Source organism: Ursus maritimus, unplaced genomic scaffold (assembly GCF_017311325.1).
Source record: "Ursus maritimus isolate PB19 unplaced genomic scaffold, ASM1731132v1 scaffold_27, whole genome shotgun sequence".
Lineage (NCBI taxonomy): Eukaryota > Metazoa > Chordata > Mammalia > Carnivora > Ursidae > Ursus > Ursus maritimus.
This window is the reverse complement of record NW_024425230.1, coordinates 39,536,272-39,608,360: the sequence shown is the minus strand read 5'-3', so window position 1 is coordinate 39,608,360 and position 72,089 is coordinate 39,536,272. Positions and strand designations below refer to the sequence as shown.

General features: G+C 42.8%; 1 long non-coding RNA gene across 5 annotated transcripts; it reads right to left on the bottom strand.

Moving 5' to 3' along the window:
- Positions 1-31,089: 31,089 nt before the first annotated feature.
- LOC103679109 lies at positions 31,090-56,485 on the bottom strand. 5 transcript variants are annotated; one of them, XR_005838167.1, is made up of 8 exons: positions 56,347-56,459; positions 53,164-53,389; positions 50,388-51,009; positions 44,361-44,483; positions 42,741-42,820; positions 40,686-40,795; positions 32,775-32,829; positions 31,090-31,740 (listed from the first exon to the last, which is right to left on the bottom strand). It is a non-coding gene; the product is annotated as an uncharacterized LOC103679109 (long non-coding RNA). The 5 variants fall into 5 exon arrangements; XR_005838168.1 differs by lacking the exon at positions 50,388-51,009 and having other exon boundaries at positions 56,347-56,456; XR_005838166.1 differs by lacking the exons at positions 50,388-51,009; positions 53,164-53,389 and having other exon boundaries at positions 56,347-56,485.
- Positions 56,486-72,089: the final 15,604 nt, after the last annotated feature.

Genomic DNA, 72,089 nt, shown 5'->3' with positions numbered 1-72,089 from the left:
ACTGGCCGGATTAGCAGACCAGCCAAGTGACTCGATGTGATGCAAACCTCAGACAACATCCCTCCCTGAACACCAACGCTCTGAGCCCAAGCTTCCAACCTTCACTCACTGGGCACTGAGCACCATGTCAGCATGAACACTGCTCTTTCCATTCACTGGCTCCTCCCAGTCCTTCTGATCAGAAACCCAGCTCCGTACACCTATTTTCCCTTCAGAGAGAGAAGTCAACTGATGGAATAAAACACTCTTGTGCACAGCACACTCTATCCACATCGCTTTTCCTTGGTCTTTCTATTCGGGCAGCCCTACAAGACCCACACCTACAGAGACACCACAAGTTCAATCATCACATATATATTTGACTCTTGTGGGGCCCTGGGTGGTGCAGTCTGCTGCCTGCCTTTGGCTCAGGTGTGATCCCAGCATTCTGGGTTCGAGCCCGCATCAGGCTCCGGGTGATAGCCTGCTTTCTCCCCTCTCCCACTCCCCGTGCTTGTGTTCTTCTCTCTCGCTGGCTTGCTGTCTCTCTGTCAAATAAATCTTTAAAAAAATATTTGACCCTGTGTCTTCCTTTTGATAATTTTATCTCAAAGTCAATATCTCTCTTGCTTTGTTAAAATAATAATAAATGATAATGATGATAATGATAATGATGATGATGACATGGTCACCTAAGGGTCTGGATGTCCATAGTCAGACAACATGGCTCTGGTCCAGATAAGGATGAAGACACAACCTCAGCCCATGAAGCAAACCCCCCACCCTCAGGGATCCCGACACACCTCAGGGATGAAGAGTTCCTTTGCTACAACGGAGCTGTCTGAGTCCAAAGGATACAGGCAACCTCCAGCATTCATTCTGTTTTCTTCATCAATTCCCAGCTCAAGTCGCAAGTGACTCACCAGGTCAAGCTTCCAGAGCCCAGGATGGGCCTCCAGGTAAGCACCCCCACCCCAGAGGAAAAGAAAATGAACACCCAACAAAGTATTTTTTTAATTTTTCACAAGACTGTTTTCCCCATTGTTTAATTAAACTGGGAAATAAAAACGCACAGATAGCCCCTCTACTAGCAGGTGGTCCAATTCACTGATCGAAAGTAGAGCAGGAAATAAAAGAGTAACAGATGTTCTGAGGACCCATCATGTCCATCACCTCAGGTTTGAAACTTCTCACGCATGCAAGGAAAGAAGCACCACCAAACATCTCGGCCTGGCAACTCTGACAGTCTGAATTGGAGTGACAGGGACAGACGACGAGGCTGTGTGTGTTGGCTGAGGCTGGTGGCCCTGAAGAAGGGGCTCGGCCAGCTCTCCACCTGTGCCTCACCTGTCCTCAGCCAGGAACCTGCTCGCAGTCCCTCGCCTGACACAATGGTCACACGGGAGACCCACAGCCACCCCTGAGCTCGCCCTGCCCACACCCTGCTGCAGAATGCACTCAGCCTCTCCTCCGGGACCCCCTGTCACCTCTACCCAGACCTGAACTCCCCTGTCTGCTGCAAAGCTCCAGGATTCCTCCTCTTCTTCCAAAATGACACTGGCCCGGCTTTCTTGAGAAAGGAGAAGGCTACCTAATGAATGGTTCACACCTTCTTTCCCTTTCTTTCATATTTCTCTCCACTTACCTTCCTACCTGTGAAACTGTTAAGTGACGATCCATGGAACATGAACGTGCTCTGAGATCTCAATCTTCATTGCAGCCTTCTCAGGCCTCCTTGTGCAATAACATACTGTAATCCCTAGGACAGGGAGTTTTAAAATTATTATTTACAGAATAATACAGCCCAAATCTCCTCGTTTTTAGTTGCTCTTCACTAGGCAGAAGAGTTTCTTCGTTAAAAGACTTTCCACAGATATGACCTTCCATCAATTTTTCTTTTTTTAAATTTTTTATTATGTTATGTTAGTCACCATCCTTACTTTTTGATGGAGTGTTCCATGATTCATTGTTTGCGGCTAACACCCAAGGCTCCAGTCAATACATGCCTTCCTTTAATACCCATCACCGGCCTGTCCCAATCTCCCACCCTCCCCTCTGACGCCCTGAGTGTGTTTCCCAGAGTCCAGTCTTCGTGGTTCATTCCCCTGTTTACCCCACCCTTCATCCTTCCCTTCCTTCTGCTACTGATTGCCCTGCTATTTCTTATGTTCCAAAAATGAGTGAATCCGTATGATAACCGTCTTTCTCTGCTTGAATTATTTCACCTTCCAGCAATCTATACAAGGAGGAAACAGAAGCTCTGTGGGATAACCTGACTCACCCAGCATCAGGCAAGCAGTTCCAGAACTCAGCCCAGGGCCTTTGACGCCAAGCCCCTGAAGCCACCAGCATGCCTCTATCCAGAGTACCCCAAAGACTCTCCTTCTGACTCCACCACCAAAGAAACAACAGAGAGCATATGGCACCTCAAAATACCGAGATGATACATCCAGTAAAGCTAGATAGTCAAGCTCAACTTTTAAACAGGAAAAGGCTGCTTTGAATAATTTTGAATTTTCCTCGACCCCATTGTAACTCTTTGATGAAAAGATCAATCAGTGATGAAACATCACCTTTGATAAAATGACAAGACATCATCCATATCTATATTCGACAAAAAGCCATCTAATCCTAAATGGTGGCCACTCACCCATATCTTAGGCCCAAATGAATAAACACTGTTAGATGTATATCTTAAAAATACACAAAAGTAAATCTCACCTTCCCTTTCTAATGAAAGAGTGTTTCTAGGAAACAGCTGTTCAAAATACATTCATAAGAGGAGGACTTAAGAAGGCGAAGTGGGAGTAGGGGCCTTTTCCAGATGGTCCCTTGAGTCGAGCTGGATAGGTACCAGACCAGCCTGAACATCCACGGAATCAGCCTGAGACGCAGGAAGATACATCTGATCTCTACAAATGAACATCTCCAGCGCTGAATATTGAGGTACGAAGCGGGAGCCGTGAAACCGCACACACAGATATCGGAAGATAAATGGAAAGGGGAGGGAGCCACCGCATTCGGGCGCTCGGAAGCGGTAGCCACCTGCGCAGGGGAGGTGCGGGCGGACTCGCAGGCAGCACCGCGAGAGAGCAGACTGAGACTGTGAGCCGGGAACATGCGTGACCAGTTTGAAAACCAGAGCTGCCCAGAGTAGGCACGAACCACACTGAAATGGAGCTCTGGAGCGCGCGGGGTGGCTGGCGGCTGGCGGTGTTAGAAGCGACAAAGGACAGAGACGCGCCGGCCCTGAAGTGAGGGCTGGGACGCTGGTGTGGAGCACATCCCAGGACGCTGCAGGGTTTAGCAGCACCAACAGAAACAGAGTTAAAGTGGCCAAAAGAGCTCAGTGGAGAGCGGACTGCGATCTCTTGTTCTGAGACAGAGGCTGATATTCGGCCGCTGCTGCTCTGACTCTCAGAAGAGGCACAGCAAACCACCAGGGAAAGCCTCCAGAGAACAAAAGCCTGGAAATACTCGCTCAGAGTGTGCCCATCCTCTTATCCCCTGTCCTTGGGGACGCGGAGACTCTACCCAAACAGGGTTGCCTGAGTATTGGCTGCGGCAGTCCCCTCCCCCAGAAGGCAGGCTGAAAATCAAGAAGCCCACATCCCTAAGGTCCCTATAAAACAAGAGGACACTGCATGGGACCTGGTCAATAATTTGGGCTCTGGACAACCCCACAACCTCTCCTCATCAGAATGACGAAGGAGAAGTCCCCCAGCAAAGAAAAGACAATGAGTCTGTCGGCCTCTGCCACAGAAGTAATGGATATGGATATAACACAAATTATCAGAAATGGAGTTCAGAGTAACAATGGTCAAGATGATGTGTAGACTTGGAAATATTAACAAAAATATTAACGAATATACAATCTCAAAGGGTGGAAATGAGAGCGAATCTGGCAGAAATTAAAAATGCTATGAATCAAAAAGCAGTCAAAACTAGATGTTCTGACGACCAGGTAAATGAGGCAGAAGAACGAATCAGCGAATTGGAGGATGGGTTGGTAGAAGAGATGGTTAAAACAGAAACTTTCGCCTCAAAAATCCAATCTCAAGAATGTAGGTTACGGGACATTAGTGACTCCAATGAAACGTTCCAATGTCAGAATCATCGGCATCCCTGAGGGGGTGGAGAGAAACAGAAGTCTAGAAGAGATATTTGAACAAATTGTAGCTGAAAACTTCCCTAATCTAGCAAGGATACAAACATTCGTGTCCAAGAGGCAGAGAGGACCCTCCCAAGCTCAACCACGACAAACCTACGCCACATCACATCATAGTGCAATTCGCAAATATTAGATCCAAGGATACAGTATTGAAAGCGGCCAGGGCAAAGAAATTTCTCAACGTACCAAGGCAAAAAGGTATCAGAATTACATCAGACCGTCTACACAGACCTGAAATGAGAGAGGGGGCATTTTTAAAGCCTTTCAGAGAAAAACATGCAGCCAAGGATCCTTTATCCAGCAAGGCTGTCATTCAGAATTGATGGAGAGTTAAGGACTTCCCAGAATTGCCATCACTGACCAATTTCATAACCACGAAACCAGCCCTACAGGAGATATTAAGGGGGTTCTATAAAAGTAAAAAGGCCCCAAGAGTGATACAGAACAGAAAGTCAAACACCGATAGAAACAAAGACTTTACTGGCAACATGGCATCATTAAAATCATATCTCTCAATAATCACTCTCAATGTGAATGGCTTAAATGCTTCCCATAAATGCCATTAGGTTGCAGATTGGATAAAAAGACATGACCCATCCATCTGCTGTCTACAAGAGACTCGTTTGAGCCTAAAGATGCATCTAGACTGAGAGTAAGGGGTGATGGAACACCATCTTTCACACCAATAGACCTCAAAAGAAAGCTTGGGGTAGCAATTCTCATATCAGACATATTGGATTTTAAACTAAAGACTATAGTTGAGATAAGAAGGACACTATTATTTCTTAAAGGATGTATCCAACAAATGATATGACAATTTAAATATATGTGCCCCCAACGAGCAGCAAGATACACAAGCCAACTCTAACACAATAAAGAGACATATAGATAAAAAATACGCTAATAGTAGGGGACCTCAACACTCCTTATCAGAAATAGAGCACCCAAGCAGAAAAATCAACAAGAAACAGGGCTTTGAATTCCATAATTTCAAGTTGGACCTCATAGATATATATAGAACACTACACCCCAGAACAAAAATACTCATTCTATTCTAATGCCCATGGAACATTCTCCAGAATAGACCATGTTCTGGGTCACAAAACAGGTCTCAACCGATACCAAAAGACTGAAATTATTCCCTGCATATTCTCAGACAACAATGCTTTGAAATTGGAACTCAATCACAAGGAAAAATTTGGAAGACACTCAAACACCTGGAAACTAAGAACCATCCTGCTCAAGAATGATTCAATAAACCAGGAAATCAAAAATCAATTTAAACAATTCATGGAGACCAATGAGAATGAAAACACAACGGCCCAAAACCTATGGGACACTGCAAACGCAGTCCTAAGGGGGAAATACATAGCCATCCAAGCCTCACTCAAAAGAATAGAAAAATCTAAAATGCAGTTTTTATATTCTCACCTCAAGAAGCTAGAACAGCAACAGAAGAACAGGCCTAATCCATGCACGAGGAAGCAGTTGATCAAGATTGAGCAGAGATCAATGAATTAGAAACCAGGAGCACAGTAGAGCAGATCAACAGAACTAGAAGCTGGCTCTTTGAAAGAATAAATAAAATAGATAAGCCACTGGCAAGACTTATCCAAAAGAATAGAGAAAGGACCAAATTAATAAAATTATGAATGAAAAAGGAGAGGTCACAACCAACACCAATGAAATAGGAAGGATTATTAGAAACTTTTATCAACAGCTATATGCCAATAAATTAAGCAACCTGGGAGAGATGGAGGCCTTCCTGGAAACCTATAAACTACCAAGACTGAAACAGGAAGAAACTGATTTTTTAAACAGACCAATTAATTATGAAGAGATTGAAGCAGTGATTAAAACCTTCCAAAAAACAAAACTGCATTGAAGAAGACACAAAAAGATGGAAAAACTGCAGGGCCTGATGAATTCCCCAGGGAATTCTACCAAACATCCAAAGAAGAAATAATACCTATTCCCTGAAGGTGTTTCAAAAAACAGAAACAGAAGGAGAACTACCAAACTCATTCTATGAGGCCAATTTTACCTTGATCCCCAAACCAGGCAAAGACCCCATCAAAAAGGAGAATTAAAGACCGATATCCTTGATGAATATGGACGCAAAAATTCTCAACAAAATCATAGCTAATAGGATCCAACGGTACATTAAAAGGATTATCCATCATGACCAAGTGGGATTCATCCCTGGGATGCAAGGGTGGTTCAACATTGGCAAATCTATCAGTGTGATAGATTTTATCAGCAAGTGGGGCGCCTGGGTGCCTGTCATTAAGCGTCTGCCTTCGGCTCAGGGAGTGATCCCAGGGGTCCTGGGATCGAGCTCCACATCGGGCTCCTCCACTGGGAGCCTGCTTCTTCCCACTCCCCCTGCCTGTGTTCCCTCTCTCGCTGGCTGTCTGTGTCAAATAAATAAATAAATAAAATCTTAAAAAAAAAAAAGAAAGATTTTATCAGCAAGAAAAAAGCCAAAAATCATATGATCCTCTCAATAGATGCAGAAAAAGCATTTGATAAAATACAGCATCCTTTCCTGATTAAAACCCTTCAGAGTGTAGGGTTAGAGGGTACATTCCTCAATCTCATAAAAACCATCTATGAAAAGCCTACAGCAAATATCATTCTCAATGGGGAAAAGCTGGAAGCCTTTCCCTTAAGATCAGGAACACGACAAGGATGCCCACTCTCGCCACTATTATTCAACATAGTGCTAAAAGTCCTTGCAACAGCAATCAGACAACAAAAAGGGACAAAAGGTATCAAATAGGCAAAGAAGAAGTCAAACTGTCTTTCTTCACAGATGACATGATACTTTATATGGAAAACCCAAAAAAAATCCACCCCCAAACTACTAGAAGTTATAGAGCAATCCAGTAATGTGGCGGGATACAAAATCAATGCTCAGAAATCAGTTGCGTTTCTATACACGAACAATGAGACTGAAGAAAGAGAAATTAAGGAATCCATCCCATTTACAATAGCACCAAAAACCATACATTACCTTGGAATTAACTTAACCAGAGACATAAAGGATCTATATTCTAGAAACTACAAATCACTCTTGAAAGACATTGAAGAAGACACAAAAAGATGGAAAAATATTCCATGCTCATGGACCGGAAGAATTTAACATAGTTAAAATGTCCATGCTACCAGAGCAATCTACACTTTCAGTGTATCCCGATCAATACCGATGACATTTTTCAAAGAACTGAACAAACAGCCCTTAAATTTGTGTGGAACCAGAAAAGGCCCGATCTCCAAGGAACTGTTGAAAAGGAAAAAACAAAGATGGGGCATCACATGCCGGATTTCGAGCTGTACTACAAAGCTGTGATCACAAAGACAGCATGGTACTGGCACAAAAACAGACACATAGACCAATGGAACAGAATAGAGAGCCCAGAAATGGACCCTCAGCTCTATGGGCAACTAATCTTTGATAAAGAGGAAAAACATCTGGTGAATAAAGACAGTTCTTCAATAAATGGTGCTGGGAAAATTGGACAGCTACATCAAAAGAATGAAACTTGACCACCTCTCACACCATACACAACGATAAACTCCAAATGGATGAAAGACCTGATGATGAGACAGGAAACATCAAAATCCTAGAGGAGAACATAGGCAGCAACCTCACGACATCGGCCAAAGCACCTTTTCACAGACACATCTCCAAAGGCAAGAGAAACAAAAGATAAAATGAACTTGTTGGGACTTCATCAGGATAAAAACCTTCTGCACAGCCAGGAAACAGTCAGAAAACTAAGAGGCAGCCTATGAATGGGAGAATATATTTGCAAATGATGCTACAGATAAAAGACTGGTATCCAAGATCTACAAAGAACTTCTCAAACACAATACACGAGAAACAAATAAACAAATCAAAAAATGGGCAGAAGATATGAACAGACACTTTTCCAATGAAGATATACAAATGGCTAACAGACACATAAAAAAATGTTCAAAATCATTAGCCATCAGGGAAATTCAAATCAAAACCACACTGAGATACCACCTTACGCCAGTTAGAATGGCAAAAACTGACAAGGCAAGAAACAACAATTGCTGGAAAGGATGTGGAGAAAGGGGATCCCTCCTACATTGTTGGTGGGAATGCAAGTTGGTACAGCCACTCTGAAAAACAGTGTGGAGGTCCCTTAAAGAGTTAAAAATTGAGCTACACTATGATCCAACCATTGCACTACTGGGTATTTACCCCAAAGATACGTAGTGAAGACGTAGTGAAGAGAAGGGCCATATGTACCCCCATGTTCATAGCAGCATTGTCCACAATAGCCAAAGCGTGGAAGGAGACGAGATGCCCTTCAACAGATGACTGGATTAAGAAGTTGTGGTCCATATATACAATGGAATATTACTCAGCTATCAGAAAGAATGAGTTCTCAACATTTGCTGCAACACGGACGGCATTGGAGGAGATAACGCTAAGTGAAATAAGTCAAGCAGAGAAAGACAACTATCATATGATTTCTCTCATCTATGGAACGTAAGAACTAGGAAGATCGGTAGGGGAAGAACGGGATAAAGAAAGGGGGGGTAATCAGAAGGGGGAATGAAACATGAGAGACTATGGACTCTGAGAAACAAACTGAGGGCCTCAGAGGGGAGGGGGGTGGGGGAATGGGATAGACTGGTGATGGGTAGTAAGGAGGGCACGTATTGCATGGTGCACTGGGTGTTATACGCAACTAATGAATCATCGAACTTTACATCGGAAACCGGGGATGTACTGTATGGTGACTAACATAATAAAAAAAAAACATTAAAAAATAATAAAGGCATCTCCTGAATAAATGAGTTTGAACATGGAGTTCTGATTCAATTGTTATCATGGACCTTGCTCCATTTAGCACTTTGGTCTAGAAAACACATTCTAAAAATATAAAAAAAGTCTGAATTCTACAGAAGAGGAATATTTTCTTTTAAAATGGTGGGAAACGATTTTCTGCTAAATACTTTTAAATGTATGTATGACGTGAAACATCTTCTAGGGTTAGCTATTTGAGTCATTTTGGCCTCCTGCAAATAACTGCATGGAATAGGATGGCACTTTCAACTTAGTAATTCTGTCTGTGAGTAGCCTCAAAGAGTAAGAGACAGGAGTTGATTCAAAATGTTGACCACGAAAGCAGGGAACAATCAGAGCATTTCTCTTCCCGCTTTCTAATGAAGTAGAATAAAGCATTGATTACATGAACTTAGGAGTTTATTCTAATAAACAATTAAATGTTTTAATTTTATAGATATGTTTTTTACTGAAGAATACTTCAGTAGTCTAAAATTCTGAAGGCGACATCAGAAGAAACTTCGGGAATAACACAGATTTTTAAAAAGGAATCTGGATATTAACATCAGGAAAAAGATGTAAATTAATGTAGACCTACCACAATCGTTCCCGTAAGTTACTTGGACTCCAAATAGTTTTTCTAGACTCAGAAAAAAAGCGTTACATGCATTAAAAAGTTCCTTAATTTCTACTGTTACTCTGTTTGTGGAATGGAATTTTTCTACACAAATCAGTGTGGGCTGTGCTACAGGAATTGAACAAAAGAGCTCATTTTTCCAAAGAACTACTTACTTATGAAGTCTTTTGATAACTCAGGCATCTGGACAGCTGTGTTTCATCTCTCCTTAGTTTAACTACTTGCCTTTAAAGTTGCTATAAAAATTCAAAATGTAAACTATGGATACACAATTTCATCTTTAAACAACTTAATATTTTAATGCGTCAGCTAACTTAGACGCAAGAATGAGACCTAGGCTCAATTTCCAGGATTGCTGCAGGCACTGCCCTAGTTCCCGGGGGATAAAAAGCATTAAGAGGGCGCCCACAATTTTCACCAGGCTACTGAAACCTACTGTTGAAGCTACAGCTTCAACGGAGAATAGAAGTATTAAACCAGAAAATCTCCAGAAGCTTGATAGAAAAATCCTTTAGTACTAACATTTCCACATAACGTAATTTTTAAAGAACAGCAAAGCACGGGCCCCAATACATCTTTGCTTAAAAGCAAAGGAGAGAATCTGTCCTGATGGTTGCTTCTCCTCTCTGCTCCCTGCCACGGGATGGAAAGAGAAGTTGGCAGTATGTAACCCAGAACAGGGTACTCACCAGAACAGGCCTGGGCTGGCACAGCTGATACGAGACTTCCAGGCTCCAGCACTGCGAAAAATGAACGCATCTTGTTTATAAGCCATTCGCTGTACCGTCGTCTGTGAGAGCAGTCGGAATGGAGTAAGACAATGCCCAACCGCGTTTACTAAAACCCAAAACGAACAAAAAACCCCACACTCCAATTACAGCAAATATTGTCAGCACTCTAAATGAATTCAGAGTACGCTGTTGTGGGAATTAAAAACCAAGATAGACTCTTAGCGTTTCCCCTAAACTTAGCGTGCTTTCTCTCACCTCCAGAGCTGCCTGGAGATCTTTCCTTGGGAACACCTCCCAAAGCCGCTCATTTCCTTCACCTGGTCGGTTCTCCATTGTTTGAGACATTGGCCTCAACAACACTTAACTCCAAATGACTTCTCTGACCCACCCCAAATCAAAAGAAAAAAAAAAAGAAAAGAAAAGAAAAGGTTTTGGCATTCTTCTTAGGTAGAGCCTTCCGGATATAGATACAAATGTTTCTCCTTACAAAAGGCAAGGGCTCTGTCTTTTTTCATCTTTAATACCAGCACCTATCACAGTATTGTGTGAATAAATCCTAAAGTAGCCAGCCTGACCTAATCTAAGGCCCCATCTGAAAGATGCCAAAAGTAGAAACAGGTTGAAGCTGTTTCATCCCTAATGAAAAGCTAAAAACTTGTCTGCGCAATGATTGGTTCTCTTGTCCATCAACTCAATTCAGCTGTTCTGTGGGGCCAAGGTGGATGGAACTGGAAGGTTCAGCATTAGTATACTTTCATTCGTTCATTTATTCTTACCTTCACAGATATTTACCGAGTTCCTATATGCCAGACAGTGGCTAATTGCAGGATATACTATATTGAACCCAAAAGACGTAGTTCCTGTTCTTAGAATCAGTGTGTGCGCCAGTTTGCTATTATGTATTCACTGCAGCTGAGTGCAACAAAATCCAGGTAAGTGCAGGGAAGCGGAACGGAACGAGGGAAGTCCAGAAGGCGAGCTGTCATATTTTGAACGCCATGTGCGTGCTTGACGGGAGGGAGTGCTATAGTGTCAGAAAGGCTTTCCTGAACCAAACCTCCTTCTCAAAGTTTAGAAAAACTAAGAATAAAAGTATGAATATCTAACCCTATATACATAATTACAACAAGAAAAACAAAATGAAAAACACATTTCTACAAATAAAAGAACACCAGAAGACACACTCATGAATAGAACAAAATGAGCAAAAAGATACTAGGAAAAGGATGACAAACATAAGAAAAAGTATTAATAAGAATTAAAAGGAAAAAAAAAAACTCAGAAAGGAGTGGCTAAAACTCAGGAAAGACTGAGAAATTAAAAATTCAAATATTTAGGGGCACCTGGCTGGCTTGGTCAGTGGAGCACGCGCTTCTTGATCTCGGGGTTGTGAGTTCCAGCCCCGCATTGGGTGTAGAGATTGCTTGGAAATAAAATCTTTAAAAATAATAATAAAATAAAATAATTAAAACTAAAAATATAAGAAAAATAATTGAACAAATATAACCAATAGCCGTCAAAGAAATATAAAGATGGAAAAATCTTTAAATTAAAAAAGAATGAAAAACAGATTAAAAGGAACAAAAATAAAGTGATATATATGTGTGTGTTTTTATGCAGGTGTGTATATATGTGTGCATATGATGAGGGAACAGAAGGCAAGCTGAGGACAAAGCAGAAACTGACGCCCTGCAACCCCCCCCCCCATGGGACGTACGTGACATTCCTCAGGCACCCCTGGCTGCCCAAAAGCTAAGGAAAAGAAAAACAAATGGTTAACTAACAGAGGTCACAGTCCTGGAAGACCTGAGTCTCCCTCAGTTTACACATGTCCTAGTGATTTACAAGGAAGAAGCTTTCTTATCAAAGGCCTACCTTCCGGAGACCCATAATTCAGTTTCCTGAAGCCCTAACATTACCATCCCCTCCATAAAATTGAGGGAGGCGGAGGCAGAAGGAAATGTAAATAAAATGAAATTTCTTTTAAACCTGAAGCCCACTGACAAGGACTTGTGATTATTCCTCTGGGAGACTCCCAACTGTCTTCACGTTAGTGCCTAATTAGAGGGAGGGACAGCCTTGGCTTGACAATACAAGGCCTCCAATATCCTGAAAGTCTTTAACATATGAAAATACTTTCTCAACCTCCCTTTTTTTCCTTACCTTCCGCCAACCCCAAGGTATATAGTCAGCCACCTCTCACAACCCAGGGAAGCAGCTCTTTCTGCCCCTGGGTCCCGTCCCCGTGCTTTAATAAACCACCAATTTTGCACCAAAGATGCCTCAAGAATTCTTTCTTGGTCATCGGCTCCGGACTCCACCCCACTGAACCTCACCTATATTCTACGACCTCATCATATATATGCATGTATATGTATATATGTTTAAGTGTATATATATGTATAAAATGGAGACAGATCATTCCATTTAGGAATAACAAACATTTTCTAAATTTAAAACATTCTTTGAAACTACTTAATGAAAGACTACATTTCATACTTGAAACTATTGATTTAAAGTGGACAACACCAAGATATAGTCTATTAAAATTATTGGACATAGTCTATACAATCCTACATTCTACAGAATTATAAAATTCTTTTAGGTATCAGAAGAGTTCTTTTTTTTTTAAGATTTTATTTATTTATTTGTCAAAGAGAGAGAGAGTGCACAAGCAGGGGGAGCAGCAGGCAGAGGGAGAAGCAGATTCCCGCTGAGCAGGGAGCCTGATGTGGGACTCGATCCCACGACCCTGGGATCACGACCTGAGCCCAAGGCAGACACTTAACCAACTGAGCCACCCAGGTGCCCCAGAGCTCTTTTATTTTTTTTAAGATTTATTTATTTATTTATTTATTTGAGAGAGAGTGGGAGTGGGGGAAAAGGCAGAGGGAGTGAACCTTCAAGCACACTCCCTGCTGAGAGCAAAGTCCCACATGGGGCTGCATCTCACAGCCCTGAGATGATGACCTCAGCTGAAACCACAACTCAGACGCTTAACGGAGCCACCCAGCTGCACCAGCGGCAAAGGAGCTCTTAAACAGGTTACTTGTAAAACTAAAACAAAATAAGCGTTAAAAGAGGAGTACAGTAAGAGCTATATGATTTGAAAATATAGACAACACAACTATTGTTAATGGTCAGAAAATATGCAAGATGTATTATTAAGTTTTAAAAGTTTACATTTTTTTTCAGTTAGCAAGCTTATCAGTGGTTTTACTATCAGCACTGCCATTCTGAAATATTTGTGTGTGTAATATGTTATAAAGCGATAAGTAATTATAAGAAACTCTAATTCCTTTCATCACATATGTTTTTGAAAACCAGAATTCCTGGTTGGAAGAATGGAAATACACATGTAATATGCAAATTAAGTAAAGATCGTATAGTCCTGAATTTGAATTAGAAATACTATTACAAACTTATGAGGTTACATGTAATATTATGTATTACATGCATGTGTATGTATATCCCCAGATTCCTGCTGCCTCTTTAACCAAACGGATCTAGATACTGCTATGAGGGAATATGCAGATGAAACTAAAATCCCAAAGATAGGGAGACTTTTCTGGTTAGTTGCCCTAATCAAAAAGCACAGAGCTTTCTCCTGCAGGTTGTAAAATAATCAGAAATTGACAGCACAATGGAGACATGTATCAAATCATCACATTTTCCACTTTAAATATCTTACCATTTTAATTTGTCAATTATACTTCAATAAAGCTGGGGGGAAAAGCAAGCGAACAAATAAAACCCTCACAAAGAATGAGGGAGATTTTGACTCCTGGCTTGAAGACAGAGCAGGGATGATGTGGAAAGAACCTGCATAAGGACCCTAAAACCTGAGAGGGACCACCAGTCAAGAGCCAGGAAGACAATGGGCACCTCAGTTCTATCGCATGGAGGAACTGGATCTGCCAACGACCTGAATAAATGTGAAAGCAATTTTTTTTTAAAAAGATTTTATTTGAGAGAAAAAGAGAGAGAAAGTAAGGGGAGAGGGGCAGATGGAGAGGGAGAAGCACGCTCCCCGCAGAGCTGGGAGCCCCACTCAGGACTCGATCCCAGGACCCTGGGATCATGACCTGAGCCCAAAGCAGACGCTTGACTGACTGAGCCACCCACGCGGCCCAAAGCAATTCTTCTTTTGAGTCTCCAGATAAGAACGTAGTTCATTCAACATTTGATTTCAGCCTCCTAAGGCTCTAAGCAGAGAATCCAGCCATGTAACGCTAGACTTCTGAACCACAGAACTGTGAGATACAAACACGTGTATTGTTTTAAGACTTCAAATTTGTGGGAATTTGCCACTCAGTAATAGAAAATGAATACAAGCTTGGGACGTTTTGTTATACTAGATAGCAAGGAAGCCATCAGACTACCAAGGTCACGTCCAAAAGACTCAAGAGCCAATTTCAAGAAACCTGACTGGTCAGAGATGGGACAACTTGAGTTTTTATAAAAATAGTAATTGAATTGGATAAATCTAACAAATACGGTCATAATGTAAAGTAACTGGTCACATATGGAGAAAGATAGGGAAAAATTTTATCTTGAACACTGAGAAAAGAGAACACCTGGCAATTGGCTCTGCATTTGAACTCTAAGTAAATGATAGATGAGCGAAGGAGTCCCTTCACAGAGGTTTCCCAGCCAATAAGTTACAAAGAAATAATAGGACTCAAATATCACCACTTTCCTACCCCTTAATGGACCTATGCAGTAAGCGTCAACATCTACTCCCATGAAAGACAGACAGCCAGTGTTCCTGCAGAAAGAATATAACAACGCCTGCAGTCCCGTCCAAAGGGTAGGATCTGAGTCTAATCCAGTCCTCGGACCCAGCTGCCGCTTCTCGAGAAATACAAAGGGCTCATCAACTGCTGAATTGTACGATGAGTCTCCAATCTGAAAATCCAGTCTGTGGGAAATTCTAAGATCGATTGCCCCAGTTTTTTCAGTAAATACAGTGTAAGGAAATGAAAGGGATGAAGAGAGAAATTAAGATGAAATGAGAAGAGAACATATCAAACTTTCAACATGGACGGCCCTAAACTGTCATGTTTGGGTGGTCCGTAAAGTGACAAAATACAAAAGAAGACAAGGAAGTGATTACCATAAAAAAGCTAGTTGTTTTTTCTGGGAGACAAAGTACTTCTGATTGTTTCGGGCCAAAAGGGCAGATTTACTGACAAAATTTAATTTCTTGACCTGGTTGATAATTACAAGGATGTGTGCTTTATAATAATTCACTAACTTGCTACATTTACTTACATACTTGAAGGAAGACATTTTTAGTCTGTTGTGTAGATGTTAAGATGAAAGGGGAGAATGAGAAACTGAGAGCAGAATTAATTGTATTGTGTTAGGATTACGTTTGAATTATTGCCTGGTCAGAAAAGCCTTGGAAATATTTATATTTTTTATTTTTAAAAAATTTATTAATAATTAATTATTTGTGAAAGAGACACGGAGAGAGAGCACTAGACTGAGAGTGGAGGTAGGGGCAGAGGGAGAGAGAGAGGGAGAGTCATAAGCAAGCTCAGCACTAAGCTTGGGTGGGGGATGGGACCCTATCTCAGGATCCTGAGATCATAACCTGAGCCAAAACCAAGAGTTAGATACTCAATGTACTGAGCCACCCAGGTGACTCTACTTATATGTTTTAGGTCAGCATAGTTTAATGTATACATTCTCTACTACTGGGAAGGTTTTTAAAAAGATTCTACTTTAAGAAGATTCTACTATATTCTACTTTATATATTCTGTTGGTATCTAGGGTTATGGTAACTGATTTGTACTGTAAAATCAGAGTAATACGTTAAGGTTACCCAGTTTTTGTTCTGTGTCTTGTTTGCTATGTGAAGCAGTGTCCACAGAGAAGAGAAAAATTTAATTCAGACTACTGACCAGGCAATTTACATCTTTCCATGGTAATCTGAGATACATAAATTGAATACAGTTTGGATTGGGGTTCTTTCTTTGCAAATGCCGTATTTCTAATTAAAGGTTGCTCAAACAGTGAAAGCTTAATGTATAACATAACAAGAAATCCAGAATAGTTGGTTCTAGACCTAATTCAGTCATGTAAGCCCCTTGCCCTGGCTTTTTATTTTTTTTAAGATTTTTTATTTATTTATTCAACAGAGATAGAGACAGCCAGCGAGAGAGGGAACACAAGCAGGGGGAGTGGGAGAGGAAGAAGCAGGCTCCTAGCGGAGGAGCCTCATGTGGGGCTCGATCCCACAACGCCGGGATCATGCCCTGAGCCAAAGGCAGACGCTTAACCGCTGTGCCACGCTGGCTTTTCCTAACATTCATTTGATGTCCGTAGATGAATACTAAAGCACCGCAATTTACACTAACCATTCAAAGGAGAAAGGAAGGGATTCTCCTTATGTATGTCTTTGTATCACAGAAGCTCTCCAGTGGAATTCTCAATTTTTCCTCATCCAAACTGGGCTGAAAGTAGAGAAAATGAATCTCTGGCATTAAAATGATTGGAAAGAATGTTTGATAGGCGACTACGGAAACTTCTGGTGTACTAGTTCTTTGTCCAAAATACAGACCTTTAGTAATTAGACTTATGAATTGATTACACAACTTCTTGATGATATAAAACTAAAAGAAACAAAATTTAAACTAATGGAAACATGCAGTGTGATGAGCCCATTTGTCCATATACACCAGTAATTTCTCAAACTTCACGCACGTGAAAGTACACAGGCACTTGTTAAATGTCCCACTCTGCAAGATACAAGGGTAGAACTCAGTATCGAATTGAGCTCTGTCAGAGACGAGAACAAGATGGTCGTTTGTCCTGAACCCGTACTCCGAAAAACATTCTCCATTACCGAGTGTTAATCATTTCAAAATAATTAATTGTAATGTTTTTATCAGTGTCTCAAGTTGCTGAAAACCTCCAGCACCATGCTTCTTGCAACCCTGTAGCACCATCAGACAGTCTCGAAATTTGTTTTCACTTGCTGGTAGACCTTGCCAGAATGAGTTAACCTGGCTCGTCACAGACACTCCATCATCATTATTCAGCTCAATCTCTGAAGTTGGACACAGGCCCCGGAATGCTTCTGGCCCTAATGCTCTCCTGCTGGAAACCAAAATTGTCCACTGCCTCACTCTCTCACTAGTTTTAATGAATTAAAAACTCCCAAGTCATCAGGAAGTCATATGCTCAGCACGCGCCCCTGACAGCACAACTTCTCAAATTGCCCTCTTCCTTAGGAAAGGTAATGCCCCGTATTGCTAAATTAGTTCCTGTCTTTGTTTCAAATGCCAAGGTTTTATTTGTTTTCCTTGCTCTGCCTGATTTAGGATGCTTTGAAGTTCTAAGATCTTTTTATTTCATAGGATAATCCATGAAATGTGGACAGTGACTTTTGATATGAAAAGAAGTAAGATTTTCTCAGAATGACCAAATGAAATGACATCACTGATTTAACAAGGGTTTGGAAAGGATGACATAAGAAATTCCATCAATTCCTAGTAACACTCTGGTCTTGCCACTGCGGCCTAGAGCCCCAGCTCCCTTATTTCTATTTTAACGTCAGCTATTGTCCCCCTTTATGCCTGTCACCCCACAATCTGAGCATATACAAGTTTCCATTATTCAACCAGTTATAAATGTAAATCAAAATAAAAATCAGTACTTTAATGCCACACTCCCAGCAAAAAGACAAATGCTCACAAAGAAAATTTACTTATGCAAATCCATGAAGAAGAATTTTGTTTTTCTGAAGATTTTAAGTATTCTGTACACCCAACAGGGGGCTCAGACTCACAACCCCGAGATCAGGACTCTCACGCTCTACCGACTGAGCCAGTCAGGTGTCCCCAAAATGGACATTTCCTGCATTCTAAGGACCTGTGATTCTACAACGCCCCATGCTGATAGGTACGGTTGTCCTCACAGCACTATACTCTTTTTGGTTTTTTGTCTTATGATTGGTGCTACTTAAAGTGAGAGCAGCAACTGCCATCTTTCACCTCTGTCCTCAGCCCTTCAATGGACAGCGCATTGCCTGCCCCCGAAATATGCACTCAGCAAGTCATTCCCTTTCCTTCTACCTTTTCTTCCACAATGCAAAAAAATTATATGTATCATAGAATATATCATAAATATTATTGACTCACCTCTTTCTAGCTCTGCTCTGACTCATCCAAAGAGGAAGATCTCATTTTACAGAAATAATCTAATAGTAAGAAGACAAAAAGCTCAATTTTTGTCTGATTGATTTATTTGTTGCTGAGTTGTGCAATCTGACCTACTGCCCACAAACCAGTCCCCTTGGGCTAACTCAGTAATGACTTCCGAAACACCAAAGTCAGGTGAGCTTGTTGTTTTAAAGAGTCTTGCATTTATCATCACGGGATGTTCTAAATATCATATTTCTAATTAAATTTGATATTTTCATTTGGCCCATGACCAAGAAACGGCAGTATTGCTCAGCTATGAGAATAGTATTCTCTGTCAGGTTTTCAAATTCTCTGTCAGTGTTTCATAGACCACTCTCGGAATGTTCGACAGTGAAAAGAAAGGTTAAATTGTCAAATGTGTGAAATAAATTTTGGCTGTGCAGAAACTCACCACAAAAATACTGCAGGACATCATAGCTTAAAACACGTGAATGTGCATTTTCAAGTTCTAATGGGGGTGGAGTGTGTGGGTGTGTAGGGACCATATTCTCACATGTATCTTAATATATCATTTGACCAGGAACTGCATTTTGTAATATTTTATTTCAAAAAAATTTATTTTCAGCTGTGCTGTTAAAAAAAAATTGGAAAATGTTCTTTGCCACTGAAACATGGTCTGAGAAGATACACCGGCCCCAAGGCCGGGGTGCGAGCAGCTGCTTCTCTGCGGCGAGAGTGCACACACCGCACTGACCGTTGGAAACTTGCTGTTCATAATCCCGGGGCATCAGGATTCTGAGCAATTGGGAGCTGCTCACACCAGGGAAGATGGGATCTTCTGATGTAGCAACTACAGGGAAGCTAGAGGACAGAGACATGTGGAGAGCTCAGATGCCTGCAGAATTTTCCAGAGTGGGGGTGCTAAGAAAGGAATGGTCTGTGCACTGAATATAGGGAATTCTGTGGGTTTGAGGAATGACATGGGGTCCTGTGACTTTGAGGAAAACAGTTTCAACCTGAGGCCATGCAGCATATATGCAACTAGAATACTATTTTTCCCAAGTAAGGGTCTAAAAGAAATGACTCTTGGTCATTGTAGATAACTACTGAGGGCGAAAGGCAAAGGAGAGCTGTTGTCAACTGAAATACTAGAAACTACGGATCTTGAACTTACCTCTTCTGTGTGCAGTAACTGGTCATTGAGATTCATGTATCAAAGTTCCTCAAAGGACAATTCTGAAACCACCTACCACAAAATCACTTTTTAGGAGGACTTTTAAAAAATGCCAATTCCTGGCTTTGTTCTGGTCCAAGATGGCGATGTTGGAAGACCCGAAACTCACCTCCTCCGCGGACACACCAAACCTACACCTATTCTATAGAGCAGTTTCTCCTGAGGAAGAACTGAGGGCTGACCGTCCTGCTTCCATACAACAAGAAACAGACCATGCAGAAAAGAGCGAGACAGAAAAACAGTAAAGAAGGGAACCCCCCCCCCCTCCAGATGCTGCCAACTGCAGCAGGGAGGGATAGTACTGAGGGACGGTGAGTGGATTCTTCTATCCTGGGGCACAGGAAAACAGCTGCCATTTTAAAGGGCAATTCAAATATAAAGGATCTAACCCAAGAACTCCACCAAACTGTGGGGGGACTGCTGGAACACTCTAGTTCAGAGGGGCTGTTGAGCACCATGGTTTACGTTCCCCCTCTACCTTGACAGAGCAGAGGGCTGGCCTACCACCTCAGAGAGCCCCAGACCCCTAGCCCACACCAGCCCTGGACACCCTGGGGCACAGGAAAAAAAGCCATGGTTTAAAAGCGCAACTAGAATAGAAAGGAACCAGTCCTAGAACCCTACCAAATGGCAGGGGGTCTGCTGGGACGCGACTCTCTCCAGATTGGAGGCGCTGATCAGTGCTGGGGATGACATTTCCCCTCCACCTTGAGAGTGCAGGTGGGATCAGGGCTCCGTCTGCCATAGCTGGCCTGCTGCCTCAGAGACCTGGGCCCCTAGCCCACACCAGCCCCAGATGCCCCAGGGCACAGAAAAACTGCCAAGGTTGACAAGACTAAGTAGAATATAATATAAACCATTCAGCCCTAGAACTCTGCCAAACTGGGGGAGAACCGCTGCAACTTGTCTCTCTCCAGATCAGAGAGGCTGCGAGCACCACGGTTGCCATTCCCTCTCCACCCTAGTGGTGCGGACAGGAGCTGAGTCTCAGCGCCCTACCTGCCCCTGGCAGCCCGAGCCAGACCCGCCCACCCACCAGGGCAGCCCCAGTGCCACACACACCCCCTCAGTGCTCACTGTAGCTCCGGCTGGTGCGGAGCACCCTCGAACCCTCCAGGCCTGCATCATTTTGGCTCCAGACAACTTGTCAGGGCAACTGGGGAGCAGGGCTCTGGCGCACGCCCACCTAAGCTCCAGCTGCCCTGACAGCCACCCCTGCACACAGCACCCCAGACTCTCCAGCTTGCACCAGCCTCAGCTCCAGCTGCCCTGACACTGTGTTCCCTGCACAGAGAGCCCGGGGACCACCCTGGCCCACAACCACTTCAGCCCCGGCCATCCCACCAGAGCGGCCCCAGCGCAGTTTGCCACAGGACCCCCAGCCACTTGAAATTTAGAATGACAGAAATTGGGGCGCCTGGCTGGCTCAGTCGGAAGAGCATGCGACTCTTGATCTTAGGGTTGTGAGTTTGAGCTCCATGCTGGGTGGAGCGTTCACTTAAATAAATAAAACTTTAAAAAATTGAAAAAGATAGAATGACACATCTTAAATTCCTTAAGGTTTCTCAAGGCATGTACCGATTTATAATGAAGTGTGAATGTGTGCACGTGTGTTTATGGTGGGGGTGAGAAGCTGTGGATGGGGGAGGGAGAGTGTTGAGGTGTTGGTTTTTTTTAATTTATTTATTTTAGAGAGAGAGAGTGGTGGGGTTGGGGGAAGAGGAATCTCAAGCAGTCTCCCCACTGAGTGTGGAACCTGACCCAGGGCTCGACCCCACGACCCTGAGATCATGACCTGAACCAAATTCAAGAGTTGGACACTCAACCAACGTAGCCACCCAGGTGCCCACTGAAGTTTGACAGACCTGATAGTCTGGGAATTGGTTATGAAAATGATACTTTTCTTGAGGTGGGGGAGTGTGGTGATCAGATGTGGGGCAGAGAGAAGGTAGAGAAACAAGCATTGGTGACCGAGATGACTTATGTTTCCAGGCTCTTGACACCGTGGTTCATGACAAAAGCCCGTCTGGGAGATAAACCCTTTATGGTGATAGATTCTCACTATTGTGACAAGTAAAGTAGATGGACTGAAACATAACGTAAAATGTGTATTTAAATTTGACCTCTTCCTAAAAGGCAAACATCGGTATTTTTAGGTGCGTGGTATCGTTTTAGAGCCCAGATATCCTGTAGCTCTGTTATTTTGGATAATTTTTTATCACCACCATTCACTCTCAAACTGATATATAACTTTAACGGAATAAGTTGTAACCACCAGGTTAAGCAATTTGAATAAACTAGCAGTTAACCTAATTTCTTAAATTTCTTATCTTCCGTGCACATTAGTCTTGGAACTTCTTCTTTCTTTGGAAAGATAAATAAACTTTAAATGTAGACAGTATATAGTGAAGGCTTTCCACTCTATTAAAATTTGCAACCAATGTTAAGCTTATCTATTACAGAGGATGTCGGGAGGAGGTATGATTTTTGACACTTTCCTGATTTCACAGAACACAGTAATATCTTTCTATTCTAAAGTTAAAAATTTAATTAAGAGATAACCAGGCATTAAAATAAAGGGTTTTAACTGTCTAGTTATATTGTTCATTATATTTACTCTTCAGAAGATTTCTAAAATGGAGGGGAGGGGGGCAGAATATAGACTTAAAGCATAGTTACATAAACAGCAGGTACTAATTTACCAATATGTGTTATTTCTATTTCTTTTTCTTTTTTCTTCTTTTTTTCTTTTTTTTCTTCTTTCTTTCTTTCCTTTCTTTTTTCCTTCCTTCCTTCCTCTTTCTTTTTCTTTCCTTTCTTTCTTTCTTTTTTTCACAAAATTTTATACTCAAGTAACACTTCCAAATGGATCAATAATGAGGAATAAAATGGAAGATTGAAAACATTCCTCTCATTCCCTGTTACTCAGTTACCCTTCCTGGAGGAAATAATACATATATAATAATCTTTCTGGAGGCACTTTTCTATGTTCTTATTACTTTATTATTTTCTAAGAAGTATGTAAACAAATACAAAATACATATTATATATATACTTCTTCCTCTTTATTACAGAAACGGTTATATATACTGTTCTAAATCTTAGGTGTCATCGTAAAATCAACTAATCCTTCTACCAACTGTCAGCAAAGTTTAATTCTAGAACGAGCATACATTATAAGGTTTATAAGTAAAAGAAACATGTAGAGAAGTCCATAAAACCAATTTCATGGACTTTCCCATGTTTCTTAGATGGTGATAATCATCTTCCTCCTAACTTCCTCTGATTCACTGACGATTTTTAATAGGAGTGCTCAGATTTATGAAAACGCCTTCTTTATGTGAGTTTAAAAATGAAATTCTGAATAATATTCTATTTCCATATCAAATTTACCTTTTCTCTGCCTCCTATTGATCAGCCTTCTCTCGGAGCTAATATTTTAGGAATGTTAGCTGACCGGAGGCACTTTATAGTTGAAAGACAAACCATTTGTGTCAGCAGAACAGGCCCAAGATAGTCTCACGTATCATACCAGGAATTTAAGATTTCTACCAGACTGAAAAACTGACCTTCTTCTCTTTCTCTGTAACACACGGTAAATGATCCAGCAAATCCAGGTGAAAAGTAAATTCACAGCTTTTTTTTTTTTTTTTAAAGAATCGGTTGATGTTTCAAATTGTGACAGGGAATACTGATCTAAAAAAGGACATGAGACTTTATTAAAGAAAAAACAAACCTGGCTCCTACTCAGGGATCACTGTAACTCATCACATCTGCTTGTATCTTCATATAACGAAGGGCATTTGGCTAGCTCAGCAGAATCCCGCCACTTCCCTTCACCAAGCCTAACCTACTGAGTCTGTATTTATCTTCTGTTATGAGGAAAGCGCTCTGACTCCTGTCCAATGTGAATCTCTCCAGATGCCTCTGCCTCCCTTTCCACTCTTCCCCACTTCCTCTGCTCTTGGCTCTGTCATAAATCAGCAGACTCTTCCTTTCTACTGGATTAGCCAATCATCATACTTCCACTTTAAAAGTGTGCACAAGCCCCCCACCCCCAAAATAGCACATCCCAATCCAGCAATTACTCAATTTCTCTTCTCCTTACAGGAAAACATGGTACTTGACCTTCTTCTCTGAATTTGATTTCACTTCCTTTTCAGGAAAGCCTCCCCCAGCACACCTGTTTTCTTTCTGTTCTTGAGTTCACCCATACTTCATCTCTATAGCACCTTGCCCTCTCCCTAGAATGTTCTTTCTTCAGTTGTTTCCAGGCTCATTTTTCGAATCTTTCCTCAGGGATCACCTTTCCTTAGCTACTTTATTCACGTCCTCCTCCAGCTCTCTTTTGATGAATATTTTTACCCTGACATCTGCATAGCCTCCAAGTCTTAAATGCATGCATTTCCTTCCTTGTTTATGCGGTCTTTCTTTCTAGAATGTAAACTCCATGGAAGTAAGTTCCATCACCTACCTAGCATCTAGGACATAGGAGTCCCCGCAATAAATAACTCATAAATGAATAGGTTGCTGATCAAGGTCCCAGATGCTGTGAGTGTAGATAGAACGATAGTCTTCCATCCGTCTATAGAAACTAGCATGTATGCCAAGTGCACGTGGTTCCAGGGGCAACTTAAAGGAGGTTCGCTTACAACCCAATGGAGAAACTGATATAGCTATGGTCTCTATCCTGTCTGGTCTCATGAATTGAACTTGAGCTTCTGCGGCTAAAGGAGAGAAGTCCAGATATTTATGAGGCTCTCGGGAAGCATACAGGTAAGATATGGTTAGAAGCTAGCACAAAAAAATATGTAAGATCCTAGAACTAAAACAAACAAAACAAAGTAAAACAAATACTTCTTTAGGGTTCAGGACACAGAAGTGTAGTTATGCCCGGGGAAGAAAAACCTTGGCACTTGAGGTCTAGAGAGCATCTGAAATGAGTCACAGACAGGCAGTGGTTACTGGGCATTTCCTAGTGGCTTTACAGCCAGAGAAGTAGACAAGTCAGAAAGAAAAAATTGGGGTGGATATTGCAATGATCGGAGCTGACAGACTGGTTCTGAGCACACATGAAAAACCCCTTAAATAACTCTGAGAAACAGTGGGCTGACATTTTGAGTGGAACTAATTTCTAGCAGTCAGACTAGTAAGGGTTAAAGTTGCCCTAACTGATTCATTAAAAATAAATATGAATGCATATATCTGTATGTGTGTGTGTGTCTATAATGTGACCTAAAACTAAAAGTCTAGGACATCTGGGGTCCACTGGTTAGGATCCTAAGTGAGGATCAATTTTCATCTCGGAGCATTTTTTAGTGTATTTTGTGCTATCAGTTTCCTTGATCAATAGGTCACTGTTTTTGTATTACTTTTCTAGGAAGGGCTGTAATGGAAGGTTATCACCAGGCCAAGAACCAGTTGAAAGCAGAATTGGCTTGAACTGCAGAATTTGTGACATAGTCCGATGCCTCCCTGAAAACTCTGTGAGGAAGTTTGCCCTTCTACCCATAGATGGCTTCCTTTCTACTACCCAGATCTCCATAGAAGTGTGTTCTCATGCTAAATTTTCAGAATACCCAGCAGATAATAACACAGAGAAAATCAATGGCATCTATACATAGCTTCCCAAATCTAATTTTGTAATATTTCCAATTATGTCAAGAGTGATTTGAATCTAGTTAGAATTTGAATAGGCTGTAAATAAATACCGTAACAATGGCAGTTTTCCTGGGAATAAGGAAGAGCCTGACAGTGATAACGAAGTTAGAAGACAGATAACGTATAAATCTAATTTTCATTTGTTCTTGAAGTTGGAATAATTATAGTTTGAAGTATATAACTTCTATGATATTTATTAGAGTTGGAGTCCAGGGAACAAAGCAAACATCATGTACTCACAATGCATAACTACGACTAAAAAAATTCTTTCTTATGCAGTGCATAGAATGTAATTATTTTTTAAAGATTTTATTTATTCGAGAGGGAGAGAGCGCGTGCACGAGTTGGGGTGAGGGGCAGAGGGAGAGGGAGAAGCAGGCTCCCCACTGAGCAGGGAGCCGGATGCTGGGCTTGATCCCATCCCAGGATCCAGAGATCATGACCTGAGCTGAAGGAAGATGCTTAACTGACTGAGCCACCCAGGCGCCCCTGAAATTAATTTGTACCCAGAAAAAAAATCTGTATTAACAATTCAAGACCAGTTCATCCATCTCAATATGATGTAGAAAAAAGACTGACCACCTGCTTCAACTACAAAACAAACAGAGGTAGCATGAGGGAGAGCTTTGGTGTAAGAGAACAGTCCTCTGGCTCAGTTGTGCTGTCAGTCCCGTGAATCTACACACGCATTAACATGATAGAGAACTATTCCCACATAGCGCACCAGCATGTTTCCTCAGCTGGATGCTATCCTATGGTAACAGAAAATGTAAAAACTGGGGAAAACGGGTGGAAGGGTACATGAGATCTCTTTGTACCATCTATGCAATTTCCTGTGAATCTATAATTACTTCAAAACAAAAAGCTCAAAAACATTTTTTCTGTAGTTTCAAATTTTCTAAAGTGATTATTCCATGATAGGGAATAAAATGTTTTTATTTTGTTATTAAAAAGAGGAAGCAGGGACGCCTGGGTGGCTCAGTCGGTTAAGGTTTGCCTTCGGCTCAGGTCATGATCCCAGGGTCCCCGGATCAAGTCCCACATCGGGCTCCTTGCTCAGCAGGGAGCCTGCTCCTCTCTGTGCCTGATGCTCCCCTGCTTATGCTCCATCTCTCTGACAAATGGATAGATAAAATATTTAAATACATACATACATACATAAAAAGGGAAAGCATGTAGACACATTTTACCGACATTACCTTGCTTCCTTACTTCCTACTCTGGTTGGGATTCAATACAAGTAAAGTAAACGTTAACTTAGAAACCATCATGGTATTATCAAATTGAAAATATAATACCATGCTCAAGACTAAGATTGTGTTGAGACTCTAGGTCAAAGCAAAATAAACTTATTTGGGGGCTGACAGAGAGCTAAATATAAGTTACACTGGTAAACGACACAGATTGGGCCCCCAGTCTTGGGAAACTTACAGTACGGTGAGTAGACAGAACATGAAAGGCAAAATTGAAATTCAATACATACTTGAGAATGTTGATACCATCCATGAAGGCAACGGAGAACTGACATAATAAACGAGAGCGGAGTCCTAGTTTATGACGCTTGGTCAGACAGGGAAGGGCTCTCTGGGGAGAGACTCACGCTGAGACTTGAAGTAGGTGGCCACACTTGAATTAAGAAGCTCTCCAGGGAGGGAGACAAGCCATGCGAGACTCTTGACTCCGGCAAACAAACTGAGGGCTGTGGAAAGGGAGGGGCTGGGGGGAGGGGGTAAGCAGGTGACGGGTATTAAGGAGGGCACGTGATGTGATGAGCACTGGTGTTACACCAACCAAGGAATCACTGAACACTACATCAAAAACTAATGATGTCCTCTACGTTGGCTAACTGAATTTAAATTAAAAAAAAACAAAACCATAAAGCTCTCTAGGACATTACAAAGAATTCTGACTGTGTAGGATGTGGCTTTGCCGCACGCACGAGCACCTGTGTATTCGACACGTGCTTCTACAGGCGAGAGCTCGATATCCCTCAGCTGGGACGCTTCCCGGCCCCCAGAAGGCACCTGCTGTGTGTTCCATCAATTCCTGAGTATCAGTTCCATTTGTAGCACATCCTAGCCGAGTCCTTTGTGGACGGAAAAGGTCACGAATAACAACGACAACAAAGAATTTAAAAGAGGACCCGTATTTCACCTCAAAATTTTAAAATCCAAAATTTAAAAGCATTGGAAACGATGTTCTCACAGAATTGCTTTATGATTTTATTTAAATTCTTCGCCCCGTCTCCGCTTTCTTCTTCTTCAAACAGAATTCCATCCCTTTGTCTTTTGGTCTTGCACTTCAAATATTCCTTTGTAAAGAAAAACGTAAAACTTACTAATGATGTGCCACTTTTAATAACGGATTTCGGTCTGCCTGATTCAAAAAAAGATTTTAATGCTTCCAAAGAACGTTATTTGAAACTGAGAACATAGTCCGATAATGTTAGCAAAATTACTTGTGTGCTGTGTGCGCTGTGAGAAAGTCTCATGCTAGGCGGGCTGGGTGCCTCTGGAAGTCCCCAGTCACTCTTTGCGGCCACTTCGGAGTTATCTGGTCCTAGTTCTAGACTCTAGAGTGGTGATAAATCACTGGGATTCAAAGATGCTGACTCAGCTTCTGGCTTAACTTAAAGTGAGGAGTATCTTCCAGGCTCAGCTTTAATGCCAACATTTAAAAATAATAGGTCCTTGTCCTTCCCGTTGCGAGTGGCTATTTTTCTCAGTTTTACAGCAGCTCTCAGTGAATGCAGACCTATTCTGTAACTCTAACAGCTGGGAGTGCATAAGCAGATTAAAATTCAATAAACCTCGAGTGAGTGTGTATCTACCTAGAGTAATAACCTGACCGGTATTCATAACAGAATTACAAGCCTTGTTACCTCTGAGGGCTTATCTAATGAAGGTAGTAGCCGGCCTGAGCTTCATTTGTGATGTACTGACATGCAAATGCCACCATTCCTTCTATCTCCCCCATTATCAGACACAGCATGAAATGCTAATGCAGATGTCAGACGGGGGAAATTAATAGTGCTTAGAAAAAAGCCGTGGGCTAGGGGGATTTGTCTCCGTTTTGAAGTCTTCGATCTGTTGTGGCCAAAATTATTTCTTTCTTCTTGAATGTTTACAGATCAATGTGATTTTCATTAGGTAATAAAGATATGGAAGAACGATCCTTCCGGATCACTCTGAAAGGATAAGCACATTGGGGAAATTTCTAATAAAACATAAAAGCAAAAACAAACTAGAAACTCAGGGAAAAAATAGAAAAAAAGATAAAGAACCATTAGATGGTACTCGTCCTCAGATACACTATTGAAGCCGTACCGCAATGACTGTTTTTATACATTTTTTTAGTGTACATACTAGAGTGTTTGCCAATGGTACATCGTTTGGGTCAAGCAGACACACGAGGAGAGGAGGGGATGAATACTGGCCACATCCCCCCTAGTGTGACAGATTATAAATTCTAAAATTAACTAACATTATAAACTATGAATCTATGCATTTCTAAATAATATCACACATTCCCATCATCTGCTTTACAAGTAATTGAGTACGTAGTGATTTTACAATTTTGGTTTGATATGACCATTTTTCGATGGGTTGCTGTGTTAGCAGTCATTTTTAAAACAAAAATAAATCTAAAAAAAGGGGGGAATTATTTTTTATTTCAGTAAATGACTTCACAGGACTGAGCAGATCAACCAGAGAGAAATATCCATCCAACTTTCTAAAGCATTTGAAAGAGTACACTTTAGAAAAAAAATTTTTTTTGAAGATTTTATTTATTTATGTGACAGAGACAGCCAGCAAGAGAGGGAACGCAAGCAGGGGGAGTGGGAGAGGAAGAAGCAGGCTCATAGCGGAGGAGCCTGATGTGGGGCTCGATCCCAGGACTCCGGGATCACGCCCTGAGCCGAAGACAGATGCTTAAGGACTGAGCCACCCAGGCGCCCCCTAGAAAAATGTTTTTAATTGTGGAACACACAATGGTACATTAGTTTCGGGCGTACAACACAGTGGTTGGACCAGTCTGTATGTCACGCTGCGCTCGTCACAAGTGTAGCCACCTTCTGTCACCACACAAGGCTATTAGAGCACCATTGGCTATATTCCCTATGCTGCGCCTTTCATCCTCATAATTTATACATTCCATAACTGGACGCCTGTATTCCCCACTCCCTTTTACCCATTTTGCCCATCCACTCACCCTCCTTCCCTCTGGCAACCATCAGTGTGTTCTCTGTATTTATGGGTCGAACAGGGCACACTTTTAAAGACAAACCACTGATCTAATAAAGTCATATTAATACAGATACAATATGGTCTTGCCTAACTTTCCTGTTTTATAGCCAATTAATAAGTGGTTATGGTCAATTACAGTAAACAGTATAGAAGCACAAATACACTGAGAGATGAAAAGTGAGTGTGTGTGTGTGTGTGTGTGTAGTGTGCAATTCTCTTTTATAGCTTTTTCTATTCTTTGCGATAAAGGAAATCTAAAGATCACAGGAAACACATCTGCTTAAAGATTTGTTGACTTACTGCCAGCATGAGGTAACAAATCCCATAGGAATTGGATGCTACAGTGTCTTTTCTAGGGTTTGGACCCGAGTTAGATTCTTCTAAGGAGGGATAAGGACTAATTTTGGATTGGATGCCATCCTTAACTGGGGGGCAATTCAGCAATTCAGTATTTTATGTATGTTTATAAGGTGGAAGAATAAAGAGGGACTGGGGATATATCTTTGGTAAAAAAGACAGTAATTACTCAGAAAAAAGGCGGTTAGTCATATTATACCTGGGATGTAGCCTTGGGTATATTCTTTTAAAAACACTATGTTCTCTTGTCCTTGCCCCTGTCCTTTCAGAATCACTGTTGATATTCTCGTAGGAATATTATCATCTCAACAACGACAATGTTACAAAACGACTCGTTTGTATCACAGCCCTTGTGACTCATGGAGGATGTGGACAAGACTGTAACAAGAAAAATACTAACAGTTGTAGGTTATATAAATGGCTTTGGAAAAGAGGAGGCAAGTAAAATGTTTCTTCATGTTAAAGTAAGCCCTCTACGTGCATTGGTTGCACCAAACTATGCAAAAAAGTTAAAATATGTTTTCTAATTCCATTTTGCTGATCTGAAGAAAAACCACTTACTTTTCTAAGATTCGGTGTTCCATTTTAGAAAATTAGGATGATTAATCCACTTGGTCATGTACCACAGGGTTAAAGTTAGTGAATCAAAGACAAAGAATTAATGATACATTACTTAGTGAAATAATTAACAATAAACATATATATGTTGTTCTATGTATTTCACATATATGAATCCACTTAATACATATATAATTTATATTATATATAATTTATATTCTATATATAATATATATGTACAATTTTTCCCCAGTGAAAGGTTAAGTAACTTGCAAGATCGCACATCTTAGTGACAGACAGGCTGTTCAGACCCAGATTGTCTTCAGACTCTGCTTGGAGAGGTTCCAGGTAAATGAGGTTCACCTTTAAAAAAAGTCTTAAAATCACTTGTGCCTAGTGTCTGGGGCTTCTGTCTTGGTGATTCATTTCTATGGATGGATACGGCGCTGAGGTCATAAAGTCTGCCTTAGTTTCTAGAGTACAGAAAAACCTCCAACTATTTGCTCAGACTCAGCCACAACAAAGCTTACTGAAGTCTAGGAATCAAACAACAGTTTATTGTGTGTATTAATCGTCTTAGGTTGGGAATTTGTTGTAGCCTTTTAAGAACTTGGACATGAAGCATATGAGTGAAACCGTGGACTCGTTTATTTTTTCCTGACACTTTCTGCCCATAATTTTCTTTTACTCAGTCAATTCTATTTCATTCTTCAGGTAAAATTTCATAGATTTTTCTTGTAATTACTCTTCCTTAAAAAATTCAAATTCCAAATCATATTACCATGCATAATAAGCAGAACAGGCATTTAATCGTTCTTTTATCATCACAAAAGAACCCGATATGTTGTCTAAAAAATAAAGAAGATCAGGATAAAATGGCACTATTCCACACTGAACGCTTGCTGAGCACCTGATGGGTGTGGCAGGATTGGTTCCAGATCCAGGAGGGTTAGCAAAGGACACACAAATCTTACCTTACCACACGCAGGGTTTGCAGAAAGGAGGAAAAGTATACAAATATAAAATAAAATGTGGCATAAATATAAAATAAAAAATATAAACTGAATATATTTCTACTGAAATTATAAAAACCTGATCACTTATGATACAATATAGATATTTTTGAATATGTCTCCATCAGTGGGGCTGTCCCTCTGCCAGCTGTGAAGTGAGGATCCATGGGTCTCTAAAGGAACAGATGGAGAACAGAATGCTATTCCTGCTGTATTTGACACTGAGGGCGAGAGGATCATTTTTAAACACCCCCCTCTATGACAACATTACTTTCAGCAACAATCATAAGAAATTAATACTGGCTAGAAAAAAAGATAGGCAGTAAAGCTTTTCTTTTATGTATATGTGTATATAAAAGCATACCACTGTAAGATAAAGAAACAAACAAACTATATCAGTATGACACGGGAAAATAAAGTACTGCGTTAATACTTCTTAATTACATGAATGTATTTCTTATAAGATGGGGAAGACTTATACCTATTAGTCTGTTGTCATTACCGATAATAACAGTATGGTTTAATAATGAATAGGAATAATAGTTTTTGAAAACTTAGATTTTCATTTCAAAGATACTACTCAAATTCAATAAAATATTTTATTACTGAACTAAAATTTGCATTTGCCCAATAGAAATATTACACCTTGCATTTTGGGTTCTGTTTCACTGTTTTAATGACATAAAAAATATATCTCCACGTGGTCACACAGAATGACAAAATTGAAGTGACTCAAGTTCATTTCTTCATCTTTACGGGAGCTCCGCTGTCACTCTTTGTTTTGAATCTATGTAAAAGTAGAACTATATAATGTCAGCTGAGGGGAGGGGAACAGAAATCACAACCAAAGTTAACTTGAATAATCCTAAACTGTTACAAGCTTCCTCTCCAAACAAACAGATGGAGGTGAGTCCACATCGATCTAACTGGGAGTTCTCCAAATGACCTGCCCTATAAACATAGTGTTTTTAAAAGATGGGTAATAAAATTGTGCTAATTTAGAGTTTATATTTATGTCATTAAAACTGAATAGCAACCACCACCATTATTGAGAACACAGGCCAATAAAAAGCTTTTTATGAGAGAGGAAGGCTTTATCATTCTTTTAGAATTTATCAGTTTTTTAGAATTGCTGGTGCATTGTGATGATGAAAGTCAGACTGACGTTTAGTTGGTTTTCTTATCGATTTTATGTGACAGTACATACCCTTCTAGCCTGTGCATTGGCAGACTACTCTCTTCTTTTACCCTTTGGTAAGCCCCTGGAGGAAAGTAAGGAAAGAAAGAAGATAAAATAAAAGGAAACAATTTTGATTAGTCTACTCTGATGGACCAAAATCACAGCACAAAATGAATGCTGTGTATTCTAATCGAATCTGGAAAAAAATCTGAATTTTAAAATTAATTCAAATTAGTTTATATTTGAGATAAATTAAAATTCTAAATTGAAATTGGAAAGCATCTAAATCAAGAATTTAAATTAAATTTAAAATCTAACAGTCAATTTGATTTAAATTATTTTAATTTCAATTAAATTAAAATTCAGAAGCATCTGAAATGAAACAGAATTAGCCATAACATTCACCCCATATATGAAATGCTGAAGTTTTGATTTCTAACAAGTTTTAATCAGGCTCTACTGACTTGGTAGCATTTTTTCGGAATGGTTTGACACAATAAAACAGACCGAAACAGGGTAACAAAAGTAAAGATGGTGGGCAAGAATTATTATAATATGCCATATGATGAACGTCTCAAGTCAGATTTACACTATCTCCAAATATGAAATCGTGGATTGTAGATGAGGATCATAAAATAAACTGAATATATTTTTTGAAATGATAACAGTCTGATCACTTATGAGAAAATATGTTTTTGGGAATATGTCTCCGTCAGTGTGGCTGTCCCTCTGCTAGCTGTAATGTGAGGATCCATGGGTCTCTCTCCACATGCTCCTGGTACTGTTCCCCAGGCCCATAGTATCTGCCCCACCACTAAGAGTTTCTTGAGAAAAGAGCTTGACAAGGAAGTTGCAATTAGAAGCCACTATTCATGCCTTTATAAGAAATAATCCAGAAAATCCCGTCGAGCCCCATATCCCTGGTTGTATCAGTCACTATCCAAAAGCCAGGCCTCCCATCCCCCAGCCGCTCAGCTCTGGTCCCTTAGGGCTCTCTGTGTATAACCTGTAATCTGACTCAAGCCCCACACAGCTCCGATTTCTCAAATGTGCTGCTATTCTCTCTAAATTGATGATCTCTCAGAAACAAAATTCCCAAGCGATCAAACTCTTCCCTGATCCACAGTAGTACCTTCTTGCTCCAAAAGACTCCCAGCCCATGGGAATGTTTGGAGGATTGTCTGCTCCAATGACTAGAGGCCTTCCCCGGCATATAGTGGACAGGGGTCAGGGATGTTAAATGACCACATTACTTCAAGTCCTGCAGAAGAAGGTGTGTCCTACCCGATGTGCCTAAGGTCCCTAATGAGAAACACTGTGGGACTTAGTCGTCAGTACAGACCCTGCCTCCCAGCATCCCTTTCATCTGGTGCTGTCTTATTTATTACTGTTTTGTTTGGTTCATATCCAGGACGACTGCGGGATTTTCTTTCATTTTGTTCTTCATTGCCACTCCCTGGTAATTATTTCCCACTCCTTCCTTTAAAAAATATTAAAGTGTACACACACACACACACACACACACATACACGTATATGAAAAGAGAGATACTACCTATTCTGTTCCGTTAATCTCTAAGTATTTCTATATTCCAATATATTTTTATTATAACATTAGCAAGATTCACTCACCTTTGCTTCATACTTCCTTTTCTAGATGAATTTCAAAATAAAATATTTTATGGATTATGTAGTTTAAGTCATTTTTCATAGGACACAACTAGTGCTAGATTCAAATAATGACAAACTTTTCTTTTCAAAACTATAGCTTATTTCTCCTTTTTGGCTGATGGAATTGACTTAATCTTTATAATATTGTTAAATTATAGCCAATATAGTAAGTTCCTTGTCTTGCTCTTGACTTTAAAAGGAATTATTCTAATTGGGGTTACTTTGATGGTGCTTTTTGTAGATTTTATTCTTTCTTGATCATTTTTCGGACATTATCTCTTATCTTTAACTTGTTGAAAGGCTTGTAGAAGGAATGAATGCTCTATTTAACCAATTCAAATTGGTCACTCCTGAACCCACTCCTGAACACCCAACCCTTAGATCTAAGACATTGAAAATAAATTCTCATGGGGCGCCTGGGTGGCTCAGTCATTAAGTGTTTGCCTTCATCTCAGGTCATGATCCCAGGGTCCTGGGATGGAGCCCTGCATCGGGCTCCCTGCTTCGTGGGGAATCTGCTTCTCCTTCTCCCTCTGCTACTCCCCTTGCTTGTGCTCTCTGCCTCGCTCTCTTTGTTAAATACATATATAAAATCTTTAAAAAAATAAAAAATAAATAAATTTTCACAATTTACTCTTTCTCTAGCCATCCTCTTGCCTTTCTTAGAGGCAATTATCCTAAATTCTGTCTTTATCATTTTCTTGCCTAAACACAAACACACACACATGCTTGAACAATAACTTTTTATAATAAAATTCTATTAAGTATTATAAAAAGTCGTGAGGGAGAGTTTAATCTCCTGTGGCCCACTTCTTGTGCTTACGTACAATCTAGTCATGCTGTTACAGGTTATCCGTGGTTATTTATTCCCTACACTGTGTATTATTTCAGAGTGTAAATATACCGTTTTCCCCACTTTTCCTGCCTATGGTGGGTTCCAGTTGTCTGCTGCTATTAACAGTACCATCGTGCAGATTTCTGAATATATCTCCTGACGCAAATTGCAAGGGTTTCTCCTGAGTATGTACCCAGAGTGGAATTACTACATCGTAGGTTCAACGGTGCAAGGCAAAAACAACTGTCACCCAGTTTACACTTCTACCAGCCATATTTAAAATATTCTTTCAATCCACATAATCTCTAAGAGTATCATAAGACTTCTTCATATTTCCCAAACAAATGAGTATAAAATGGTATTTAATTTGGTGACTTTTATTATTATTTGATAATTTATTATGTTTCTTCCACTAATATAATTTTCATAAAGCCTGGTATTCTGGCTTTCTCATTGTTCTATCCTCAGAACCTATGACAGTGTCCAGTGCATACACACGCTCAAAAGAATAACTGTCAAATGAATTCCTATGAAATCATGCATAACTGATTGTAAAACTGATTTTTGGCATCAACTTGGTATTGATATATAAAAAATATACATATAATTAGGGCATATGGTAAATTCCTAAAAATAAGTGTTTATGAGGAAAGTAATCACAGTCCACTTTTTCAACTTAATATTGACATGTATATTTATATATCTTTATCAGGACTCTTGCAAAATAATTTTTTAGTTCCTGATCTGTAAGGTTTTTTTTTTTTTAAAGATTTTATTTATTTATTCGACAGAGAGAGACAGCCAGCCAGCGAGAGAGGGAACACAAGCAGGGGGAGTGGGACAGGAAGAAGCAGGCTCCCAGCGGAGGAGCCTGATGCAGGGCTTGATCCCAGATCGCCGGGATCACACCCTGAGCCAAAGGCAGATGCTCAACGACTGCGCCACCCAGGCGCCCCTGATCTGTAAGTTTTGGTTCAGTTAATACAGAACGAAATATAGCTAAATCAATTTTAGTGAGATTTGAATCCAGATTCTCTAAAGCAGTGATTCTCCAAGCGTGGTTGGAAGAACTGTGAGGGGCTCTCAGGCACTTCAAAAGGCTCGAAGTTCTTCTCTTTTCCAACTACACATCTATGTGAGAACAGATTGTTTTCAGATACTTTAAAGTAACACATTGCAACAGACTGAATGCCAAAGCAGACACAAGAATTTGTCTTCTATTGGGGCGCCTGGGTGGCACAGCAGTTAAGCGTCTGCCTTCGGCTCAGGGCGTGATCCCGGAGTCCTGGGATCGAGCCCCACATCAGGCTCCTCCGCTATGAGCCTGCTTCTTCCTCTCCCACTCCCCCTGCTTGTGTTCCCTCTCTCGCTGGCTGTCTCTATCTCTGTCAAATAAATAAATAAAATCTTTAAAAAAAAAAAGAATTTGTCTTCTATAAGCCACATATTAAAAAGATTTGTAAAATATATAAAGGGATGCCACTCTTCTCACTAATACTTGTTCTGGAAAATATATTTCTACAAAAACATATCTTGTTAAACTTTAATGAGTTTATTATTTTAAAATAAATGGTTTTTTATACATGCAAAAGAATGAAACTTGACCGCTATCTCACACCATACACAAAAATAAAATCCAAATGGATGAAAGACCTTGATGTGAGACAGGAATCCATCAAAATTCTAGAGGAGAACATAGGCAGCAACCTCTACGACATCGGCCAAAGCAACCTTTTTCATGACACATCCCCAAAGGCAAGAGAAACAAAAGATAAAATGAATTTATGGGACTTCATCAAGATTAAAAATTTCTGCACAGCCAAGGAAACAGTCAGAAAAACTAAGAGGCAGCCCACGGAATGGGAGAAGATATTTGCAAATGACACTACAGATAAAGGACTGGTATCCAAGATCTACAGAAGCTTCTCAAACTCAATACACGAGAAAGAAATAAACAAATCAAAAATGAGCAGAAGATATGAACAGACACTTTTCCAATGAAGGCATACAATGGCTAACAGACACTGAAAAAAATGTTCAAAATCTAGCCATCAAGGAAATTCAAATCAAAACCACACTGAGATACACCTTACGCCAGTTAGAATGGCAAAAATAGACAAGGCAAGAACAACAATTGTTGGAGAGGATGTGGAGAAAGGGGATCCCTCCTACATTGTTGGTGGGAATTCAAGTTGGTACAGCCACTCTGGAAAACAGTGTGGAGGTCCCTTAAAAGTTAAAGGTGAGTTACCCTATTCGTCCAGCCATTGCACTACTGGGTGTTTACCCCAAAGATACAGCGTAGTGAAGAAGGGACCATATGCACCCCAATGTTCATAGCAGCCATGTCCACACATAGCTAAATCGTGGAAGGAGCCGAGTGCCCTTCAACAGATGACTGAATTAAGATTGTGGTCATGATACAATGGAATATTACTCAGCTATCAGAAAGAACGAGTTCTCAACATTTGCTACAACATGGACGGCACTGGAGGAGATAATGCTAAGTGAAATAAGTCAAGCAGAGAAAGACAACTATCATATGATTTCTCTCATCTATGGAACATAAGAACTAGGATGATCAGTAGGGGAAGAAAGGGATAAAGAAAGGGGGGGTAATCAGAAGGGGGAATGAAACATGAGAGACTATGGACTCTGAGAAACAAACTGAGGGCCTCAGAGGGGAGGGGGTGGGGGAATGGGATAGGCTGGTGATGGGTAGTAAGGAGGGCACGTATTGCATGGTGCACTGGGTGTTATACGCAACTAATGAATCATCGAGCCTTACATCGGAAACCGGGGATGTACTGTATGGTGACTAACATAATAAAATAAAAAATCATTATAAAAAAAAAAAAGAAATATTTTCAAGTTTCTACAACATTGAGAAAAAAAAAGTGTGTAAATAGGTGAAAGTTGTACATATTTTCACTAATCAGGTGTCATAAAATAAAGTCCTAAGGGTGACAAATATTACGTTATCAGTCTCCTTTTCTGAAATGAAGATTAAAAGGCAAGAAAGCCAAATACCATTCTTTCTATCATTTTGGATTTTTTTCTTAACATACATTACGTCCATACTATTACAATTCCCATACCTGCCACACTAATCTTTAGCCTGTACACATGGTCTAGACAGTCCAACTACACTCCGAAGCACTTTAAAACTTCTCCAAGCTTCTCCAAGCTTCTCCACATGTGCCCTATCTGGATGGTTCCCCACCCCTGCACCCACCTCACCACAACTGTAAATTAGAACATTTCTGTGTCCTGTTCGAATGTTTGTTTTCTCTCTCCTGCAGTGTGTCATGGTAAGCTTCCCGAGAGTGAAAAGGCATCAGAGGTAAAATCCACAAAAGGGATCTGAGTCCCATAAAATACTTGGAGAGGGCTGGTAATCCAGGGAACAAACAGCTGCCCTCACTAACACGATACCAGATCAGCATCCAATCTGCTGTCTGTGCTAGAAACAACTCTCCCAACAGGTACTCACCTCGCTACTTGCTCTCCCCATGTGATGAGTGCAGATTAAATCAATAAGCCGATGGAGGGAGAGAGAGCAATGTTTTACTTCCTCAAGGTGAACAACTCTGTCAGCATGACTGTGAGTTTTAAGTGAAGTGCAAAATTATTTTTAAATACTTGTCAGAAAAGTGTACCTGTTATAAGTAGAACCTGTGATCACAGTTTGTTGAGGCCAAGTGTGCTGGGTCCTTGGAGAGAGGGGGTGCGTATCTGCTTTACGCTAACGATAACAAGAATCGAAGGCAGCTCGTAAGACTTGGAAATCAGGGGCGCCTGGATGGCTCACTGGTTAAGTGTCTGCCTTTGGCTCGGGTCATGATCCCAGGGTTCTGGGATCGAGCCCCACATCGGGCTCCCTGCTCGGCGGGAAGCCTGCTTCTCCCTCTCCCACTCCCCCTGCTTGTGTTCCCTCTCTCACTGTCTCTCTCTCTGTCAGATAAATAAAATCTTAAAAAACAAAAAAAATCCACAAAAAATGAATGACGTAGTGTATGGTGACTAACATAACATAAAAAAAAAAAAAAAGACTTGGAAATCAAGTGAACGCTACTGAGCAGCTGTGCAGGGGGGGAGGCAATGCTGGGAAAATGCTTGGAAGCCACTGTTGAGAGATAAAGAGCTTTTTAAAAAGATTCCAAGAAGTGACTTCTTACCAATGTGTACATGATAAGGGGTCTAAGTCTACTACGGGTGAGAGATCATTGAGCTATATGAATCTTTTTCAAATGGAAAACAGAATTTTGAAGATTCAGAACCTGCTATGAATTTCTTTCTTTCTCTCTCCTTCCCTGTGTGTGTGAGTGTGTGTGAGTGAGATGTAGTGGAACTTTATGTATGATACCTCCTTCCCTGCGGTCCTATCTGACTAACCACCACTGGAAAAGCCAAAATACATTTCTCTCCACTTAGACACGTCCTAGGAACAAGCTCAGCTATAAATGCCCACCAACACTGGCTTGGATGGGTTTTCTCTAATAATGAGGTTTCATAGAGCCCTACTTGCTTATTGTATTATCTTGTCTCTTTCTCAATAGTTTTCTCAGGAAATGTCCTTAAAATTCTTAGAATCTTGGTGTTTTTGACTCTTCCCTGTCATCAGGTCCTGCCTCTGTTTTGAAACCTCCAGGAATACCCACTGTCCATAAAATAGAGCCAGCCAACTTTTTCCAATCTCAAATCTAGTTTTTACGTACATGCATGTTGTATTCTAGCCACACTAAATTATCTTTTTTTCTTTAAGATTTTATTTATTTATTTGAGAGAGAGAGAACGAGTAGTGGGGAGGGGCAGAGGGAGAGAGAGAGAGAGAGGGCCCGCTGAGCGGGAAACCCAATGTGGCGCTCGATCCCAGGACCCTGGAATCATGACCTGAGCTGAAGGCAGATGCTTAACCAGCTGAGCCACCCAGGCACCCCACCACACTGAATTATTAAAAATTTTGAAAGAATATAACCTTCCATTTTTCATTCATTTACTCATATATTTTTTTCTTCAGATGTTCCTAGAACACTCGCAGTGATCATCAAGTTATTATTCAGATGTCACTTCCACAGATTTCCCAGAAAGAATCAACATAATGACACATCATATATGTCCGTACTCACGTACACACTGCGCACGTTGCAACTATGACTACTGGTCTGCCCCCAGGATAGACTATGGGGCATCCAGGGACAAGAACTCTCGTTTATTTTACAAAGTGTTTTCCAAAGTGCATGGCACATATCAAATACGCTGTAAAAATATGTTTATAAATAGCTATTTCTCAAATTCTGCTAGTTTGTTAAGATAAACCTACATACCTGCATTTTTCAATCCATTATTAAAATGGTTATTAATAATGCGTGTGGCATTATCCAGATTACCAACGCTGGATTAGAAAGCTAGAAAGAGAACGCTGACTCTCACCTGCAGGAGCAGCCATCTGAAGCCCAGGAGCCTTAACTACCACGTTCAGCTTCGGAAACCTCCAGATGCACATTATAGGCTTCATTACAAATTTCCAAGCCAATCTTCCCCTGGTAAGACATCAAAAGAGGGGTGATACGGAATACATTTCACAGTGAACAGGCAGAGGAAGGGAAAAAAAGGGTTTTTGTGACAATCACTTGAAGCTCAAACCACCTTCTCCACAACATATGTTCTATCTTGGAGAGAAAGGACAGGGATTCTGTCATAAAACTACATAGCATGGAGGAAAGGGGAGTCCTTCAATGGGGCTCTCTAAACCAGGGCTGAGACCTATGGCATGTAGCTGCCTCTGCCACGATGGCCACCGTGGTTAAAGAAAAAAGTAGACATTGGTCCACTGAGGTTCAAGGTCATCCTGAGTCATTTCACTGCCGTGGCTGGAATTCTGGAGGACGCGAGCCCCCAGCATGGATGCTGAAGGTGGAATGTGGAGGTGTGGTTCAAGGGAGGGGTGGCGGCAGCAGCTACAGGAAATTCTATAGGTTCACAGATTTTCCTAACAAATTACACCTCTTCCTGATTTTGGTTTGGAAAAGGCTGTAAAGAGGACAAAGGGAAATAAAATGTTTTAATATCCTAAACCCTCAATTTTCAAATGCCCAGATCTGTATAGAAAATACAAAACAAAAAAATCAAAGAGGGCTTAAACATCTGTTTACTTAATGACAGGCCAAATTCTGTATTTTAAAAGACTGTTGTAATAGTTTACAGGTAGATTATACAATTGGTTTAAATTAGATTATAAACGAATGGTCCAAATTAGCCCTGTGAAGACCCATCCTCTTTCCTTGGAAAAAAAAAATTCTGTGTACAAAGTAAAAATGCCTTAAAACCATCATAGCATGGGGAGAGCACCTGGGAGTGGACGGAGAGAATTCATTATTTAAAGATGATTTTCTTCACTGGTGCCCCCAAACCAGCTAAATTTAGCTTTGCACATGTTGAGCGTGGCTGCCCGGAAAATGCTCCACTCAGATCTCTGGCTACAGGGAACATATTGACTGGTGGCCCTTGCTCTTGTCTGAATTTTCTACCACTTTGTTTTCCCTATCATCTCACTTCCAGTGGGCTGCTCTCAGCCAGTGACGAAGAGATACCCATTCCTCTAAGATGCAGAATTTCTTTGATGGGTCATTTTGGCTCAAAGACTCCCTCAATGACACGTTCTTGGAACTACTTGCAATCTGAGACCCTGCCTAATGGAATTCCCCTTCCTTACTCTTTTCTTCACATGGGTCAGGATTCTCCTCACCTTTTCTGACTTCCCTTTTCTTTTGTAGGCATTTTCCCAATTAGTCTCTTATAGACCTAATTCCTCTAATTCTCTGGCTTTCTCTTCTCAGAGGCCCTGAACTGAAGCATCAAGTGACTTTATCCCCATCTGAGATCCTGTATTAACAACATTTCTTCCAGCAAAGAGAAATACATAAATTCTCTAGTCCTTTAGCTTAAAATGCAACAAGCATACAGAGTTTCTTTCTTTCTTTCTTTCTTTCTTTCTTTCTTTCTTTCTTTCTTTCTTTCTTTCTTTCTTTCTTTTTTTTAACACAAACGATATTGAATCCTTGTATGGTGAGTTCCATGGTAGTCCTCCCAAAAAGTCCCTATCTTAACCCCCAAAACCTGTGACTATGACCATAGTTGGAAAAAGTTATTGTCCACATGTAATTACATTAAGGTTCTTGAGATGAGATCACACTTGATTATCTCGGTGGACCCTAAATTAAATTCCTTATACGAGATAGAAGACACAGAAGCAAGAGCCATGGGAAGATAAAGACAGAGAAGGAAGTTATGTAGTCGGAGGTCAAGGAACATGGGATCTACCAGAACCTGGGAGACTCAAGGAAGGATTCTCCCCTATAGTCTTGGGAGTGAGCTCAGGCCTGCTGACACTTGATTTAGACTTCTGGCCTGGAAAACTGTGACAGAACAAATTTCTGTTATTTTAAGCCATCAGGTTCAAGTTTGTGGTAATTTTTTTTACATTACCCTTAGCAACTGAGACACCCTGCCAAGTTAGAAGACTGAGATGATCAGCTTTTCATCTCCTTTGAGTACTGAACAGGTACCTGGGAATAAAACGAAATAGAGTATAAACCTCATAGCAAAACACAGTAAGAACATGAGAAAGAAAGGAAAATTATAAACAAATATTACTCATGAACATGCTGAAAATCTTCAACGGAACATTAACAGAACAAGTCCAGAATATACCAAATGACAATATGTCATCAGAAAGTGGGTTTGCCTCAAGAATGCAAGTTTATGGACGCCTGAGTGGCTCAGTCGGTTAAGCGTCTGCCTTGGGCTCAGGTCATGATCCTGGGGTCCTGGGTTCAAATCCCGCACAGGGCTCCTTGCTCAACAGGGAGCCTGCTTCTCACTCTGCCTGCCACTCCCCCTACTTGTGCTTTCTCTCTCTCTCTGACAAATAAAAGAAAAGAGAATGCAAGTTTATTGTGGTCATCATTTTGCAATATACACAAATATTGAATCATTATGTTTGTGCACCTAAAACTAAAATAATGTGACGCAGCAATTATTTCAATAAAAGAGAAAAAATGTTTGGTTCAACATTTAAAAATGAATAATACTTTTTTATCATACTAACAAATTAAAGAGGAAATGTCGTATGATCAACTCAACAGATGAAGAAGAACATCTGACATGAACAAATGGAGAGATACGTCGTGTTCATGGATATAAAGAGTCAGTGTTACTAGGGTGTCAGTTCTCCCCAGTTTGCCTTTAGAGTCGACAAAATATTAATCAATATCCCAGCCATTTACATGGAGGATTTGACTATCTAATCCTAAAATTTATATGGAAATGCCAAGGACGTAGCAAAAATAATTGTGAAAAGATCATTACACTCCTACTGCCTGATTTTACTTATTCTGATTTTCATCCTCACTCACAGCTACAGTTACCAAAATGTTATATAAATGTCATACGGATACAGAGATCTATGAAATAAAAAATAGGTAGACCACAACTAGACCCAAATATATTTATGTTCAATTGTTGTTCAACAAAAGCACCAAGGTAAGTCAATGAGCAAGAAATCGTCTTTTCAACAGTGGTGCTGGAACAACTGGATATTTGTACAGATCAAAATGAAAATGAACTCTTATCTCACACCTATGCAAAAATTAATTCAAGATGGATCACAGACCTAAATGTAAAAATTAATAGCATAAAACTTTTGGAATAAAATATAGGGGAATATCTTTGTAAAGAGAGAGGAGACAAAGATTTCTTTTACAGGACCCAAAAAAGCTAAGAATAAAAGGAAAAAAATGATAAATGGGCTTTATTAAAATTAACTTTGCCCTTCAAATGACATTATTGAAAAATGAAAAATCAACACATATCTGAAAAAAAGACTTGTATTCAGAATATACTACAGGAAAAACACTCCTGTAATTCAATAATATAAAATCAAATAATGTAATAAAAATAAACAAAAATTTGAAAAAAGACACTTTATTGAGAAATATATACAAATGACCAAGCGTATGAAAATATTCTCAACATCCTTAAATATGAGAAAAATGAAAACTTAAGCCATGAGATGCTGTTACATATCATAATTTTCAGAGGACTTACAAATTTTGGGGCACCTCGGTTGCCCAGTTGGTTAAGTGTCTGACTCTTGATCTCAGTTCAGGTTTGATCTCAGGGTCATAAGGTCAAGCCCCATGTAGGGTTCCACGCTGGGTGTGGAGTCCACTAAAAAAAAACAAATAAATAAGAAAGACACAAATTTCAAGTGTTGGCGGGCTATTAAGCAGATGGAATTTTCATACTTTGCTCATGAGAGTGTAAGATAATACTACCACTTTGGAAAAGCAGCTTCCACAATGTGAAACACATAACTCTGCGACCCAACAATTCCATGCCTGGGATTTTCCCCAAGATAAATCAAAACCCATGTCCACCAAAGACTTGTGCAAGAATGCTTACTCATAACTGCCCAAATTGGAAAAAAACTCAAATGTCCATCAACAGATAAATGAATAAATACATTTTGGTGTGTTCTATAAAATGGATTACTATTTGACTATAAAACGGAACAAACCACTGATAAACAAAGCAACATGGATGAATCTTAGTATTTTTTTAGTGAAAGCAAACAAAATACAATAGAGTACATACTCTATTATTCCAAGTATTAGAAGTTCCAGAACAGGTTAAATCAATTGCAGTGACTTAGATAATTCATTGTTATAATTAGAGGGAAGATAGGGGAGAAATGACTAAAAAGGGACATTAGGCAACTTTTGGGAGTTATTCTATCTTCTTTATTTGGGTTACAAACAATGTGTAATTTATCAATATTTCTTAAATAAGACACTTAAAATCTGTGTGTATTATGGGATACACTTTTACCTCATTAAAAAGAAAAAATTAAAAGCTGGTAAGCAATGATCTGTCAAACATGAGCTGGAGTAGAAAGTAGAAATTAATGCTAAAACTAAGAGAAATCAAGGTAGGATACATTTTTAAATAGGTTTCTTTAAAAAGACATACTGAACATGAAATCATATGGACTCATAAAGTAGACTACAATATTGCCTCTTAATTTTTCTAGCTGGCAGTGAAAAATGGGCAAGTTGATCAGTTTACTCCAGTGAGTTTCAGAGTCTGTTCATTGACAACCACCTGGGACATTTTGTGAAAAACACAAATTCCCGGACCTATACCTCCATATTCTGAGTCTGTCCATCTGGGGAAACACCCAAGATTCAGTATTTTGAAAGTTTTCCTCAGTGAGTCTTACCTTAGTTTGGGATTTGCTGAGTTACAGCATTCATAGAATCTATGAATCAATTATTCAGGAAAAGCTCAGCAATTCCTAACACTACTAATAAAAATTAACTTACTCTGAAAATCCTCACAAGGAGGGTTCTTGTAACAAAATGTGTCCTTAACAATATTCTGACAGTAAATTCAGGAACAAGTTTTAGAGAGGTGCTTCATAATATAAATCCTCATTCAGGAGGACCTCGACACAAGTCAAAGGAGTGAATTCAAACCTAGCTCAGTAACTGCAGTTCCACAGAGTGGTCAATGGGTAAACGTCAAGTATGTAACTCCTGCTGCTTTAGATTAATAGAGGATCCGATTTTAGACTATCCAAAGAAACAGAGATTGCAAGTTCTTTAGGCAATCATTCATTAAGATTTTTCTTTCTGATGAACTTTTCTATTTTTAAGACGGTATTCTTCAGCAGGTATCCAAATCGTAGTTATTCTGTATTGCCCTCTAAGTACCAAGCCATAAAATTTAACAGTCTGTTATTATTAGTTTACATGTTCAAATGACAATTCAGGAACTCAATCTAAATTTAGGAATGGCTGTGGTGAATTTCAGTCAGGAATCAGACAAAAATAATCAACTTTTGTTTGGTACATGTAACATTTGCCAAACTAAAATAGTTGCTTTGTGAATCATTATCCTTTCAGAGACAGACCTCTGACTCTCTGCATTCATTTTTCTAACCAGCTTTTCCAATTGAGGGTCTTTAGTGTTCATGAATGATAGTAATAATGATGAAGATTATGCTAAAACCCTTATAAAACACATTAAGAAAGTACTAATCAACCAAATTTGAAATGGGAACAGAGTTTGGGAGAGGAGAGATTTTGATATACCCATTAGAAGACTATAATTTCATATCCAGAAATCCTAGTCTCTCTTTTTATGTGCAAAAGAAAAAAATCAGGGGACTGATTAACCAAGCATTCAAAGGATTCAAAGAGGCAGAGAAAAACTAACTTATTAATATCACCCTTCATCCTTACTCTCCTTTGTGACAACCATCACCTTTCTTAACTAATTGGCCCCAACTGATCAGCTATAAAAAGAAATTTAACTAAATTAAAGACCAACTGATTTTTTTTTTTGAGACAGTGCTGCCAAAACACTAAAATCATGACCAAAAATGGGGCACCTGGGTGGCTTAGTTGGTTAAACATCCAACTCCGGATTTCAGCTCTGGTCATGATCTCAGGGTCGAGAGATCGAGCTGCATCAGGCTCCATGCTGGGTATGGAGCCTGCTTAAGATTCTCTCTCTGCCTCACCCTCCACTCAGGCTTGCACTCTCTCTCTCTCCTAAAAAAAAAAAAATCATTACCAACAAGACAAATACATAGCATGATCATATGTGCATCCAATTTAGGTGAGGATACCAGAAAACCAAGAAAAGGGGCACATGAAAAAGGAGCAAATGGTAGTCACCATCACAGACAATCAGGCTTTCAGGTTTTAATATCCACTGACAGGTCATGATATACACTTTGTAGTCCCCTAGACTAGCTATTTAGATTTAATGCTGCTTTTAAAATTTGTAAATTGGCTTTCTCTTCATTAAATATTAGGATGATACTTGGATGAAATAGGAAAACCTGGTAGTTTATTTAATACCTCCTGGCTGTGTTGTTATTCCTTCCATATTTAATTATTTTATTGACATAAAAATGATAGTTTGCAGACTGCTCAAATTGGAAATAACTCTATTATAAAGAAATCAAACAATTTAACGTATACAACTTTTGCCAGATCTCTCTCTTTTAATTATATCTTTCAAGAATATAAAAGTCTGTAATAGGTCTCCTCAGTAGTCATAAAAAACAATAACAAAAACAAAATTAAAGGCTCTAAGTATCAGTCAGAAAAACAATAGCCAGAATTTTGTGGTAGGTTTATCAAGGCCTGTACTCTCTACATCGCAAACAAAAATACACCTTTAAACATAAAAATCAACATTTACTCACTTCTCAGATATATAGAGAAAAAAAGCAATGAATCATTAAAAAGCAATTAATCATAAATTGATTCATTCATGCATGTCATCTTTGCAACCTGCGAGTTCTGTTTCTCGTGTGTGTGTGCGTGTGTAGTATTTTATCAGTCCTTATGCTTTTTGAAAGGAAATACTCTCAACTTACTCTGTCAAATTTAGAGTATCTATGCGGGGTCTAGAGATTCTTAAACTTTAAAGAATATAAAATAAACAGAAGTACAGAAGTAGACGACGGAAAGATGGTCACCAGAGGATGAGGAGGAAGTGGCAGGGGGAGTTGTTCGATAGTGTAAGTTACGGTTAGAGAACAGACATTCCAAAGATCTGCTGGATGATTAACAGTTAACAGAAAGGTATGTGTACTTAAAATTTTATTAAGAGGGTAGATCTTATGGGTGTTCTTACCACAAATGAGCAAACAAAGGGACAGAGGAAACTCTGGGAAGTGATGGATATGTTTATTGTGGTACAGTAACATGTGTATACATTTGTCCAAACTCACTAAGTTGTATATTTTAATTATATGCAATTTTTTGTATACCAATTATACCTCAAAAAAGCTGAAAGAAAAAAAAAATCTCTTGTTGGCTAAGCAATTAAGTCAACTAGGAGACTTCCTAAAGTTTAAATAGTCCTAATGAGGCCAGTTAACTAATGAGGTGTGAAGAGTCCGTTGACTACCAGTAGTTTTCAACATTCTAACAAATCCTCTTCATTCTAACAAATCAATGACCCACGTGACTGACAGGTCCTCAGAACATCTAGACTTCTTGCTCTTTTCCTCATTGATCCTGCATTTAGGTAAGTTTTCCTCTCTTCTAGGGCTATTCTCTTTCAAGTTAAAAGTTTATGGAAAAGACTTGGCTAGTGATGTTCCAAATGCAAAAATTTTCTTCTCAGAGACTTTTCAAAATGCGACCATCTTGGCCGCTCCCTTCAAAATTAAGTACTATAAACACAAACTGTGTCTGGTAGATTATGAACAGGGCTCCAATTAGTTCCGGAACATAGAAACAGCAGCCAGAGGAAGAAAGATTTTATATTAAAGCACGTCCAAGTAAACTCTATTACTTTCAATTACAGCCCTGGAGCTACGTTTTAGAAGACAGCAACTAAAAAACAACACAAAACAAACAAACAAGAGCTGAAGTAACAGAATTAATTCCCACATGTGAGACTATGCAACGCAGGTATGGAATTTTGTAACATTTTATGTGCTTGAGTTCCTTCTTCACTTTTTACAAATCCTTCAGATGGTGTATATATCCATAATAGGTTTTTCTCCCTCCCTTAGACAAATCTACTTTTCCTATTTATTTCTGTTCCTGGGATTGGTAGTGTTATCATCCCCCCTGCTTACTTCAGTGAGAAACTTGAGAGTCATGTTTGATTTTCGCTGTCCTTCATGATGAAATTCAATCAGCCACTAAATCCTGTGATTCTGCATTGGACCCACCGCCACCATCTCATTTCAGACCCTAATCATATCGGCCCTACATTATTGCTTGGTGTCCTCTTGCCCGTCTTCCTGCAGTCTGATCAAGCCAGTGGTGTGTTATTACTTAACACATTAATCCTGCTGTCTTCCTACTTTTAACAAATGAAGTATAATGTCCTTCATGTAAAAGACCCTTCCAAGTTCTTGTGTCTTATAAACTACCTTTCTTTTCTCCCTCTCATTACTCCTGCGCATGCCTGCTCTCCCCAGACACAATGCATTTCACTACTGCTGGAAACTGCTGGGCTTTAAAAAACAACAACAAAACAAAAAACCCCTCCATGTCTGCATTCACTAGGTTATTTGTTTGTGTATACCCCCATCTTTCTCACTAGAATGTGGATCCTTCAAGTTTAGACACCTGTCTTGATCATATTTTTATCATCCAGTTAGTTCAATGCCGTGCATATAGTTGGTTCAAGTACCCATGTTTGCATAATACCAAAACCTTTGATTTGGGGCTGCAAGTACTATGTCTTCATTATCCTATTTTATAATAAGCTTATCATTGACAATTTCTTTTTTCCTTTTCCTAACACTCTATTTCACTCTGATCGATGGAAGGAAGTACAGCGAGGAGGAGGTAGTCAGTAGAAACTGGCTGTGGGAGATGGGGTAGTGTTGGGTAAAACTGTACAGTTTGATCGTGGGCTCTGGAACCAAGCTCCCTGACTTTGAATCCCGGCTCGACAATCTGACATTATGTGACCTGAGCAGGTTATTTGGACAATGGACATGTCGTTCTCTAACTGGGGACCACACAACACTTCGGAAATACCTCTGAAGTACCAGGTTCTCTTCGAAGGATTGTGGACAGAGCGGTGAAGACAAATTCTGTGCCCATCAGGCTTATACTTTGTAGCAGTTATCTCAAAGATTTATTGGGAGAATTACATGATATAATGGATACAAAGCACTTTGTAGAGTGCTAGTCACATAGCAAGTGCTAAGTGAATGTTATCTATCATTGTTATTACTACTACTATTCATTACTCGTATCCTTATTATTTAATCGGCCGGCATGGATACCACAATGCTGATGTGTCATTTGTTGCCTCTATTCTAATCCTCACAATCCCTATTTCTAGACGTGCCCTTTTCTGCAGGTGGCTCAGCCCACTAGCTCTCCCCTAAAGCCTAGGTTTAGTTAGCATTGATAGTGCAGCGGAGCAAAACCACAGTAAGAGACCTAAACAAAATGGAGGTAAGTCATATGTCTGATAGTGAATTTAAAGTAATGCTCATAAAGATAGTGCAATTATGAGAAGCTTTTGACAGAGAGAGGAGACCTACTCAGAAGAAGTCTCCTTGATGCTGGCTCCACGCACCTGCTGTACCTGCGTGGCCTTCTCCAGTGCTTCTGTAAACCGCTCGCTCCCTAGCTGCCGTGGCCTCGGGGTCCAGTGGTTCGCCTTCAGCATCCTGACTCTCACCTCCTGCTCCGTGTCATTCTCACAGCTGCCGCTCTGGCTTCCGTGATCGATGGCACTTGACCTTTGTTAACCGCCTCCATCTGCAGTTTGATTACTCGCGTGCTTGGCTCACCGAATTACGACCCAGTGGATGACCACCAGCCAGATGCGTGCAGCTTCCTCCTGGGTCTCATGACTCCACATGTTTAACCTACACGCTGTCCCTTTACAACGAACGTGACCGAGGGTATCTAACCGATGTGCGTGTAACGACACAAGGAATCGTCACGGCACTCCCTGGAGGCAGGTATGCTTTCTATTTCCTTTTTCAGATAAGGAAATGGAGGTACAGCAAGGACAGGTAATTCGTCACAGTGTTCTCATTAGGAAGCTACAGAGCTGGGGTTTGAGTCCATTCAGTCTGACTCTAGAGGCTGTGTTCTGAGAGATGATGAAATACTTCTTCTCCCCTGACCTGAGGATGACAGCCCAGAATTTCAGAGCCTGGATCTCACATACAGCTCAAGTGGGTTTCTTTCTGTCAAATCAATGTATAAAAATTACATGGAGTTGATATTTGTCATTTTAAGCTAGCCAGCATCCATTTCTACTTCCCACTAGTGCGCTGAGGTTTTCTTGAGAAATTATGTCTTCCAAAGCATGTGAGGCCTTAGAAGGCAAGTCAATTAAGATAGAACGCTCAGCCCAACTTCTCAGAAGCTTGCAAAGTACCAGGAGTCTCTATCACAATGATTTTTTTTTTGTTTGCATCATTGATAACAACAGAGGTTTGCCCAGCTGACCTATGCTCCCCTAATCAAACTCCCTCTCAGGACTGTGAAATTTATGAAATTTGAAATTTGAATGTCACAAATGGGAAGTAAAACAAACACTAAAACTGTGTTCATTTATTTATTCATTCCAGCAGTGGTGCCTGAAGAAGACTGCCTGGGGGTCCTTGCTATGGAGACCCTGCCCCTCTAGGTGTAAAGTTCTTTCCTTTTGAGTTTGGTTTCCAGTTCTCCCTTCAGTTTGGGTGCCTTCTCATCCTTCTAATAAATTCCCTTTCTACTTAAATTACAGTGTTGGTGTCCATTGCTTTCCAGCTGTTATATATTCTAGGTACTGGCTAATTAGTAATTCTAGGATGGCCATTTCTTAGGAAGAAGTATTTTTTATTAGCTAGTCATTTTGTCCTCCCTTATTTGAATTGCTGGCATTGGCTTCTTCAAACACAACGTGATTATTCTGAAAGATTAATTTAGGCGAAAATATGATGCCAGATGAGGAAAAAATCCATGTGGAAAAAAGTACACAATATTTTATCAGCTGCTATGTCAGACATGGGAAAGGGGGAAGAGAGCAAGAGAAGGAAGGCAGGAGACAGAGAAGAAAGGGAGAAAGAAGGAGAAAGGGAGGAATAAAAGGGGAAGGTAAGAGGAGGAAGAAGAGGAGGACACAGAGAGGAAGAAAGAGAGAAAGAAAAGAAGGAAAGAAGGAGAGAAAGAAAGAGGCTCTGTGGTTATTTGCAAGTAGCAATTTTTTTTTTTTTTTTAAAGATTTTATTTATTTATGTGACAGAGAGACAGCCAGCGAGAGAGGGAACACAGCAGGGGGAGTGGGAGAGGAAGAAGCAGGCTCCCAGCGGAGGAGCCTGATGTGGGACTCGATCCCGGATCGCCAGGATCACGCCCTGAGACGAAGGCAGACGCTTTAACGACTGCGCTACCCAGGCACCCCTGCAAGTAGCAATTCTGTTCATGCAGCCGCAAACAGGAAATTCACAGCTCAGGTAAGATAGCATGTCACAGACTTAGATCTATATATGTGTGGAAGAGTGGGTGTTAAAATGGATTTCTTTTCTGAAATGTGAACTCTAAATTCCACACTTGGAAGCAAATAAGAAAATCCGTCTCGGCAAAATAGAAATGGTAAAGCCTTAATGCTCAGACCCACCAACCTCCCCATAGCCTTTCTCAAAACTCCTGTGAACACTTGGACATTCATTATTCAAGTTAAACACTGAGTGCCATAATCAGTGAATGAGACTCTTAGACTCTCTCTATATGGGGTAAGAGGGAAATTAGACCATACAGATAGGAGCCAGTTTCCATGGGGCAGATACTGCACTGGGTGGTTTCCATCCATTTTCTTGTTTTCACAATCCTAGGCGATGGGTAGTACAGTCTTCCTTTTTAGACACACAGAATCAGAGTTAGGGTGGGGTAAACTAATTTTCCACAGTTCACCTACCTAGGGAGTCACCAAGATAACATATGTGTATGTATCTGCGTGTTTCTAGTTTGATGAATCATTTGAGTATAATCGCCGTTGGAATTGATCGTGTTCATACATATTGTGTTGATGCACAATATTTAAGGATAGATCAAAAAGACTTCCCACTATGCTTAGCTGCATCTTGGGAGTTGTTCTGACTGAACTGTTATAAAGCTCTTCGTTTTGTTGTACTCATTTACTTCACCTGACTCTTAAAATCTTGACTGAGAAAAAAGATGCCTCTGGTCATGAGTCTAATCTGCCCTCCTTCAATTCAGCCATCCTAAGTGTCTTTGTCTTTCCCATTTCCCTCCACCATCTTATCTCACTTTTAAAATCTTTACTCTAATTTGCATTGGTCATCTCTTTCTGTGTAATAAACTACGGTGAAATGCAGTAGTTTAAAATAACTTACAGTTACTAGCTCACAGATCCTCTGAGGGATCCGGTTCAGCTGAGCTTGGTCCTCTGACAGGCGGCAGCCATGATGTTGTCCAAGGCAGGCATCACCCCAAGGTTCAGCTGGGGCAGGATCTGCTCCCCGGGTCACGGACCTGCTAGGACTCATTGATTGATGGCCTGAGGCTCCCCTCAGTTCCTTACTACTTGGGCCTCTTCAGAGGATAACTCGACTCCGGCACCTGGGTTCATCGGAGTATGCAAGTGAGAGATCAACAGAGGGTGTACGACTGCCATTTTTATAACCCAATCTTGGAAATGACATGACTTGTATTGTGTTCTCCTTTTTAGAAGGAAGCCACTAGAGGAGAGGAGTTAAGATGCCGGAGGAGTAGGGGACCCCTTTTTCAGCCGGTCCCCTGAGTCGAGCTGGATAGGTACCAGACCAGCCTGAACATCTACGGAATCAGCCTGAGACGCAGGAAGATACATCTGGATCTCTACAAATGAACATCTCCAGCGCTGAGTATTGAGGTACGAAGCGGGGAGCCGTGAAACCGCGCACAGATATGGGAAGATAAACGGAAGGGGGAAGGGGGAGGGAGCCGCCACGCTCAGCGCCGGGAAGCGGTAGCCACCTGCACCGGGAGCGGGCGGGGATGGCACCGCAAGAGAGCAGACTGAGACGGTGAGCCTGGGAACGCGCCTGCGACCAGTCTGAAAGGGAGCTCCGGTGCGCTCACTGGAACCAGACTGAGACCGGGAGCTCCGGAGCGCGCGGGGGCGGCTGGCACTGTTAGAAACACGAAGGACAGAGACGCGCCGGCCCTGGAAGTGAGGGCTGGGACGCCAGGTGTGGGGTGCACAACCACAACCTGTCGTTGGTCTAATTCATCAATTACTTAAACATTCAGGACTCTTCCTACCTTTTCTTTTTCTAACTGATATTTGTACTCGCATGAAGTGTCATCGTTTCTAATTAACACTAATGTCAAAATAGAGACGCGCTGACACAATATTCACAAAATGGAACTTTCCTGTTGTAATTTTTAACATAGCATTTTTAAAAGTTCATACATAGTTTAGTTATTTTGGTAACTCATACGGGAGAAAATCTGCATTGAAAAACTCTAAATACTGACATTAAGTTTAAGCCTAGAGAACAAAAATTGTCTAATTTCATAGATAATAAGGAACCAAAGAGAAAGCATGGAAGTTGTCGTCTAATAATTTTACACATATGCATCCTCTATTATTCTACTACTGAGGGGCATATTTTATGACCATTATATCTGCATTAATTACTTCCATGTGGGCCTGCACAGGTATAATGAATGTACCACAGCAGAATGAAAAGTCTGGGAATGACTTGGTGGCATCTGTCATGAACAATTAAATTTCGTTCTTGTATTTGGTGAACTTCCACTGTCTGTTCCTTTAGACAATGGACCATCTATAAAAACCAATACAGCTTTTTTTTTATAATGATTTTTTATTATATTATGTTAGTCACCATACAGTACATCCCCGGTTTCCGATGTAAGGCTCGATGATTCATTAGTTGTGTATAACACCCAGTGCACCATGCAATACAGCTTTTAAACTAACTTTCAATTCAATTCCTAAAGCAACACACAGACTGAGTTCCATTTCACTCCCCTTTAGTCACCTTCTCTGTGGGTTCTAGACTATTTCCTTGCCTCCTTTCCATGCTGAGCAAGGAGCCTGATGTGAAGCTCGATTCCAGAACCCTGGGATCATGATGTGAGCCAAAGGAAGACACTTAACTGGCCGAGCCATCCAGCAGCCCCACCCACAGTTTTCTGAAGCCAAAGGACACTTTCTCACACGATGACTTCACATGCCTTCACGTGATACCAGAGATCCGCACTTTGCCTCAAGGAGGTGGGAGATGAAGGCAATTGCAAACACTCACGGTGGCTTCCCAAATACAAGGACCCGCCTGGAGACAGTGAGACCCTTATGAGCCCACGAGAGGGGGCTGTGATACTCTTGCTGTGGCTGGGCTGGTCCAGAGAGCCAAAAGTGTTTCCCTGGCTGACGTCTCTGGGGAACAGATGCCCCACACTGTGAGTGAGTCCCTGCCACTGACCTGTCCAGAGATGGCCATCATCCTTGGGGAGGATGAGGATCAAGGACAATGCCAGAGGAGACCTCATCTGTCTCTTTTATCATTTCCTATTGTGGACAGTGGACAAATAACTGCCTACCTTAGTCCCCAGCTACCTTAGTCTCATCTGTGAACGACCCAGAGGTTTGACAAAACACTTAAGATTTTGTCCTCACAACTGCCCCAATTTTTTTTTCTGACATCTGGGGGCTTACGTCTTAACTGCCGCTTGCCCATGACACTGACAAATGCTTTTGTGGTTGTCTTATTTTAGGACATTTTGCAGAAGTCATTTCTGAAAAGGCTACAAAGCAGAATGTCAGTGTGGTCCCATCCAAGCTGCAGAACAGGATGTCAGTGCTATTTTATTTTCATTGTCCTGACTCTGTACTTTCTTGTTGGGGACCTGGTCCTGACTACCTAACTAAGAAGAAACTAAAAAAAGGGGGAAGATGCGGGTTTCACCTCCTCCAAGAAATCACCACCCCTGCAGCTCAGTGGGGGAGAACCCTCCATCACTCCGAACCCCGCTTCTTTCCAGGGGCCTTTCCTTCAAAACAACCCTCTCAACTTCCTCCTCCTCCTCCATGAAATACTGAACAGGGGACAGCCCTGCTCTGACACCCGTGAGACACTGACGACAGACGTCGAGGGAGACACTCGGAGACGGGAAGAACCGTGAAAATATCTGCTCTGCCCACAGCCGTCTGCAGAGCGCGCGCCGTCGCTACCGAACTTCCAGACACTGAACCGACAGCCCCACCCGGGTGTGGACGCGGGGAGGACCCTGCAGGGCCGAGGCCGGGGAGCACGAGCAGCGGGCGGCCGGAGGCTCCCTGACTGCAGACTGCCTGCGGAGCCCCGGGACCGGATCCGTGTGCGCGTAAACACAGACCCGCGGACAGCCCAGCGGATCCGAGCCCAGAAAGGGGAGACCCCACAGCCCCGCCAGGGAACCCACGTCACCGCACACAAAGCCACAGAAACCCTACACAGCGCGCCCTTCCTCCGCGGGGTCCTGTGAGCACGGACCCCTCGGCAGTCCCCGCTCAGCCGGCTTCTCCTCACCTTCTCCTCCCGCGGCGGGCCCTGGGGCGGCCCCACGTCCTCCACAGCCGGTCTGGAGGAGGCGTTTCTCCTGGAACCGCAGGCAGAGAGGAAGCCGCTCCAGCGCGCATGCCCCGCACGGTGGGGGAGCTGCGCTCGGCTCGGGCGCCCCCTGCAGCCAGCGTCACGCCCGCTAAATGAGTCACCCGCCCCTGGACCTCACCTCCTCCATCCGCAAGGTCATCGGGGTCAGTCACCTTTCCTAGCAGGTCACAAGGGTCAGCCCAGCCCTCCCCAGGGAGGCGAGACCGTGTCCAGGCTCCAGAGATGGAAGCAGAGGCCTGGCGCGCCGCCCCGGGCCACACTCACTCCTAGTGACAGACTATTCCTACAGGTCCAAGAAGCCCAACGCTTGGCAGGCGTTTGTTTCCTCCTCAAAAATCTCAGATCTCCAGGGGAGGGTGGTCAACTGGGGCACGACCCCCTCACGGAGGGGGTTCCAGGAGAGTGAAGGGGGGGGACGGTGTGACGCAGAGGGCCTTTCCTCGGGAGGGCTCTGGGGAGAGGAGAAGCACGAAGACTGGCTCCATTCACTCCACTGGCCCTCACTGCGCAGCTCCTCCATCATGTCATCCTCTGGGTTGGCCTTCTGGACCCGCAGCCGGGCCTCATAGCGGGAACCGGGTCCAGTTCGACAGCTTCGAGGGTGAGCCGGGTCCCCCCAACAGTGTGATCCCCGTGCCGGGCCTGCGGTGGGGTGCCGAGGGTGGGACAGGGTCCGTCAGCCCTCCAGACCGCGCGCACGCACACGCAACCATACTCACGCACGTGGGCACAGGTACCCGTGCACGCCACAGGCCCATGAGCACACACTTACACTCCTCTACCCCCTGCACACTGACGCAGGTGTACACACAAACATGCTCGCTGCACTCACACACTCCTCTACATGGGCATACCCTGTGCACACTCACATATACAAGCACACGTACTCGTGCACCACCGGCACACTCGCATACAAGCACACATGAGCACAGTGACGCCCCTGGCTCTGAGCACGCCCCTCCTCGTTAGTCCAAGCTGACACCTTCCCCTGTGGGAGGATGGGTGGCCCTGAGCTGCTGCTCCCAGGAGAGAGAGGCCCCTGGAGGAGTCAGCCCAGCATTACCTCCCAGGCCTCTTCTTGCTTCTTGAAGCCCGGCTCGCAGCTGAGGACGGAGGTCAGGGGCTCCAGGTCACGACATGACAGTCAGAACTGACATTGCTCTGTAAGCCAGAAGGAGGGGCCAACTTCAGGGAAACAGAGTGAGGCTACATATGGTGTGTGGTCAGCATGCCCAGGACTGGGGGGGTCCAAAAGATGCTGGGGGGCAGGAGGGCATGGTCTAGGCCCTCCCAGGAGGTCTCTGTCTCCCCCCTGCGGACACAACCCCTGTGGCCTCTGAGAAAATTTCCACTGTGGCCCAGGGCACTCCTGCGGGGCCTCGCCACGTGGATTTGGAAGAACGTCCTGGTGCCAGGGAGGCTCACAACCCTGGGCCCTTCCTGCCCACAGGCTCCCTGTTCTCACCTCGGGGGCAGCCCGACAGCAGCACCCTTGTGGCTGTGCCCCTCTTTCTGCTGCTGACCAGCCTGACCTACCTCGTGTTCAAGCTTTCGCCCGGGTCGGTAGCCAAGGGGCGCGTGTGCCTGTGTGTGAATGTGTTAGTGTGTGCGTGTGGGGGTGTGTGGTAGGTGGGGTATCCTGGGCCAAACCTGCCATCCCTCCCCACCATCTGGTCCTGGATGGGGTGGGGGGGTTTGAAGCCTCTGCCCTGGACCTGTGGAGAGTTCCCCAGTTGTCAGGTGTGTTGGGGGCAGTAGGGCCCCAAAGAGGCTCAGAGGGATCCAGATTCTCCGGGACTGAGCCACCCAAGATCCTCATCTCCTGCCTCTGGAGGTGCTCTGTGCTTTGCTGATTTTTTTTTTTTTTTAAAGATTTCATCCATTTATGTGACAGAGAGACAGCCAGCAAGAGAGGGAACACAGCAGGGGGAGTGGGAGAGGAAGAAGCAGGCTCCCAGCAGAGGAGCCCGAAGCGGGACCCGATCCCGGAACACCGGGATCACGCCCTGAGCCGAAGGCAGACGCTTTAACGACTGCGCCACCCAGGCGCCCCGCTTTGCTGATTTTTAAACACCTTCTGTGAAAATATACTTTGGGGTCTCTGCTGTGCTCAGGACCCCGGTGAGCGCCACAGAGAACTAAACAGACACAGGGCCCATTTGGAGTAAATCGTCACCCGTGTCAGGTTGTAGGAGGGGGACCAGAGGAGACTGACCAGGTGTGGACTGGCAGCAAAAAGGATGAGAGGAAGTTGGACCGAGAGAGCAGGGTGGGGCATGGGTGGGGATTTTGGAGGGGTGGGGAGGTGAGGGAGGAGATGCTGGGCACACTTGACACGGAGCATGTGAATCAGGGTGCGACAAGATCTGGTTTGTGTTTGGAGGATAGATTTTGGTGGTACGAGGGGACGCGGAGGACCCACTGGGAGGCCAGTGGTGGTGTCCAGAGGGTGTCGATTTGGTTGGAGTGGGCGGGAGAAGCAGAGAGGGAGCCAAGTGGAGGGAACTGCCAGGCCTTAGGAAGAGAAGCCGAGGGGGCAGATGAGACAAGATCTGGGGACCTGGAGGGGCCGCTCCCTCCCCCTGGGAAGCTGGTGAGGCTGGTTGGGATCCGTTGTGTTGGAGCCCTGGGCCACATCCTCGCGGGAGGGCCTGTGGGTCTGTTGCTCAGGGAGGAGTCAGGTGGGGCGGGGAGCTGCCTCCCGTCTGCCAGTGGCACAAGTGTGGTTCCTGGAGGCGCCAGCTCCCCCTGTGGGACGGGGACACAACAGTCACCCTGTAGCCTTAAACCCACCATCGCAGCTCACCCCATAAAGGACCCCTGTCTCAGTGGAAGTGAGTTCTATGGGATCATTAGCCCGGGAGGCCACAGGGCCAGGTGCTGGGTTTTGCCCCGAGAACAGGTTTGGATCCAACAAGAGGCGAGGAGGCAGGCAGCACAGATGAGGCAGGGCGGCCTCTGGCTGGAAGGGAGTGAGGCTCCCACAGGGACCTCATGCTTCCTGGAGCTGGGCCTCCAAGGACCCTCCTTGGGTGTGCAGAGGCCCCAGCTGTCCTCTCCTGGCCTCAGGGTGAGGAGAAGCTTCTCCCAGAATGTGCCCTTTCCAGTGGTGTTCTTCCCATCCCTCTACAGTGTGCACAACGGGGACTGCCAGGTGTGTGCACAGCCCGTGGCAGGGGTTGGGGGCGGGGCTGGGGTCACCCACCTGTCTGGCCTGCCCAGGATGTGGGCTTCAGGTGAGAGCTGGGGGCTAGTATGGGGGCCTTCGTCAGTGCTTTGAGCTTTCTTGGTGTACGTAGTGGGTTTAATTGGACACGCTCTGTCTCAAATGCGTCCAAACAAGTAGCTTTATTCTCTCTGGCAGGTTTCTTTTTGTTTTGGGGTAGCAGCCCCTGTGAGGTCAACGGTCATGTTATAGTGCAAACTACGGCGGTGTCTGCAGCTGCTGTGTGTCTCATCCCGGCTTCTCTGAGGGTGTCTGTGGGGAGGGTCTGATGCTTGTGCTGTCCTCAGGGCCCTCCATGGTCTGTGGGCTACTGCTCTGGTGGCCACTGTGGAGTGCCTGGCCCCTCCTGGTTTCCATGGGCATGCTGGCGCCTATGGCCACTGAGCCCAGTCCACATTTCCCCCTTTGTGGTGCCCTCGTGAGCACCACCTGGAGGGTCTTTGCATCAGAGCCCCCCGTTCCCACTGGCCTGATGGCTCCTGTCCCTGGGTGGGGAGAAGCTCCAGCGGGCAGTCTCCGGTTCCCCACTGCCGGTGGAGGATGGGACCGGATGCTTCCTGGGATCCTTCCCGGATCTCCCTGCCATTGCTGGGCTTCCCTCCGCCTCCCCCGGGTGTCTCTCAAAAGGGAGCCGGGAAAAAATTTAAAAAGGGAGCCCAGGTTTCAAGATTGTTGTCCAAAAGTATAACTCAAAGCTTAAAGCTGAGCATTTTGTCCTTGGTGGAGGCCACCACCTTCTCCCAGGCAGTCACTGTCAGAACCCCTAGGTGATTGTCCTGGAGTGTGTCATGGGGCCGCAGGCACCCAGCGCTCCTCTGTAGACCCACGTCACCGGCCGGGTTATTTAGAGCCCCTGGGTGGTGGTCTGTTAGCCGTGGGTCGGCTCTCCAGGGATCAGGGCAGACACGGAGGGTGAGGTACGTGTGGTCCACTGGGTGGTGGTTCCTGGTCCCACCTAGGAAATCCTTTCCTTTGGGAGGTGGGGACCTCCTGTGGCTCCACGGAGAGGTCCAGGTCTGCTGCCGTTCCCAGCAGCATCTCCCAGGGTGCGTGCGCACGCGTGTGTGTGTGTGTGTGTGTGTGTGTGTGTGTGTGTGTTTGCCCAGTCTCTGTAGCCGATGGGAGTTCGTGAAGCAGCAACCAGGGATTTTCTCTGTCCTCTGCACCTGTCAGCACCTGTACCCTGTTTCAGGCTGCTGTGAGCACTGGGCAGGGAGGTGGGGGATTGCTGAGGGTCCTGAAGGGACTCGGGGTCCTGGGCTGAGGGTGGGCTGGCCCATGGGGGGAAAGATAGAAGGTTGCAAGCACAGTCGTTGCTTGGACTCTGGGTGAGGATGTCAGGAGAGCTTCCTGGAGGAGGAAGGGAAGCTGCTTCCAGGGAGAGTCTTGAACATGCTGCCTGAGCCCTTCGCACCCCCTCCCGGCCACGCTCTCTGTTCTAGACCTGGCTAGGGGCCCACCGAATGGGTCTGCCGCCGAGCCAGGACTGCGCCGGTTCCCCACGAGGAGCCTCGGAGTCTAGTGTCCGGGTAGGACCCAGTGGATCCCTGGCAGTCAGTGGTCCTGGAGGAAGAGCGGGAGTGCCCTGGCGCCAGCCTCCCAGAGGCTGTGCTGCTAGGGGGGCATGTGGTCCAGGGAGGGCAGCCACCTGCCTACCTGCCACAGGAGGTCTGGGTCCCCGTGAGCCCCACCTGCCAGCTCCCCCATGCTCAGATTGCAGCAGTGATGAGTGTTTGCCTTGGGCCACAGCCGGGCAGCCCCTCCACCTTCCCAGGAAACACACAGAGCTCTGGGCCCAGCCCAGCTTTGGCCTGTGACCTTTCTTGGGACCAGCAGAGGCTGGATGCCTGGCAAGGAAGTGTGTCCTGTGGGAGTCGGTCACAGTGAGAGAAAGGATGCCGCTGCACGGATCCCGTGAAGACCTCAGGTTCTTTTCTTCGCTCCTACCCTTTGCAGTCACCGGGTTGGATCTAGAACCCTGACTTGGCCAGCTTCAGTCTCAGCAATCCACTGCCCAGCCCCCACTCCCTGGCCTACCACTTCCCTCCCTGCTCTCTGGCTCCATCTAGGCCCCTCAGAGAAGCTGGTGTTAGCCCCACAGCCCGTTCTGCCCTCACCCCCTTAAAGGGCCAGCTTGCTCCCGGCAGACACAGATGAGGTGGTGCTGTGACCTCTTTCCGTGCCTTCCTGGGGTTACCTCTCCTGCGGTGACAAGAACTGGCTGCTGGCTGGGAGAGGGGCCCAGAGCAGGTGCAGGGGGCTGGGGTCTGTCTATTCTTGGGCTTTCGGAGGTGGGAGGTGCCGATGTTGGGTTTGAGCAGAGGCAGAAGAAGGGAACCCTGGCCAAATTTCCTCGCATGGCTCCGAGCTGCTGGTGACCCACCCGCTCTCTCGGAAGCACAGAGGCAAAAGGCACATTTATTTATCTGTTGTTTGATTTCTCTCCTCTGTGTTTTCAGGTTTAGTGACTATTTTATGTGTCTTGTTAGATTTATACCTAAGAACCTTCATTTTTGTACTGTGATTTTTTTTCATTTCACATCACAATTGTCCTGTACGTCATCGCTGATCACCTCAGTCCATCGAGGCTGCTGTCAAAATATCACAGACCAGGTGGCTTATAAACAGTAGAAATCTATTTCTCACAGTTCTGGAGGGTGCATGTCAGAGATGAGGGTGTCTCTGGCGGCAGACTGCTTGTTTTATCCTCGCTTGGAGGGAAGGCACTGGGGTCTCAGCCTCATGACCCAATCACCTGTTCTAACCTTTTCCATGCCACCTTCGTTTCTGACTGAAGCTGAGCCCCCATTGGGCTGCTACTGTAGGCTGAATGTTTGTGTCCCCCTGAAATACATACATTGAATCCTAACCCGCCAGTGTGATGGTATTTTGAGCAGTGAGACTTTTGAGAGGTGGATAAGTCATCAGGTTAGAGCCCTCATGAATGGAATTCATGCCATTATTAAAAAAAGGCCCCAGAGAGCTCCCTCACTCCTTCTACTTTGTAAGGACACAGTGATAAGACTTCCATCTATGAGCTAGGAAGCGGGCTCCAAATCTGCCCACACCATTGATCTTGGACTTGCCACCGTCCGCAATTGTGAGAAACAAATGTCTGTATTTAAGTCACCCAGTCTGTAGTGTTTTGTTACGGCAGCCTGAACGGACTAAGCAGGCTGGCCTGGCAGAACATTTCACCTCATCTTGGAGATTGTGCTGGGTTTTCTCCATGTGTCCCTGACCTGATCTGCTCTCCCTCTGTCCTTTACCCTTCTCTGTGCCCAGGAGGCTGACCTTAATAGGCTGCATCTGCTGAGTTCTCCTGTCGTCTGGTTTCTGATTGAATTGGGCTAATGAGATGCGTCAGTAGGAAACCACAAGGTGGGTGAAGAGAAATACAGGGGTATTTACTCCCCTGGCTCTATCCCTTCACGGGCCATTTTCTTCCATATGGCTGTATTACTTTGAAGGAAAGAGTTGCTGCAGGTGTCCATTTCCTAGAACTCTTATGGGATTCCAGTCAATACTTCCTCGCCTTTTGGTTCTTCTGTCTGAGGGGTGGTACCTCACGATCTTTTGCTGATTTCTGTAAACCCTGTCTCAACCTTGTAAATGATACCTACATGAAGCTATCTTCAGTCATCTCTTTTGAGTGGGCCATTTGTGATCTGCCAGGACCCTGATATGGGGATCACCTGCCAGGACATGCTCCTCTTTAGCCTGCAAGGCTTTGTAGATTTGTAGATGGGGTCTGTCTGCCCTTCAGCCATCAATCCGACCAGGTCACCAAAGGGATGTCCATTGTCCCTGACCATAGAACCCTTCACGTTTAACACGTTGTGGGTTGAGATGGAAATGGGAATCTTGAGACAGCCTAGAGTCATAGCCGTGAAGATCTTTGCCACATTATGGGCAGTACTGGGACCTCCTAGGAACTTGTTGGCAAAGCAGACTCAGGCCCTGACCCCAGACCTCCTGAGTCAGAATATGCATTTTAACAAGACCTCCTGCAATTTCCATTTGCATCCCAGTGTGAGAAACACCACCTTAGACTTACCATCCCAGCATCTCTCTGGAGTCTTCCTACCTTCCTGTAGGACTCTACGGAAGCCAGAACCCAGGTTCCCACTACTCCAGGCAACAAATCAAGGATATTTCTCTAGATTGGAACAGGGAACCAGCCCCTTCTCCAAGATGTTTTGTCCATTTCAGCAAATCTTAGTCTCTCTCACTATGTCGAGGAAACCTTTAAGTCAATGATACTCAAACTTGGTTGCACGTTAGAATCACCAGAGGAGCACCCTAGGTCAGTTTTAGAGCATTTGGGGGTGGTACCCAGGTAGTCGTGTGTCTGTGTGTGTGTGTGTTGTGTTTATGGGGGGAGTGGGGCGTGGAGGGGCAGAGGGAGAGAGAATGAGAATCTTAAGCAGGCTCCGCACCCACCACAGAGCCCAACACGGGCTCAATCTCTCAACCCTGAGATCATGACCTGAGCCAAAATCAAGAGTTGGACGCTTAACTGACTGAGCCACCCAGGCGCCCCCAGGCCACACTACTTTCTTTTTTTTTTTTTATTTTTTTATTTATTTATTTTTTAATAATGATTTTTTATTATATTGTGTTAGTCACCATACAGTACATCCCCGGTTTTCCATGTAAGGCTCGATGATTCATTAGTTGTGTATAACACCCAGGGCACCATGCAATACGTGCCCTCCTTACTACCCATCACCGGTCTATCCCATTCCCCCACCCCCCTCCCCTCTGTATCCCTCAGTTTGTTTCTCATAGTCCATAGTCTCTCATGTTTCATTCCCCCTTCTGATTACCCCCCCTTTCTTTATCCCTTTCTTCCCCTACTGATCATTCTAGTTCTTATGTTCCATAGATGAGAGAAATCATATGATAGTTGTCTTTCTCTGCTTGACTTATTTCACTTAGCATTATCTCCTCCAGTGCTGTCCATGTTGTAGCAAATGTTGAGAACTCGTTCTTTCTGATAGCTGAGTAATATTCCATTGTATATATGGACCACAACTTCTTAATCCAGTCATCTGTTGAAGGGCATCTCGGCTCCTTCCACGATTTAGCTATTGTGGACATTGCTGCTATGAACATTGGGGTGCATATGGCCCTTCTCTTCACTACGTCTGTATCTTTGGGGTAAATACCCAGTAGTGCAATGGCTGGATCATAGGGTAGCTCAATTTTTAACTTTTTAAGGGACCTCCACACTGTTTTCCAGAGTAGCTGTACCAACTTGCATTCCCACCAACAATGTAGGAGGGATCCCCTTTCTCCACATCCTCTCCAACAATTGTTGTTTCTTGCCTTGTCTATTTTTGCCATTCTAACTGGCGTAAGGTGGTATCTCAGTGTGGTTTTGATTTGAATTTCCTTGATGGCTAATGATTTTGAACATTTTTTCATGTGTCTGTTAGCCATTTGTATGTCTTCATTGGAAAAGTGTCTGTTCATATCTTCTGCCCATTTTTTGATTTGTTTATTTGTTTCTCGTGTATTGAGTTTGAGAAGTTCTTTGTAGATCTTGGATACCAGTCCTTTATCTGTAGTGTCATTTGCAAATATCTTCTCCCATTCCGTGGGCTGCCTCTTAGTTTTTCTGACTGTTTCCTTGGATGTGCAGAAACTTTTAATCTTGATGAAGTCCCATAAATTCATTTTATCTTTTGTTTCTCTTGCCTTTGGGGATGTGTCATGAAAAAGGTTGCTTTGGCCGATGTCGTAGAGGTTGCTGCCTATGTTCTCCTCTAGAATTTTGATGGATTCCTGTCTCACATCGAGGTCTTTCATCCATTTGGAGTTTATTTTTGTGTATGGTGTGAGAGAGTGGTCAAGTTTCATTCTTTTGCATGTAGCTGTCCAATTTTCCCAGCACCATTTATTGAAGAGACTGTCTTTTTCCCACCGGATGTTTTTTCCTGCTTTATCAAATATTAGTTGCCCAAAGAGCCGAGGGTCCATTTCTGGGCTCTCTATTCTGTTCCATTGGTCTATGTGTCTGTTTTTGTGCCAGTACCATGCTGTCTTTGTGATCACAGCTTTGTAGTACAGCTCGAAATCCGGCATTGTGATGCCCCCAGCTTTGTTTTTCCTTTTCAACAGTTCCTTGGAGATTCGGGGCCTTTTCTGTTTCCATACAAATTTAAGGACTGTTTGTTCCAGTTCTTTGAAAAATGTCCTTGGTATTTTGATCGGGATAGCATTGAAAGTGTAGATTGCTCTGGGTAGCATGGACATTTTAACTATGTTAATTCTTCCGATCCATGAGCATGGAATATCTTTCCATCTTTTTATGTCTTCCTCAATGTCTTTCAAGAGTGATTTATAGTTTCTAGAATATAGGTCCTTTACGTCTCTGGTTAAGTTAATTCCAAGGTAACGTATGGTTTTTGGTGCTATTGTAAATGGGATGGATTCCCTAATTTCTCTTTCTTCGGTCTCGTTATTCGTGTATAGAAATGCAACTGATTTCTGAGCATTGATTTTGTATCCCGCCACGTTACTGAATTGCTCTATAACTTCTAATAGTTTGGGAGTGGCTTCTTTTGGGTTTTCCATATAGAGTATCATGTCATCTGCAAAGAGAGACATTTTGACTTCTTCTTTGCCAATTTGAATACCTTTGATCCCTTTTTGTCGTCTGATTGCTGTTGCAAGGACTTCTAGTACTATGTTGAATAATAGTGGCGAGAGTGGGCATCCTTGTCGAGTTCCTGATCTTAAGGGAAAGGCTTCCAGCTTTTCCCCATTGAGAATAATATTTGCAGTAGGCTTTTCATAGATGGCTTTTATGAGATTGAGAAATGTACCTTCTATTCCTACACTCTGAAGGGTTTTAATCAGGAAAGGATGCTGTATTTTGTCAAATGCTTTTTCGGCATCGATTGAGAGGATCATATGGTTCCTGAGTCTTTTCTTGTTGATATGATGTATCACGCTGATTGATTTGCGAATATTGAACCACGCTTGCATCCCAGGTATGAATCCCACTTGATCGTGATGGATAATCCTTTTAATGTACTGTTGGATTCTATTAGCAAGTATCTTGTTGAGGATTTTGGCGTCCATATTCATTAGGGAAATCGGTCTGTAATTCTCCTTTTTGATGGGGTCTTTGCCTGGTTTGGGGATCAAGGTAATATTGGCCTCATAGAATGAGTTTGGTAGCTTTCCTTCTGTTTCTATTTTTTGAAATAGCTTTAGGAGAATAGGTATTATTTCTTCTTTGAATGTTTGGTAGAATTCCCCAGGAAAACCGTCCGGGCCTGGAGTTTTGTTATTTGGAAGGTTGTTTATCACTGACTCAATTTCTTCATAATTAATTGGCCTGTTTAAGGAATCAATTTCTTCCGGTTTCAATCTTGGTAGTTTATAGGTTTCCAGGAAGGATTCCATCTCTTCCAGATTGCTTAGTTTATTGGCATATAGCTGTTGATAAAAATTTCTAATAATCCTTCCAATTTCAATGGTGTTCGTCGTGACCTCTCCTTTTTCATTCATAATTTTAATAATCTGGGTCCTTTCTCTTTTCTTTTGGATAAGTCTTGCCAGTGGTCTGTCAATTTTATTGATTCTCTCAAAGAACCAGCTTCTAGTCCTGTTGATCTGCTCTACTGTACTTCTGGTTTCTGCTTGATTGATTTCAGCTCTAATTTTGGTCAACTGCTTCCTCGTGCGTGGATTAGGCCTGTCCCTCTGTTGCTGTTCCAGCTTCTTGAGGTGAGAATATAAAAACTGCATTTTAGATTTTTCTATTCTTTTGAGTGAGGCTTGGATGGCTATGTATTTCCCCCTTAGGACTGCCTTTGCAGTATCCCATAGGTTTTGGACTGTTGTATTTTCATTCTCATTGGTCTCCATAAATTGTTTAATTTGATTTTTGATTTCCTGGTTTATCGAGTCATTCCTGAGCAGGATGGTTCTTAGTCTCCAAGTGTTTGAGTTTCTTCCAAATTTTTCCTTGTGGTTGAGTTCCAATTTCAGAGCGTTGTGGTCTGAGAATATGCAGGGGATAATTTCAATCTTTTGGTATCGGTTGAGACCTGTTTTGTGTCCCAGAACATGGTCTATTCTTGAGAATGTTCCATGGGCATTAGAATAGAATGAGTATTCTTTGGTTCTGGGGTGTAGTGTTCTATATATATCTATGAGGTCCAACTCGTCGAGTATGGCATTCAAAGCCTTTGATTCTTTGCTTAGTTTTTGCCAGGGTGTTCTGTCTATTTCTGATAGTGGAGTGTTGAGGTCCCCTACTATTAATGTATTTTTATTTATATGTCTCTTTATTCTGGTTAAGAGTTGGCTTGTGTATCTTGCTGCTCCCCTGTTGGGGGCATATATATTTATAATTGTCATATCCACTTGTTGAATACTTCCCTTAAGAATAATATAGTGCCCTTCTGCGTCTCTAACTATAGTCTGTAGTTTAAAATCCAATTTATCTGATATGAGAATTGCTACCCCAGCTTTCTTTTGAGGTCCATTTGCGTGAAAGATGGTACTCCATCCCCTTACTCTCAGTCTGAATGCATCTTTGGGTTCGAAATGAGTCTCTTGTAGACAGCAAATGGATGGGTCATTTCTTTTTATCCAATCTGCAACCCTGTGGCGTTTAAAGCAAGAATTTAAACCATTAATGTTAAGACTGAGTACTGAGAGATATGATTTTAATGATGCCATGTTGCCAGTAAAGTCTTTGTTTCTATAGATTGTGACTTTCTGTTCTGTATCACTCTTGGGGCCTTTTTACTTTTATAGAACCCCCCTTATTATCTCCTGTAGGGCTGGTTTCATGGTTACGAAATTGGCTAGTGACTGTTGATTCTGAAATGTCTTTATTTCTCCATCAATTCTGAATGACAGCCTTGCTGGATAAAGGATCCTTGGCTGCATGTTTTTCTCTGAAAGAGCTTTAAAAATGCTCCCCCAACCCTTTCTCTCATTCCAGGTCTGTGTAGACAGGTCTGACGTAATTCTGATGCCTTTGCCTTGGTACGTGAGAAATTTCTTTGCCCTGGCCGCTTTCAATACTGTTTCCTTGGATCTCATATTTGCGAATTGCACTATGACGTGACGTGGTGTAGGTCTGTCATGGTTGAGCTTGGGAGGGGTCCTCTCTGCCTCTTGGACACGAATTTTTGTTTCCCTTGCTAGATTAGGGAAGTTTTCAGCTACAATTTGTTCAAATATCTCTTCTAGACCTCTGTTTTTCTCCACCCCCTCGGGGATGCCGATGATTCTAACATTGGATCGTTTCGTTGAGTCAGTAATCTCCCGTAGCCAACATTCGTGGGCGTGGATTTTTTTAAGACCATCTTCTATTTTTATTTTTTCCTCTATTAACCCATCCTCCAATTCACTAACCCTTTCCTCCGCTTCCGTGACCCTGGCCGTCAGAGCTTCTAGTTTTGCCTGCATTTGGCTCATAGAATTTTTAATTTCTGTCAAATTTGCTCTCATTTCCGCCCTTAGGGATTCTATATTCTCAGTAATATTTTCCTGAATACTTTTTTCAAGTCTACTCATTATCTTGACCATTGTTACTCTGAATTCCATTTCTGATAATTTGGTTACATCCATATCCGTTACTTCTGTGGCAGAGGCCACTGACTCACTGTCTTTTCTTTGCTGGGGGGGGCTTCTCCTTCTTGTCATTCTGATGAGGAGAGGTTGCGGGGTTGTCCAGAGCCCAAAATTATTGACTGGGTCCCAGGCCGTGCCCCTTGTTTTATAGGGATCTTAGAGATGTGGGCTTCTTCTTTAAAGATTTTATTTATTTACTTATCTGAGAGAGGGAGACAGACAGTCAGCAAGAACGGAACAGAAGCAGGGGAGTGAGAGAGGAAGAAGCAGGCTCCCAGCAGAGGAGCCCGATGAAGGACTCCTTTCTGGAACGCTGGGATCATGCCCTAAGCCAGAGACAGGCGCTCAATGACTGCGCCACCCAGGCGCCTCGGGTTGTGGGCTTCTTGATTTTTCAGCCTGCCTTCTGGGGGAGGGGCCTGCCGCGCCGATACTCAGGCAGCCCTGTTTGGGTAGAGTCTCCGAGTCCCCTGCGAGGGAGGATGGGGATGGGCACTCTCTGAGCCGGTATTTCCAGGCTTTTGTTCTCTGGCGGCTTTCCCTGGCGGCCGGCTCACACTACTTTCTAAAACTCCCCAGGTGATTCCATGAGGAGCCAAGGGTGAGAACCACTATTCTCAATTCCTCAGAGGACTCAAATTTTTCAAAAGCAAAGCCCAGAGGAACTACAGGCTATGCCTGTTGAAAGGCAGGGAGAGGGGGAGACTACAGAGGGAAAAAAATCATCAATGTGCTGTTCATCCAGACTGGCTGGCCAGGTGGGACCTCCCAGCACTGTGCTGCCTGCGTGAGGGTCAGGTGGCAGGTCTCCCGGTCTCTCCAGCTGTTGCTTCCTGCAAACCCTCCCACAGCCTGCCTGAGGCTCCAGGGAAGAGAGTGAGCTGCTGAGACGCCAGGTGCTCTCTCACACTTCACTGTCTCCCCACAGCTTCTAGTAAAGACATTTTACGAAGATGCTGAGGTCAGCAAAAATGCATGCAAATGTAATCTCTCCCTTTTCTGCAACGCTTCTGCGACACTGCAACAACCGCCTACATTAATCCTTTCTCAATAACCACTGCTGTCTCGGATGGTGTTTCTCTTCATGCTCTTGTACTGCAATTTCGCACTCCTTATGTCCATGTGGCTATGTGTCCTCTTCCCTAAAAGTCCATAGGCTTCTTAGGATGAGCTCTCATTCCCCCACTTGGCCAGGTAGCTCAGCAGGTACGGGAGTCTGTGCCCTGAGCGCCATACTCAGTGTAACTGGCGTGATGGCCTTTCTTTGACAACTAACTCTTCTGCCTTTGGTTTATCCAGAACCTTGCTTTTCCTGTGAGAACTTTCTAGGTGCTTCTTGATGCATGCCTTTGGCCTTCCCTCTGCCTCAACTTGGTGTGATGAAAAGCCGGAAGGACCACAGAATTCTGGCTAAGCCCAAGTTAACTTGTTTCTAAAACTGGAAAAATAAGTCTAAGTCATTATAGGGTTAATGAGCTGTTAGAGTGAGCTCTTCCCTTGGAAAAGGTGTTCGAGGAAAATAAATGAAAATCATTCTGTTTTCCCATTAGATAAAAGCTGATTAAAAGACTAATGGGTCAGCAGGCTCAGAGTATTAAGAAGAATGGTGCTCTATTTTCACATTTTAAAACGTATTCAACTCTATGTAGAATGTCTGTTCTACAGAAAGTGGTAGACGACGTAAGCCCTGTTACCTGGGGGCACAGAAACTGTTTAAGTCTAATAGCCACTCAACCTTTGTAGTTGTTTCCCCATCTATAAAATGAAAGTAATATGTATATCTATTTCATAAGGCATGCTCAGTGAATGCCAACTGTATTTCCTAGAGCTCATTGGTTATAAAGCAGTCAGTTGGCTCTGGGAATCTTGGGCTGATGGTGATTTCCCTCGTGGTGCCTGGTAAAATGCAAGGTTTATAGAATAGTTCTGACTTAGGGAAGACCATGAATGTGTTCCATCTGCAGAAAATACTTGACGGAGTCTTACCTTTGAATCAAAAACCGAGAGATTGTTCTTTCCAAGTCCAATAGGTGGCACAAGGAGCCACTTGTCATGCAGGGCAAGCACTGGCCAGCAGAGAGCTTTATCTTCCCGTTTCCAGAGGGCCTTGGTCCTGGCTCCATCTCCCTAGTCTGTTACTCGGTCACTCCCTCAGCAGCTGTGCATAATAGAGTCCAAATATACAGGCCGGGGTTACTGTGAATTTTTCTAAAGGAGAAATACATGACTGAGTCTAATCTCCCAGTACGTTCCCCTAAGAATTCCATTCATCTGAAACTAGTTAAATAGTTAATATTAAACTATTTAAATTCCAAATTGCCCTTAGGTGAAAGTTAAATACCATTGGCTCTGCATATATTTTTCATAGAGATACTTAGTCCAAAAATCTAGTAGAATTGTGGCAGCTTTGTGGTCATTGTGGAGCATAGACTCTAAAGCAGTGGGACACTGGGAGCTAGGGGAGAGTGGTGCTCTGATCTGTAGTGTTTGCTCATTTCCATAAATGTTTGCACCATGGTCAACGTCAAGTACTAAAAAGAAGTCACTTCACACAGAGTGGGGAAGACAGGAGTACAATCCTTCTGATCAGGTAATGCCAAAGTCTTATTTTAGGAATATTTCCACTGTCATCAAACTGCTAATAAAATATCCATACTGACACTTTGGGGCATCCTTTTCTCTGACATCAAAAGCAGGAATGAAAAATGGGATGGGCGCCTGGGTGGCACAGGGGGTTGAGCTGCCAACTCTTGGTTTTGGCTCAGGTCTTGCTCTTGGGGTTGTGAGATCGAGCCCCGCAGTCATGCTTGAGTTTCTCTCTCCCTTG